Source organism: Apium graveolens, chromosome 1, assembly GCF_009905375.1.
Source record: "Apium graveolens cultivar Ventura chromosome 1, ASM990537v1, whole genome shotgun sequence".
In the NCBI taxonomy this organism is placed as follows: Eukaryota; Viridiplantae; Streptophyta; class Magnoliopsida; order Apiales; family Apiaceae; genus Apium; species Apium graveolens.
Genome location: NC_133647.1, coordinates 71,732,952 through 71,805,040, shown reverse-complemented (window position 1 = coordinate 71,805,040; position 72,089 = coordinate 71,732,952). Strand labels below are relative to the sequence as shown.

Sequence of the window (72,089 nt, the reverse complement as noted above, 5' to 3'; positions counted from 1 at the left end):
CTAGCAGCTCTTGAGGATAATTGTTCATTATTTGAGAGAGTACTTTTGTAATAGTTTTTATCTATTAATAAAAATTGTTGGTTCTGTTGAACTTTATCAAATTGTTTGCATAAACTGTATTCACCCCCTCTACAGTTGTATTAAGGACCTAGTAATTGGTATCAAAGCTTGTTGTTGATATAAAAATAGTTTAATATCTGAAAATTCAATCATTAATGGCAGTCAAAGAAGTACAACAGAATCCACCAGCCCCAGCCACACCAGCAAATCAACCTATCAGTCATAATATGAGCAGGTATGAGGGTATCAAGGTTCCAATCCTGAAGATTCATGAATATCCAATCTGGAAGGTAAAGATGACCATGTTTTTGGAAACAGCGGACCCTGAGTACCTGTTGTGCAAGACATGCATGTACTATAACAAGACTAAGTCAAATTGATAACCCTAAGTAAGTTGTATGATAGTCTAAGTTTGCATTTTGTATTGTAACAATTAAGTCTGTAAAAATGTAAATAGACTAGACTGGAGTATTTTTCTGAAAACAATCTCAAGCCTAAGAATAAGCTCTGGAAGAAGATCATGAAGATCATGCCTCAGAGAAAGTGTGAAGAAGCTTGGAGTTGAATAAATCTGTTTTATGAAAAATATTCTAAGTCAAGAAGTCTACAAGTCACTGATTAAGAGTTATAGAGAAGTCATTCGAGAACTCCACAATGATTTATCGAAAAGTCAAGAAAAGCTACTAGAGAACTCAGAGATATCGATAAGCCAAATTGAAGACATAAAGATTGGAGATATCGATAAATCATTTCTTCACTAGAGAACTCTGAGATATCGACAACTCAAAATATCACTAGAGATCATTGAGATATCGATAAGTCAAAGTATCACTAGAGATCTCTGAGATATCGATAAGTCAATTTGTCACTAGAGACCTCAGAGATATCGATAAGCCAAAGTGAAGACATGAAGATGAGAGATCTTGACAAGCCAAACTCTCTTATAGAGAACTCAGAGACTTCGATAAGTCAAAAAACTATAGATTAATTAGAGATCTTGATAAGTCATTATACTTATCAAGATGTCGAGTTCTCTATATGTCTAACTGGAGATCTCGATATAAAGCTCAAGTACAAAATGCAAACTAGTTAAATATCCAAGATTATTAATCAATAAACAAGATCACTGACTTGAAAAGACTACAAAGCAGTTTGAAGAGTACAAGATCAAAGGCCAAGATTAACTGGCAAAGTAAAGTCACAGGCATGCACGATTTGCAAAGATACACTAAGCCAGAATTAGAAAGATTTGGTTATCCAAAAGTAGGGTTTAGTACATGTTGCATGCTGTGTAAAAACCAGTATTTACTGTTCTATAAAATAAACACTGGATGCTTTGTTTTAGTTGTAACAAAATAGATCTGAAAAATCTTGTAACACTTAAGAGAGAAGCTGAGTTCTTAACATACTAAGAACCCGGAAATTTGTAGCAAAACACTAGCTTGATTTTAATATAAAATTAAGTGAGTTTTGAAAGATAAGTATGTTCATGTGCATGTTTTAATTATTATGTTAAAGCACGTTATCTCTATAATACAGATTACTTTGTTCACCATTCTTAAAAGTTCAAAAAACCATTAAAATTATCTAAAACACATTCACACCCCCCTCTGTGTTATATTCATTACCCAACAATACCTGAGCAGGATATATGATGGTCCTCACGGACCAATGAAGCTAGTTATTGCTGTTGGTGGTGAAGAACAAAAGATAGTTGATAAGGATAAAAAGGAATATTCTCCTTAAGTCTTTCATTCATTATGAAAGATGCAAAAGTGAGACATATTACTCATAGCAGCCTTGACAGTGTTATATCTAACAGAGTTATTGGATGTAAAACTGCCAAAGAAATTTGAGATGCTTTGGTAGTAAAGTGTCAAGGTACTACTGCTATCAAGAAAAATAGGAGGAAAGTACATACACAGGAATATGAGAACTTTGACTCAAGAGACAATGAGTCCTTAACTGAGATCTATGATAGATTTTAAAAGCTGTTGAATGACTTATCTCTGGTCAATAAGGAATATGACTTGGAGGACTCAAACTTGAAGTTTCTACTTACACTCCCTGAAAAGTGGGACTTTAAGGTCACTTCAATAAGGGATAATTATGAACTTGATGAAACATCTCTAGATGAGATCTATGACATGTTGAAGACTTATGAACTAGAGATGGAGCAAAAAAGTAAGAGAAAAAGATCAAAGACTAGACCAATTACACTTAAAGTTGAAGAGAATCCAAATGGGAAAGCTAGGAGAAAAGGATACTCCAAAGGAAAAGCTATGATTGTAAAGTCTGATACTGAGTCATCAAACTCTGATGATGATTCAAATACTGATAGTGAATCAGATACTGATAGTGATCATGACAACAATGAAGATATTAATTAAATGGCTGCTCTATTGGATAAAAGCTTCAAGAAGATGGTCCACAAGAACTTCAAAAAAGGGAAAAGGTTTTCCAGAAGGGGTTCCAGTTCCTTAAACTCTGATAAGAGGAATGAGAGAAGAAATACTGATTGGAAAGAATCAAAGACTGGAAAATCTGACAAGTCAAGGGAAAGGTGTTATAACTATGATGAAATTGGACACTTTGCAGCTGACTGCAGAAAACCAAAGGCTGAGAAGGAGCAATCCTTGATCACAAAAAAGAAAAACTTGGATGATTCATCAGATTCAGATGATGGTGTGAACTATGCCTTCATGAAAAATGCTGAAACTGAGGCTAACTCTACTGAATTAAAGATACCTCAAACCATACTTTCTATTTATACTGATAATATCTGTGAATTAAGACTGTTTCTTAAATCTATGAATGTTAGTTATAAGGATCAAATTTTAGAGAATAATGAAATCAAAAGTGAAAACTCTGAGTTAAAGAAAAGGAATGATCACCTAGAAATTGAGTTACTTTCCATGCTAGAAATTCAAAAAAAAAGATAATGTTGTTTATGTTAAAGAAAAATTGTTAGAAAAGCATGATTATCCAGAAAAGGAGTTAGCTAAAGAAAGAGAGGTTATTAAGTTTTGGACTGACTCGGGAAAAACAACTCAGGAAATTTTAGAAAATGGTTGTTGGAAATCAGGATTAGGATATATAAATAGATCTAATTCTAATAAGAAAAATGGAAAAGAAACTGAGAAGATTAAACTAACAATTATTGATCCTAAGGTTTTACTGAACAAAGTTCAGCTAAAGCCCATTAAGTTTAATTCACGTGTTGATGTTGTTAAGTCAGTTTATGAGGTAGGTTCAACCTCACACCTAAATCAAATTTAAATACCGATAAGAGTGAACAAGTTCATGAAAGATCAGTAAATATTGGTTTAATGACTTAGAAACAGCTTAAGCAAAAGCTGAAGGAATTATACATGAAAGACAAGGAGAAAAAGCCTAGGAAAAACAGGAATGGTAAAGTAGGTGTTTAAGAAAATGGTACTTATAAAACTATTCCCAATTCACCTAGAAAGATATGTTTGAACTGTGGTAGTACTAATCATCTTGTTAATTATTGCAGGAAGAATAAAGAGATAAATACTGTTCCTCCCAAATTAGAGTTTAGGAATAGAACGGTTAGATATAAACCAAAGAATCCTTGTTTTCATTATGGTAGTGTGTGACACTCTATTTATACATTAAAGAATATCACAATTTATATCTTAAATATTATAAACTGAAACCCTCTTTACATAAAGCAAAAACTATTTCTGTATGTGTAAATACTGATAGTAAGAAATGTTAACATAAACTCCAATAAGAAATCTTATGCTGCATATGTTAACAAACTTAAAAAGGCCAAAGGATCCTAGCAAGTATGGGTCCTTAAAAACACTAACTGATTTATATACTGATTGCAGGGTATCAGGAAAAATTCTCTAGTCTTGGACAGTGGATGCTCAGAAAAAATGACTGGTTATGAATCCCTGCTATCAGAGTTTAATGAGAAGGTTGGGCCAAGTATTTCTTATGGAGATGGAAACTTAGGAAAAATTATGAGATATGCAAAAATCAAGCTTGGGAATGTCATCATTGAAAATATAGCTCTGGTTACAGAACTCAGGCATAATTTGATCAGTGTGAATCAGATTTGTGACAGAAGTTACCATGTGAATTTCTGTGAAGAACATTGTGAAATTGTCGGTAAGCCTGATGGTAAGTTTGCAATAACCGGTGTAAGACTTGGTAATTTATACGAAGCTAGGGTCTCCACAAGTACTGATGGATCATAAGTTTGTGTATTTAGTAGAGCATATGTGGAAGACAGCTGGAACTGGAATAAAAAAACTTTCTCATCTCAGCTTGAACAACATCAATGAACTTATGAAGAAAGATCTTGTAAGAGGATAACCAAATGCAGTATTTACTCCTGATGGCTTATGTGACTCGTTTCAGAAAGCCAAGCAAAAGAACACATCTTTCAAGAGTAAAACTGAATCCTCTATTCTTGAACTATATCATCTACTTCATATTGATATCTTTGGTCCAGTCAATGATATGTCAATTTCCAAAAAGAGGTATGCACTTGTAATTGTTGATGAATATACAAGATACATACTTTCTGCACACCAAGGATGAATCTCCATCCATTCTTCCTGATCATATGAGAGAACTGGGAAAAGGATCAACATACAAAGTGAAGGTCATTAAAAGTGATAATGGAACTGAATTCAAGAACAGTATTATGGAAGAGTTATGCAAATAAAATGGGATAAAATAAGAATTCTCTGCCCCTAGAACTCCACAACAAAATGGAGTTATTAAAAGAAAGAATAGAACTCTCATAAAAGCTGCAAGAACCATGCTAGAAGAAGCAATACTGTCTAGCTACTTCTGGGTTGAGGCTATGCAAACTGCTTGCTTAACACAAAATGCAACATTGATCGATAAGCATGGAAAACACCATTTGATATGGTGAAGGGAAAGAAGCCAAATTTGAAATACTTTCATATTTTTCGCTGCAAGTGTTTTGTTCTCAAAACTCATCCAAAATAGCTTACTAAATTTGATCTAAAAGCTGATGAAGGTATATTTTTGGGCTATCCATTGTCAACAAAAGATTTCAGAGTATATAATCTGAGAACAAAGACAGACATGGAGTCTATAAATGTATCTTTTGATGATAAGAAAATCACAGGTCTAGAAGATACAGATGACCATGATGAGTTGAGATTCAAAAATAAAGTACCATATGATGAACAGTTAAATCCTGATATACTGACAAATCCTGATACAGTAAATTTTAATATCATTTTAAACTCTGATGATCCACATGACAGTGGAAATTCTACAAATACTGAAGCATATATTGAGGGGGAGCAACATGATTCATATCAAGAGTCTTCTATAAGTGATTCAACTCGAGGAACATCAGTAAATAATTCATTAGACTATAATTCCTCAAATATTGATAGATCAAATACTAATAGCACTGGAAATACTGATTCAAAGGGATCATCAGGAGATGATAGTGGTACAGGTCAAAGAGATTCTAGAGAGTTCATGGATCAAGGGGAAGGTTCTGCTTCAAGGAGTCAACTCCCATATACAAGAAAATGGGCTAAGTCACACACAACTGACTTAATTATTGGAAATCCCGATAGTGATGTAAGAACCAGAAAAGCCACTCAAAATGAATGTCTCTACCATTCTTTTTTATCTCAAACTGAACCAAGAAAAGTCAAAGAAGCTCTTCAAGATGCTGATTTGATTATAGCAATGCAAGAGGAGCTTACTGATTTAAAAAGGAACAAAGTCTGGACTTTTGTGCCAAGACCAAAGAACAAATCAATTATTGGTATAAAGTGGGTGTTCAGAAACAAAACTGATAGTGAGGGAATTATTACAAGAAATAAAGCAAGATTGGTTGCAAAGGGCTATTCACAGAAAGAAGACATTGATTATGATGAGACTTTTACTCCAGTTACAAGGCTTGAGGCAATCAAAATTTTCCTAGCCTATGCTGCTCACAAGAAGTTTAAAGTGTTCCAAATGGATGTGAAGAGTGCATTTTTAAATGGAGAACTTGAAGAGGAAGTTTATGTTGAACAGTTTCCAGGGTTTATTGATCCAAAGTATCCTGATCATGTCTATAAATTGGATAAAGTACTTTATGGACTAAAACAAGCTCCAAGGGCCTGAGGTTTGTAAAGCTAATGCAGTCAAGATATCAAATGAGTATGATGGGAGAATTGAGTTACTTTCTGGGTTTACAAGTAAAATAGACTGATGAAGGAATCTTCATAAATTAACACAAATACACCAGGAATTTTCTCAAAAGATTTGGAATGCAAGACAGTTCAACTGCAACTCCCATGGCCACTGCAACCAAGTTAGATTTAACTACTAGTTCATCGGTAGATATAACTAACTACAGAGGTATGATTGGCTCACTCCTATATTTGACTGCTAGTAGACCCAATATCATGTATGCTACATGTCTCTGTGCAAGGTTCCAAGTTGATCCAAGGGAACCACATTTATTAGCTGTTTTAACGCTTGGGAAATATTATGTAATTATTTTTATCAATAAATAATTATTCTGTGATTTTTATGTGAATTTTGGTGAATTATTTGATGATGGATAATAACATTTGGATGTTTATTTCTGATAAAATTGAGATATTTTAATTTCCAATTATCCAGAATTAAATATAGATAATTTTGGTATTTTTCTGGTAATTTTTCGATTACCATATGATTTTATAAGAATTTATAGAATTTATAATGATTATTTTACATAATTATAAAATTAATTTTTAGAATCAGAAATCGTACCACATCAATTTTTTTTTGCGTTTTTACAACCCGAAACTCTTCCGAAAACTCCTTCCTAACCTAATATGATAATTCTGAACACTTTCCGTGTTTTGACTTTTTCGATCCGGGGTACGGTTTGACCTGTACGAGTCCCGGTGTGTAATTTTCGATACGCAAACCATTTTATATATCGACAAGAATCCATATTCTCAAAAGGCGAGACATTATTACCTTAATTTCGTATAAAGTATTTTATAGGAAGCTCTGTTTTGATAATTATCCAATTCTGGTATTAAAATCGTATCGTCTTTTTAGTTACTTAGCGGCTAAGTAACCTATTTTCGGATCTGATGTGTAAATGTAATTATCAAATTATTAAATAAATAAGATATGTGATGGTTCTGTCAGCCTTGTGTTGCCGTATCAAAAATTGTTTGTGCTTTGTTCGACGCGAAGATTAATTTTATAATTACTTATCGAGCTGTATAAATTTATTCTGTTTTTAAAATGATCTTTATTGAATATTTATTTTCATAAATGCTAAAATTGTTTCTAAAATTATTTTTGTTGCTTTATAATGTTATTTATTATTTTCAGGAGTTTATAAAATTTAGAAATCAATATTTTATTGATCATTTATCTTTAAATGATTTTCCGATCGTATTTAAGTGTAAATTATGTATTAAATTCAGAACTGCTTTAAAAAAAGTCACGAAATTGATGTTTTACTTGTTTCATAATTTTATAAAATTTTAAAATTATTTTAAACGATATTTTGAGTTACCGTTATTCGCAAATTATATCATGATATCGCTAAATACGTAACAAATCAGATAAGAAAAGAAAAGAAAAGAAAAATAAATAAATAAATAAATAAAAACCTAATTCTACCCCCAAATCCCCCACCCCCTGTTGTCTCTCTCTTTTATCCAATCTTTCGGCTCTCTCCCCACTTTGTCTCTCTGGGATCACACCTGTGAGTGCCGCCCTGAGTATTATTTTCCGGCCACTGCTTCTCTGTCATGGTGCCACTACCTTGGGTTATGTGGTGGTTATATACATATATACGTATGTATATATGTGTGTGACTGCCACCCTTGTGTTGGTGGTTGTGACGTGTACTTTCGGTCGTTTTTCCGTTTGTATTGATCGGTTTCCGGCTGTTTCTGTTTATCTGTTATAAGCATGTATGTGCAGTCGATTGTTGTGGTTGCTTTATTATACTTCTGGCTTATTTCCTGTAACACCCCCAAATCTGGGGTCGGGGATCCGGGTTGTCACGAGTTCCATTTCCCTTAATAACACTTAATCTTAATAAACAATCAATTACTGCGTACTGTGACCCCACAATATACACACACACCACACAAGTTATAGTCTCAGAGATGAATACCAAAAATAACACAAGTCATTTTATTCCACAATTATAAGCCATTACACCTCAAAAGGGTTCTGAATAAATTTACATTTCTTTGCCATTATTATAATTCATATAGATACATAAGTCTGGTACATCAGAAGTTGAAAGCCTAGCCTATTGGTAATTCCTACCTCAGCTACAGCGGCATCAACGCCTACAGGAAACTGCAGAATGTTTCCTATCCGCTCGCAAATTGGGAGCTTGGTCCAGTTCATCTTGTCTATCTGTTGTTGTGTGATGAAAGAAGAAAGCAAGGGTGAGCAACAAGCCCACTAAAATAATATGTATAATAATTAACAATATATGAGCATTCTCATAGTACTCATGAAAGTCTTGGTCAAGAAGAAATGAACTAAGTTGATATCTGAACGCAACCAAGTCGCAAAATATTCAGTATATATTTACATATATACTTTACACTATCTTTGAAATCCTCTGACATGTATACTATACACAGAGTTCCAGTTTATAACTGTATAAAAATATTGTTGCAAGGTGATCTCATATATCTAACCTTGTCTCAATGTTTTTATGAAAATCTTTGTCATGCATAAGATAATCATTTACTAGATATAAGTTGAAAATATGAAGTTACTGAAAGGAATATGTCCTAATTCCAATCATGTATTAGGATTTAGGAATAACTTTTATGTAATCTATTTTGATTTCATCGATATTAATAAAAGACTTGTTTTGTTTTTATTACGGGCTTTATCTATTTAAGTGTTTAAATAAGATATACCATAGTTTAGAGTAAAACTTTTTATGGATTATGATGAGATCATAATAGTGAGACCTAAAAAGATGATAACTCTAAACTTAAATAGTTCCTGGTCATAGGATTACTAACTGGTAATTAATAATCCGCAAAGATCGGTACATACTATGCTTGCTTCATTATGAAGGATGTCTGTTCTCATAGACATTTGTGTGGTGACAGTATAGCTAGTATGTAGGTGCTTATTATAGAATAAGTTCACTGAACATGACTCGCACAGCTGAACAACTGATGAAGTTCACTCACGTGTCAGCAGTTGTTCACATAGTGATAGTTGTACAAGTATCCTTAGACTTGAGGTCATCATAATCATCTTGTGTACACTGAACTATGCTTTGGTTTAGTTCTTAGTCTCCAGGGACAATTATTAGGGCTCTTCTGGGTATAGGAATTTGTACACGAAGATATGTATGATCAATAAAGGATCTACCCCTTCCAGTGAAGGAAGCGAATGTTCAAGGCTGATCCACTTATGCTAGTTCAGGAATCTCTGGTCAGAGTGAATGAAATTAGAAAGGAGTTTCTAATTTGCATAGAACTACGCATAGTAAATGGTAAGCAAGTGATTAAATTAGATAGGCTTGACACGAGATCCATGTCTTGTATTTAATCGGGATATTGTAGGGTAGAAGGAGTTTATTGTACGGTAACTATTCACCGAATAGGTTCTTGGTATTCTGAGCAGTGAATTCATATTATCCGGATAGTCGCGATATGCTGAGAAGTATCCCTCACGATGTAGAATAAATGTGATTAATTAATCATATTTAATAAATTAGAGAATTTATATAAATAATGATAAAATAGTTTTATTAATATTTATTTCTACTACCGGCTTAATATTGAACCTACAGGGTCACACAATAAAAAGAGAATAATTTAATGGTGGAGGAATTAATTAATAATGGCTAATAATTATTTATTTGTGAAATAAATAATTAATTGGCAAATTTAATAATTGATTAAATGAGATTTAATTGATTATAAATTAATTAAGAAAAGTTCTTAATATTATTAATTAAAGGATTTAATTTTTGGAAATTAAATCAAGAGAGAGAATTATTTCAAAAGTGTTTAGAAAAAGGATTAATAATTAAAAGGTGTTTTAATTATTAATGAGAATAATAAATGGGATAATAATAATATTATTTATGGGAAAATTTCAGCTGAAAATTTTGCCCATAAATACACTATTATAGACCCTATTTTATTCGAACTCACATCAAACACAAAACCCAAAAAGTTTGGAAAACCCAATTCTCTCCACCTCCTTCCTCCTCCTTAACATCGTTTTCTTGGTGGATACCGGTGGAGTGCTTCACACTTGAGGAGCAACTGCTAAGGATCTCTGATCGTTATCTCCGAATTATTTTAAAAGGTTAGATTCGATCCCTCGAATTTTTATTCACGATTTATATGCTGTTATTTGGATTTTTGTATGTGTAAAAGTGTTTTGCCATGCCCCCGCTGCGTTAAAAATCCAACATTAGTATCAGAGCATAGGTTGTATGCATATAGATATGTGGTAAAAATTTCAGAATTTTATGTGTTTGTATGAATTAATTATGATTTTTACAAGTTATATTATGGATTAATTTTGTCTGATGAGAAATCGTTTCTCAGAATAATTTTGAATGTTAATCTGGGTTCTACAAGTGTTGTAGATCGTCTGGGTATTTTTGTCATAATTTTATGATGTATAGATTTTTTATTATGAATTTTTGAAGTTCCTGCAATTAAATTCGTAATTAAATAATCATATATATAAAAATATAAATTGTAAGTATGTTTGTATATATCTGTTGCTTTTGTCTGCTGTTTGTGTGATGCACGGAAAGAAAGAGAAGTCAGGTACACAGTTGTCTGTCATGCACGCAGTTCGAGACAGAAAAGCAACGACGGCTGCAAAAAAATAAAATAAAAAAAATATAGGGGTGTAACGCATTCCGGGAATGCGTTACACACCTGTGGCGCATTCACGGAATGCGTTACACCCTTTAATGGCTTAAAAGGGGTGTAACGCATCACCGGAATGCGTTACAGGGCTTGTAACGCGTTCCTGTAATGCGTTACAGCCCTCTATTGATTTTCTGGGAGTTTCGTAACTCCGTTTTGGGCGTGCAATATACCGTTGGATTCGTTTTTCCGAGACGGATCTAATGGAGTGATCAATTTTAGTTTATATAAATTTTTTAACTGTTTATATTTCCATGAAGTGTTTTAAAGCTGTTTTTGACTGTTTTAATTGCTTTTAAATGCTTCATGTGATACATAGAGATGTATAATGCTTAGACTAATGTGCTAGATGATTTAACATGCCTACCTTGATGTTTATTCATGTTGATATATGTGATATATGCTTAGTTTATCATGCGATGATAGATTTAGGTGAACTTAAATGAACATAAGGTGTTTGTTAGACAACCTAGTATAGTGAAATTGTTTCATAACCTTAAGAATAATATTATGAATACAATCATGAGATTCTTGTGTTTGTGAAACACGTAATTGAATATGAATTTTCGATATGAGAGAAAGGATGATTCTGTCAACAACAGATTTCTATCTGTAAGAAAGGGTTATTAAGTGACGCCTCTTGACAATGCTCCACCCGATCTGGGAATCATCTGATTATTGATTATTGATTTGAAATATTTAATTTAAAAGGAAGAATCTCTTTATAATATGATTATGATTGTAACGTAATATAATCCCTCTAAAATTAAATAATATCAAGTAGTAATTGGCCAATGATACAACGGGCTTGTGTCGGTCATAGCCTTCCAACATGATAGAAAAGTAGTTCTTATTTTTGAATCATTGTCGGTTCGTGCTACAGCCGAGGGCTTTGATTTCAAAATAAGAAATACTTGTCTATTACATAGAGATGTGTACTTTGAATAGGAATCTAAAGGTCGGTACGTGCTACAGCCGTGGGCCTTTGGGGACTGATTCAACTGTACGGAATGTTGGGTTAGACTTGACTTAGAATATTGAGTTTGTCGTGCTACAGCCGAGACTAAATTATTCAAGAGGCTAAAGTTTGATTAGGGAATAACATGAGATGTAATTGACAAGAGTTGTCTGCCTATTGAACATTACATGGCGGTTCGTGCTACAGCCGGGGTCGTGTAATGGAATGTAGGATCCCTATTCCCACTAGCATTATGAATGCTTAATTTTTCACGTAGGGGGTTGAATAAATTAGGAAAACTAGTGGGAGCCACTTATGAATAAAGACCCGATTCATATAATGTTTTGAAATGAAATCGAATATTTGCTAAGTGTTGTTATGTGTTTATCATTTACAGATTTACTTTGTACGTTATGTCTTCTGCACTATCACTCAAGAGCATACTAGATGCTCACAAATTGACTGGTCCTAATTATGCTGACTGGCTTCGAAACTTGAGAATTGTTCTCAGGATTGAGAAGCTGGAATACGTGATTGACTCACCTAAGCCTACTGAACCTGCTAGTGATGCACATAATGATGAACATGTTGTGTATCATAAGTGGATAGATGATGCAAATGTTGCTCAATGCATCATGCTAGCTTCCATGAACATTGAGCTACAGAAGCAACATGAGCATATGGATGCTCACACTATCCTCATGTATCTACAAGAGTTGTATGATGTGGCAGGGAGGACAGCTCGATATGAGATATCGAAGGAGCTGTTCGGTTGTAGGATGTCTGAGGGATCATCTGTGAATGACCATGTACTTAAGATGATCAATTTGATTGAACGTCTTGGACAACTTGGTTTTGCCATGGATGGGGAGCTGAGCCAAGACTTGGTCTTGCAATCGCTTTCGAGTTCGTTCTCGCAGTTTGTTGTGAACTTTCACATGAATAAGTTGGATGTCAGCCTGCCTGAACTCCACAACATGTTGAAGACTGCGGAATCGAATTTTCCCCCTAAAAAGAGTTTTGTTCTTCTAATTGGTGAAGGTTTCAATCCTAAGAAAAGGAAGAGGAACTCTTCCAAGAAGAAGAAAGTAGGTGAAGAAAAGCCGATTCCACCAAAAGCTGAAGACCCCAAGAGCAAAGTTGTTTGCTTTCACTGTAACAAGGTGGGGCACTGGAAGAGTAACTGCAAGGTTTACCTTGCAGAATTGAAGAAGAAGAAGGGTAATGAGACTACCGCTTCTGATTCAGGTATGTTCATGATAGAAGTGAATATGTCATTAAATCAAATTTCTACTTGGGTATTAGATACCGCCTGTGGTTCTCAAATCTGCAATATGTTGCAGGGACCAAGGAGAAGTAGGACTCTTTAGGAAGAGGAGGTGATTCTACTGATGGAAATGGAGCAAGAGTTGCTGCTGAAGATGTAGAATCATTTCATTTATATATGCCTACGGGCAAGACTATTGTTTTAAATAATTGTTATTTTGTTCCCTCGATTGTGAGGAATATTATTCCCATGTTAGACTTGGCTGGATTTTCATTTATTATTGAGAATAATGAATGTTATATTCTTAGAGATAATATTCTTTATGGACGTGGTACTTTAAATAATGGTCTGAATATATGTGACATAATTTACTTCAGATTGAACAAACTAATAAAAGAAAAGGGATGATGAAAATCTCACTTCGTTGTGGCGCTGTAGTCTCCATTTAGTAGACATGGAGAGAGGGCTGCAAATTTGCTAGGAATGATACACACAGATGTATGTGGACCGATGTCTATGCAAGCCATGGGTGGATTTTCATACTTCATTACTTTCATAGATGATAGATCTAGATTCGGATATGTGTTTGATGAAACACAAGTCTGAAGCCTTTGAAAAGTTCAAAGAGTATAAGTATGAAGTGGAGAAACAACCAAACATAGTATTATAATTCTTCGATTAGATCGAGGTGGTGAATACTTGAATGGAGAGTTTCTGGATTATCTCAAAGTAAATGGTATAGTCTCCCAGTGGACTCCTCCAGATTAGTATCTGAAAGGAGATATCGAACTTTGTTAGACATAGTTCGGTCCATGATGAGCTATGTAAATCTTCCAGTATTCCTATGGGGTTATGCATTGGAAACCTCAGCATATTTACTGAATAAGGTGCCTTCCAAATCTGTTCCTCAAACTTCATATGAGATATGGAAAGTAAGGAAACCGAGTCTTAAACACGTTAAAATTTGGGGATGTTCAGCTTATGTCAAGTAAGTTGACCCAGATAAGCTGGAATATCGATCCGTAAAATATAGTTTTGTGGGATATCCTAAAGAGACTTTAGGGTATTACTTTTATACCGATCATCAGGTGTTTGTCTCCAGACATGCTACCTTCTTGGAAAAGGAGTTTATCCTAGAAGGAAACAGTGGGAGCAAAATTGAACTTGATGAAGATCAAGAAACACAAACTACTACAGATCGAGTGGAAACACCTGTTCTGACTGAACAAACTTTTGTGGAACAGCCCATTCATAGATCAGGGAGAGTGTCTCGCCAACCTGAGAGGTAATATGGCCTTGTCATTGAGAATGACAATGAGTTGTCGATCATTGATGCTGACGACCCTGTGACCTATAATGAGGCTATGAGTAGTATTGACTCAGAGAAATGGCATAGTGCCATGAAATCCAGAATAAAATCTATGTATACGGTATACAAAAGATAGATTATAGCAGATGGCCAGGTGGAGATCTATAAGGCCAGGCTTATGGCAAAAGGATTCAAACAAAGGCAATGGACTGACTTTGATGAAACCTTTTACCTGTAGCCCTGTTAAAATCAGTTCAGATTTTGCTTGCGATTGCTGCTTACTACGACTATGAAATCTGGCAGATGGCCAGATGGTTTTCTTTCCAAGGGAAATGAAAACCTAGTGTGTAAGCTGCTGCGAACCAAATATGGTTTAAAGCAGGCTTCTCGAATGATGGAACATTCGTTTTGATGAGACAATCAAAGAGTTTGATTTTATCAAAAAAAAACAAAGATGAACCATGGGTCTACAAAAGGGTTAGTGGGAGCGCGATAACATTTCTTGTATTGTATTGAAATAGAGTTGACACACATAATAACATAGCAGACCCACTCACAAAGCTACTTTCTGAAAGTCACTTTGATCGTCATAAAGACAAGATGGGTATTAAATACCAGAGTGATTGGATTTAGTACAAGTGGGAGATTGAAAGGAATATGTCCTAAGTCCAATCATGTATTAGGATTTAGGAATAACTTTTATGTAGTCTATTTTGATTTCATTGATATTAATAAAAGACTTATTTTATTTTTATTACGGGCTTTATCTATTTAAGTGTTTAAATAAGATATACCATAGTTTAGAGTAAAACTTTTTATGGATTATGATGAGATCATAATAGTGAGACCTAAAAAGATGATAACTCTAAACTTAAATAGTTCCTGGTCATAGGATTACTAACTGGTAATTAATAATCCGCAAAGATCGGTACATACTATGATTGCTTCATTATGAAGGATGTCTGTTCTCATAGACATTTGTGTGCTGATATATTAGTCCCGATATATTAGAAAATATCTGAATATTATTGTTTAAATAATATTCCCATAAAGGATGATCTTTATAAAAATAGTTGAAGTAGAAGTTTTAAAACTCATACTTGAAATGAATAATAATAATTAACCAAAGATATACTTATACGAAAGTATGATCTTTACTTGAATAATCGAAAATAAGTTTGATTATCGAAACACTATTCTTTAATAGAATAAAGAAGGTTATTTAATAAATAAGCGGAGTCATAAGTCCTCAAATGAATATTTAAAATAATATTCATTAAATAAAATAAACGGAGTCTTAAATCCTCGAATGAATATTCAGAATAATATTCATTAAATAAAATAAGCGGAGTCTTAAATCCTCGAATGAATATTCAGAATAATATTCATTAAATAAAATAAAGTTATCGAATAAACTTTATTCGATTAATAGTTTTGAAAACTATATATATATATATATATTATACTCGGGAACATCGACTCCCGGTGTAGAAAAATGTTCACCTTTGGGTCCCCTATACCAAGGGTATACGCAACTACTGCTTATCTCTAGCATAGGTATTATGCAACTTACAAGCAATTAAATCAACAATTAGATATCAAGATTACAAAATAGACATGCATATATACCATATCAGCATGCTCCAATATATTGTAAGATTTGCTAATAACATCATGCACTTATCACAAGATAATGCATATACATATATTTACATCACAACAACAGTATAACGGGTAGAAAACTTGCCTGAGTGTTCCCGGATAGACTTAAGCTTAGAGTGGGTCCAATAACCTATGAACAACAACATAAGTCAGAATTAAACCCCGGTCGCTTAAGAAACGAGACTTTAACCAATTGAACACTAACGTTCGCTTATGGTCACTCCTACGCTTAACGAATCACATAAGTCGTTCGAGTACCATCGGCTCCACCATTTTTAATAAATTAACCATTAAGAATTTTAAGGCGATTCTTTCGCGAGTACCCTACCAACTTCCTAATCCACTTTACATAATTGTTTCATACTCCAATTAGTCATTTAAGGACCTTAACCAAGGTTTCAAAGTAAGGCGAGGGGTAATGGTTCGTTCGCGAAACGCCGTTACTTAAAACGGTCGTTTCTCCTAAACTGCACATCGGATTCAAGCGAACCACATATCAAAATGAAGCTCGTAACATGAACTATCTAATCATGGCAATGGTCAAAACCTAACAGTGAGTTCACGGGTCCTGATGTTAAGAACAAAAGAAGTCTAAGGTAAATCGGGCATTACGACGGCTATGTTTACGCGATTACCAAAGTTTAACTACTCCAATCATCCACAAATCAACCACAATTCAACCCATAACCACCAATACAACCAAACTTCATCCAAACCTTAATACATCAGTCCATATCCTCAAGATTTTCCAATTTATTCAACCACAAACATGAACTACTAAATATACTTAAGTTTCATTAACTATAAACAAGATTCAATCATCCAAATCACTACGAACCCAACCAAACTTTAAACATACAAGCATCATGCTTCTCATGAACTATATTAATCAAAAATACTCCTAAATATTCAAATTAAAACTAGGGTTTGAAGTTTTATACCTTCCTCGAAGCTTTTAATCCATGAAAGATCCTTGGAATGCCCATGGAAGCCTTTATCTATGCTTAAGCTACCTTGACCTTACAAATAAAATCAAGAATCAAAAATTTGTTCTTGAAAGTTACTATTCACCCTAAACTAAAATGATTTGTTTGAGATAGAAAACCTTTGATTCAAGCACTCAAACTACTTGCTCTTCTTAGTTATGAAATATAGGATCCAAAGAAACAAACCTCTTGAATTATGATTGAGTGGAGCTTGGGTTTGGACATTTTTTTTCTTGTTTTTCTTCAAAAAACCGTGAGCAAGGAGATGGGGGGAAGAGAAATGAATGTGTTTTCTTGGTTGCTTCCTTTTTGTTTGTTAATTAACCTTTTACCATGGTAAAAATTGTGTGACTCATAATCAACCAACCAACCCTTCCCATTTGGTCATGCTTATGTCATCTACTTATGTCATCTTGTTACACTTGTCCTCCTCTTGTTGGTGTGATGAAATCATCCTCCACTAACCCCTTTGATTAACTCCTAATTACTTGGCTAATGATCGCTGATCTGTTATACGGTTCGCTTAACTTTTGTTCTCGTTTATCGTTTGAGGGATCATACCCGAGATCTTATTCCCTGGGTTCCCCTAAACCTTTCTCAATATTTTATATTCCTTTTTATGATCCTCTCTTATAATCCTTGAATTTAAATCCTTTTAATCATGTTACCTTATACTCAATTCTTTCGGTATCTGGTGGATTTTCGGGAAAAATCAAAGTGTTCGAATTTGGATTCTGACGATCTTTACATACACTTATTTACTTTATGGAATACTAATACGATCTCAGAATAACAATAAAAGAACCTCTACAAGGTGAGGCATGAAAAGTTTTCTTATTCAGCATAATCAGCAAAATCACTATTCATAAGGGTTACAAAAAGTCCAAAATTTTGGGGTTATTACAGTCTCCCCTCCTCAAAAGGATTCTGTCCCGGAATCAGATAGAAAAAGAATAGGGATACTCTCTTAGCATTGCACTTTCTAACTATCCAGTAAATTTTCCCACATTGTGGTTCTATCATCAAACTCTGAATAGTTTGATAACCCTTCTCCTAAGCACTTGTTCCTTTTCGATCTATAACCTTTCATATAGGTTACGTCTGGTTGCATGTCTATGCGCTTATATGCCCCTATTTGTCTGGCATCCGAATTACACTTCCTTAACATTGATACGTGGAACACGTTATGAACTTGCTACATGTCGGGGGTAGGGCTAGCTCATATGCTAATTTCCCAATACGTCTTAATATATCCAAGGGTCCAACAATTCGTGGGCTTAGGTTTCCTTTCTTTCCGAACCTCATCCATCCTTTCCAAGGGAATACCTATAACAGCACTAGGTCCCCTACTTCCTATTCTTTGTCCTTTCGTGTCAAATCAACATACTTCTGATGTCCATCTTGGGCTACTACCAACCGTCCTTAGATTAGATCTATTATATCCTTGGTCCTTTGGACTACTGCAAGTCCGAGCATCTCGCGCTCTACAACTTCATCCTAACATAAGGGAGATCAACATTGTCTTCCCTCGAGGATCTCATAAGGCGATACCTCGATACTGACATACGATCTACTATCGTAAGAAAACTTAATCCGCGTTAAGTGATCATTCCAAATTCTTTCAAGTCTATTGCACAGACTCTCCTCATAGCTTCTAGCATTATATCTTTTGCTTCTCAATACCCATTCTTTTCCAGTTCGTAATCGTTACTATCTTTCGTACATAATATTATTCTAGATATACCTTTACTCCCTAGAGTTTTATAACCTTTTAATAATCGGGTCAACCTTAGTATCACAAATGTGTTTCCATTTCCGAATACCACCATACTTGGTACCACTTCATCTCTAGCTGCCTCCATCTTCGAAAGCTTGGTCCTTCGTGTAGAAGTAAAAGAATTTATTGAGAGATCACTATGATCATGAACACTTGTTCTATTGCATAGTTAGTACAGAAGGTGGCCAGCCTTTAGTACTTGACAAGCAATTAAACAACATGTGGTATCCTACTAGGCTTCTATCACACAGATAGATAGTCATTCGGCAATACCTCCCCTTCTGGAAGGGTTGTTCTTCGCAGCTTACATGAAATGAAAAGAAGAGACAAGAACGAATTGAAGAGAATTGTATATATGAAAAAATATACTACCATAAAATATATGGCTTGGAATCTACCTCTGAACTATAGAGGTTTGTCATAGGAGAACAAAACATATGTGTATATATATCAACATCAAGTATTATCATATCGCATTTCACATGCTTAAATATTTTTGCTATTTCGTCCATCATTCTATGGACCCATGCTCTTCCTCGAGCTTATACTCAATCACCTTTGAAACTCCCTCATCATCGAAAATCGAATCTAGGGTCTCATTCTAGACATCATCATTACTAGAATCATATGCTTGCACCGCAACCTTCCTCGTATATTAATACGACTCTCTATTGATAAGAAGGAATAAGTATTCAATAGGTACATAATCTACTTAATTAGTCTATCAATGATAACTTATACACCACCACGACCCAATTAGTGGTACTCAATCTCAACATCCATTCCAATACAACTCTCACGGTTGTAAGTAATCGGCTCATTACTCGTAGAATCATTCCTGCATTACTATGGTCCACCGTTGACCTACTGTAGTCGTTTGCTTTCCATGAATTCTTAATAGCTAAGCATACAGAGTCCATACCTGCCGTATCGGATTCTTCTGAGGAGGTAACATAATTACCATTCATGATTCATGAAGAACACTCTAGATCCTGATGTACATACATGACATGAAGCAGATAAAATTGTAAAAGAGTTTCAATCAAAGCAACGATAGCTGGTTAATACCATTCTTAATCATATGCCTTCGATAGAAGACTTAACTCAAAGGTTCGTTTAGTCCTTTTGAAACATGGTCCTAGCTTATTCTCAAGATAGTACCTTCTAAGATAGATAGCCCGCTCATGGTGATTACACGAATTAAACCTTTACCAAACTACTATTACTGTTGGGTATTGACAATCATCAGAAGGAATGTCAATCTTCCAAACCATAATACAACCTTCACGGCTTCAACCATCATCACTGTATTCCTCTGGCACGAGCGCCTATAATTATTCTCTTACATTTTAAGTGTCGGCCACCTCATTGGCCTTCCCTGATAGTAATAGTTCCTTATAATCAATGTCTTTTGAACGATCTCCAACTAAATTTTCTACCTCATTTCCAGCCACTGCTTGTGTGGAAATGCTCTTCCTTAAGCTCTGGTGAGAAAAAAAATATCACCATTTTTCCGTAAGTTATTGCCTCGGTCTTTAAATGTGAACATTGCCACGACTGACTCTCGATCATACTTAGGACATCTCTTATCTTGGGTCCTTCTTGTTTTCACCAATCTCAACCCTTATTGGGCCGATCTATACTTTCTTATGGTTCAACACGTGCCCCACCTGGCATTATTATAATTACGTCACATTTCCTTTATCAAAATTTCTATTCTTGAGAACTTTGAATATTACCTTTTTCCTTGTAAAACCTCTAAGGTTATCCTTGAATCGTTCCTCCTGTATTCCCTAGATACAGGGCATATGAAAATACCATTTACTAATACTATAACCATTGTCTATGTACTTCTGAAAAAAATTCTACTGATCTTTAAAGGTTGTTGTTGCCTTAATCCTTCATTCCGTATTACCCAAACTCATAATGTCCCTATTAAGGGTGAAATGCCATCCTTTATGCATTCCTCTATAGTTCATCTCAAGTTATCGAGGTTCCATCCTTAATTCCACCTTTTAAAAAGGTACTTGCATCCTTCCATAGATAAATCAAGTCATGTATCCCTGATAAGGGTGTCTTATTCAATCATTCCCACCTCGATAGTCTATACCTAATTTCATAATAGCATCCTTATTCAAATTGAGGTCAATCCATATGGCCTCCAAAAGATAACAATGGTTATCTGCTTTTCTTTCCTGATTTGGTAATGATCACATGGATGTTCTGGAAGATATTGGTCGTGTTCAACGTGAACTTCTTCTTAATAAATCCTTATTTACTTTTGTTATTTATCTCAACAGTCATCTCAATGTTGGGATATCTTTTGTACTTGGTGTCTCCCTTTTGGGTATCAAGTCACAGGTGTTAAATACACTTTCCATTTTTTAAGGTTACTTCCTTCATCCAATTTCCTAATTTCTTACTTTCTTGTCTCTTCCACCTATCCGCGTCTCATTATTTATCCTTCGAACTATCTCAAGGTTTCCTCGAATCCTCCCAACTTAAAGGGGATAAAATATATGTATCTCTTATTCCTTCAATCATCAACTTTAACTCATGGTGAATCACCCTCATCCTGACGATCACATACTTTTCTATTTCTATTGTTACGAGTATTTAGGGTTTCCTCATACCCAACTCCCTTATCATTCCTCAAACTCTATTGCCTTTACATTCCTTTTCACTCCCATTTCTTTGTATTTACCTCTCTCTTACAATCATTTCACGAACCCATTAATCATTGACTTCAAACATCACGTCATTCTGGGATTCTTGTCATCCAAATGAATCTTGACAACTTTTACAACTTAGCTTCATAATTCATCATACTCGTCCGCCTTTGTTCTGGCTCTAAAGCTTTTACACTACCTCTATAACCTTGGGAAGTACTTTTCCGAAAACAATTGACTGAACTTTAATCAGTTTATTATAACCTCTGGCTCCGTGCCTTCCTTGGCCTTTCACCAACGGGTGGCCTCTCTCTTGGGAAGGTAAGTGGCAAAATAGTCTTTTGCGCTTCATCAATCATTTAGAATCTCAAATTATTCCGCTATTTCCTTTAGCCAGGCTCTTGCCTCGATCGAGTCAACTTGTTCCTTGGAACTCTAAGAGCTTAGCGACTTAAAGGTCCTGAAAGAATTTCTCACTGCATTGTTTCCTCAGTGTGGTGGTTGGGGTAAAAGTATAAGTTTTATTTTGGCAGGTCCATGAAATTGCCCCATAGGAGTACCATCTGGGTTCTCCCTACCCTTACTCGACTTCTATTTCCTTAGTCTGAACGTTCCCTCCTCCTCCCCATAATCGGGGTCATCCTACATGTTTTAAATCCTCATTTTCCACTTCATTATGTTATGGGTTCCTTCTATCTTGATGGCGACCTCCCTGACTATCACGTTCAGGGTTCGCTATAAATCTTATTCCTCAAACTAGGGCTTTCATCTAAGATCTCATCTTTAACCTCTTGAACATTTGGAACCCAAATTCTGTAGGAACACCTCATTATTACCTTATCATCTTTCTCGGTATTAATCTCTTCTCAGTCATTGGCTCTCTGCCTTCATTCATCAATTTTTTTCTTGGCACAATATGATCTTTTCCCATAATTCAGGTTGCATTACAACCTCAAATAGCCTTTCAGTACCGGCTCCGGTTATCTTCACTTCTATTTCCATTTTCTCGAAATCTTTTATCTACTCTCCCGAAAACATTATCATTTTGAGTCTCTCCTTTCTACTAAGGAATTAGCCACCATATTGGCTTTCCCGGGATGATAAAGAATGTCATAATCGTAATCCTTAATTAGCTCTAACCACCTCCTCTGGCGCATGTTGAGCTCTTTCTGCGTGAAAATGTACTAGAGCACTTACGGCATATGTAAATCTCGCAATCTCTCCATACAAGTAGTGCCTCAAATCTTTAGGGCAAAACTATTGCCACGAGCCCAAGCTCATGGGTGGGGATATCAAATTTTATATTCCCTTAATTGTCTTGACGCGTACGCGATTACCTTGTTGTGCTGTATAAGAAGCACCCTAATTCCTTATACGAAGCGTCACTATAAATTACAAAATCTCCTTTTCCATCCGGCAACGCCAACATAGGGGTCGTCACCAACCTTTGCTTCAGTTCTTAAAAGCTTTTCTCGCATTTCTCTGTCCATTCAAACTTCTCAGTCTTACGAGTAAGCCGCGTTAAAGGGGCTACTATCTTTACAAACTTGAACGAACCTCCGGCAGTGACCGGCCAATCTTACCTCTGGTAGTTTCCCTAACCATAGTCTTCAATTCCTCAGTGGTCCTTTATTCATTCTTGTCAGGATCCTCCTCAGCAACAATCCCATCTAGGACAACATCCTCAACCACTACATCCTCAATATGAACATCATTCGGTCCTGCGTTAGGACGCTCTATCGGATCCACAATCCGATCTCCAATTAGTAATAAAACATCATCGCGCTGTTGCTCCTCAACCTCAGGGTTCGGAGTCCCGCTACCACTACGATAACGAACTACGCTTCTATCACGATATTTATAAGGGTTCTCATAAGGGTTTAAACTGTCAGTACTACTTTAGGTAGCCCGACTATGAACTTGGCAAGAGTTCTTATTATCTTAGTGAACTTATTATCTTAACGCCACATCATCTCTGAGGTTTATAACGCTTAGCTCTGATACCATTTCTGTAACACCCCCAAATCTGGGATCGGGGATCCAGGTTGTCATGAGTTCCATTTCCCTTAATAACACTTAATCTTAATAAACAATCAACTACTGCGTACTATGACCCCATAATATACACACACACACCACAAGTTTTAGTCTCAGAGATGAATACCAAAAATAACACAAGTCATTTTATTCCACAATTATAAGCCATTACACCTCAAAAGGGTTCTGAATAAATTTACATTTCTTTGCCATTATTATAATTCATATAGATACATAAGTCTGGTACATCAGAAGTTGAAAGCCTAGCCTATTGGTAATTCCTACCTCAGCTACAGCGGCATCAACGCCTACAGGAAACTGCAGAACGTTTCCTATCCGCTCGCAAATTGGGAGCTTGGTCTTGTTCATCTTGTCTATCTGTTATTGTGTGATGAAAGAAGAAAGCAAGGGTGAGCAACAAGCCCACTGAAATAATATGTATAATAATTAACAATATATGAGCATTCTCATAGTACTCATGAAAGTCTTGGTCAAGAAGAAATGAACCAAGTTGATATCTGAACGCGACCAAGTCGCAAAATATTCAGTATATATATACATATATACTTTTCACAATCTTTGAAATCCTCTGACATGTATACTATACACAGAGTTCCAGTTTATAACTGTATAAAAATATTGTTGCAAGGTGATCTCATATATCTAACCTTGTCTCAACATTTTTATGAAAATCTTTGTCATGCATAAGATAATCATTTACTAGATATAAGTTGAAAATATGAAGTTACAAGATACTCCAATATACTTATATCTTTTACGAATACTACTTGAACTACCACCGTTCAAGGTATAAATAGTTCATCCCACAAATGAAGTTACAAGATAAAACATGTACAGAATCAATCTTTGAAATATCATCAAAATGAAATTAAGTTACGAGATACTTCATTTGATGAAAACATCATTTTGAAAACTCGACCCTGCCAACACTCAACAATCGCCCAACCGTAGCCTTTCTATCGAAGTGCTCTGGGTAGTGTTGCAGAAATATCCAATTGGATGATGAACTCATTACGGGAGTTTGCCGCGCCAGGAAGACCACTCACGATGATCAGTCGCAGTAGTGCAACCCCACCATTTTCTACATGTAGAGGAGAACCTGTCGGATTTACTTGTCAACCGAACACTGGACTCCTAAGGAATGGACCGTCTTAGCGGAACTTCCGGCCATTTGGGCCAATAAACAAGGTTGGGCCGGCGCCACTCGACCACTTACGCCACTCCTAGTTCAGATGAAATCCATGACTCTGAAACGTAAAGCTCATCCCCCCTTTCCCCAAGTAGAAACTTGTTGATACGGCTCCACCAAGAAGTCGTATCTAGTTGGAAAGGAAAACTCACCGATATTTCCCAGGCGATGCCTGTTAATGGATTAACTTATTCCAAGAATTTTACTTCCCGGGTGTTGGGTAAGTAATCAAAAACTCTTTTATCAACACAACAACCTTGTTGCGAATATAAAATACACCACAGAGCCGGATCCCTCAGGTTTTGAGCGAGTATTTAAATCCCCTTCGAAAGGAAGATCTTAAATATAAAAATGAGTTTTGGGATCCGCCCTAACTTTTAAAAATCATTTTGAAGACTCGAAAACATTTTTAAGAATGTTTGGAGTAATGCTGATTTAATGTAATAAATCAGTCCCGATATATTAGAAAATATCTGAATATTATTGTTTAAATAATAATCCCATAAAGGATGATCTTCATAAAAATAGTTGAAGTAGAAGTTTTAAAACTCATACTTGAAATGAATAATAATAATTAACCAAAGATATACTTATACGAAAGTATGATCTTTATTTGAATAATCGAAAATAAGTTTGATTATCGAAACACTATTCTTTAATAGAATAAAGAAGGTTATTTAATAAATAAGCGGAGTCATAAGCCCTCAAATGAATTTTCAAAAAAATATTCATTAAATAAAATAAACGAAATCTTAAATCCTCAAATGAATATTCAGAATAATATTCATTAAATAAAATAAGCGGAGTCTTAAATCCTCGAATGAATATTCAGAATAATATTCATTAAATAAAATAAAGTTATCGAATAAACCTTATTTGATTAATAGTTTTGAAAACTATATATATATTATACTCGGGAACATCGACTCCCGGTTTAGAAAAATGTTCACCTTTGGGTCCCCTATACCAATGGTATACGCAACTACTGCTTATCTCTAGCATAGGTATTATGCAACTTATAAGCAATTGAATCAACAATTAGATATCAAGATTACGAAACAAACATGCATATATACCATATCAGCATGCTCCAATATATCGCAAGATTTGCTAATAACATCATGCACTTATCACAAGATAATGCATATACATATATTTACATCACAACAACAGTATAACGGGTAGAAAACTTGCCTGAGTGTTCCCGGATAGACTTAATCTTAGAGTAGGTCTGATAATTTATGAACAACAACATAAGTCAGAATTAAACCCGGTCGCTTAAGAAACGAGACTTTAACCAATTGAACCCTAACGTTCGATATGGTCACTCCTACGCTTAACGAATCACATAAGTCGTTTGAGTACCCTCGACTCCACCATTTTTAATAAATTAACCATTAAGAGTTTTAAGGAGATTCTTTCACGAGTACCCTACCAACTGCCTAATCCACTTTACATAATTGTTTCATACTCCAATTAGTCATTTAAGGACCTTAACCAAGGTTTCAAAGTAAGGCGAGGGGTAATGGTTCGTTCGCGAAACGCCATTACTTAAAACGGTCGTTTCTCCTAAACCGCACATCGGATTCAAGCGAACCACATATCAAAATGAAGCTCATAACATGAACTATCTAATCATGGCAATGGTCAAAACCTAACAGTGAGTTCACGGGTCCTGATGTTAAGAACAAAAGTAGTCTAAGGTAAATCGGGCATTACGACGGCTATGTTTACGCGATTACCAAAGTTTAACTACTCCAATCATCCACAAATCAACCACAATTCAACCCATAACCACCAATACAACCAAATTCATCCAAACCTTAATACATCACTCCATATCCTCAAGATTTTCCAATTTATTCAACCACAAACATTAACTACTAAATGTACTTAAGTTTCATTAACTATAAACAAGATTCAATCATCCAAATCACTATGAACCCAACCAAACTTTAAACACACAAGCATCATGCTTCTCATAAACTATATTAATCAAAACCACTCCTAAATATTTAAATTAAAACTAGGGTTTGAAGTTTTATACCTTCCTTGAAGCTTTTAATCCATGAAAGATCCTTGGAATGCCAATGGAAGCCTTTATCTATGCTTAAGCTACCTTGACCTTACAAATAAAATCAAGAATCAAAAATTTGTTCTTGAAAGTTACTATTCACCCTAAACTAAAATGATTTGTTTGAGATAGAAAACCTTTGATTCAAGCACTCAAACTACTTGCTCTTCTTAGTTATGAAATATAGGATCCAAAGAAACAAACCTCTTGAATTATGATTGAGTGGAGCTTGGGTTTGGAAATTTTTCTTCTTGTTTTTCTTCAAAAAACCGTGAGCAAGGAGATGGGGGGAAGAGAAATGAATGTGTTTTCTTGGTTGCTTCCTTTTTGTTTGTTAATTAACCTTTTACCATGGTAAAAATTGTGTGGCTCACAATCAACCAACCAACCCTTCCCATTTGGTCATGCTTATGTCATCTACTTATGTCATCTTGTTACACTTGTCCTCCTCTTGTTGGTGTGATGACATCATCCTCCACTAACCCCTTTGATTAACTCCTAATTACTTGGCTAATGATCGCTGATCTGTTATACGGTTCGCTTAACTTTTGTTCTCGTTTATCGTTTGGGGGATCATACCCGAGATCTTATTCCATGGGTTCCCCTAAACCTTTCTCAATATTTTATATTCCTTTTTATGATCCTCTCTTATAATCCTTGAATTTAAATCATTTTAATCATGTTACCTTATACTCAATTCTTTCGGTATCTGGTGGATTTTCGGGAAAAATCAAAGTGTTCGAATTTGGATTCTGACGATCTTTACATACACTTATTTACTTTATGGAATACTAATACGATCTCAGAATAACAATAAAAGAACCTCTACAAGGTGAGGCATGAAAAGTTTTCTTATTCAGCATAATCAGCAAAATCACTATTCATAAGGGTTACAAAAAGTCCAAAATTTTGGGGTTATTACATTTCCCCTCCCCCTGTTGGTGGCTGTCTGTTGCTTCCCTGGCTGTATTTTAGTTTTTCCGGTGAGACGCGCGTGTTGTGCGCGTGTCCTTATCGGGTTGCAATTTTAATATATTTTATTTTATTTCTGCAGGAAATTTGATAAATATTCATGAAATAAAAAAAAAATCGTTTTCGTGCGAGAAAATATTTTAATCGGTGGGGTTCGCGTCGGAAACCCGAATAAATTGGGTACCCGCGAATTTTACCGCCGTCGACGATGAACCTCGGCGAGTCGACGGTGGACGGTGATGAATTATTTCAGAGTCCTACATTTATAAATTAAATAAAATTAGTTGTAAAATAGATTTTTCAAAATAAAAATGAATAATGACAAATGAATACGTGTTGGTGGTTGGGATTCTTGAATATTGAGATTGTAGTTGTGAAATTGAATTGTTGTTGTGAATTTGACGTCAATTTGATTTCGACGGGTAGGCCGATAAACAAAGGAGACGCTGCCCGATTTTCGGGAAATTAATTCCGAAAATACGAGAACGTGACCTATAATTATCGGAGACGTTGAATAACCATATACAATTATATTAAATGGACTTGACTGCGATTGAGACAAGATAATTTATAAATAATCGATTACCTTTTTTTTCAAAATGACGAGTATATGTATTTTCTGAAAATAAATATCAAACCGAGTTTCGAAGATGTGAACCATAATTGCTATGTGTATTTCGATAATACATATAAATATAAATTCGGTCATGAAACCGTACGGGTCGAAGTGATAGGGGTGTTATGTTGAGCGAGACGATTATCTAAATTAGGGTATTTTAACCCTGTAGGTTTAGACGGAAGACCCGAGACGTGATATCGGACTAGGAACGATCTAGTGATTAGACGTCGAGATCAACGAAGTTCCAACCAAAGGATCTGAATGTTGGGATCGTATCGAGAATAGGATATTAGGTGGACGATAAAGCCGAACGATCAAAGTCGAACCAAAGTCAACCAGTAATAACGGTTAAAGCTTATTGAGGCAAGTATTTCTGGATTTTTCTTTTAAAATACTTCAAGTATTCCTGATTTTCTTTTAAAAATACTGCAAGTATTCGTAATTTTCTTTTAAATACTGTAAATATTTATTCGCTCATATTCTAAGTTCAGAATAGTTAAATGTTTTACATTTCGTTGCAATTACTCATATTATGCTTGTTCATTTATTCTTGTTCCTGTAATTCGATTGCTCTCATGAGCAAATATCCATTCTTTCGGGTTATTTGCGAACCCTGAATTGGGAAGTTTTGACTTCAAAATGGTTTGACATCAAAACACTCTACGGGCTGGATAGTGATACTTTGGGGATTAAGTTTTACTTAATCCTAAGGACCGAAACATAATCGGTGCCTTGAGATGGGCCGTAGTGCCTGGGGACCCGACTAGATCTATATATTGAGATATAGATCTGCATATTCTGACTGATCAGCAGAATATAGATGCGAACTAGTGTCCAGTCTAATTTATTGTTGATCACCATTAATGGCATTCCTTCTTGAAATAAAATGTGATTATGGTTTAAAGTTATTCTTTTTTAGCACTCAGTTTCGGGAAAATACAATGTTTCTAAATAAATTCGAGGTTCAGATTGTTGCTGCAACATTAGTTGCTCAGTGATAATTAGAATCTTGAATGAATTGAGATCTTCTTAATTATTCAACCCGTCCTTATCAGGCTGATTTAGCAGGCTAAGTCTATGGAAACTTAGTCGATAATGATGGATACTGAATAGTTAGGAATTTCTTGAACGTCGTTTTATGAATAGTTATTGCATTCGTTGCTCAAGTATGAAGTGTTACCAGAAACTATTTTGAAAACACGTGATCTCTGAAGCTCTTACAACATGTCAGTATTTCCTATGTGATTTATAGCAATGTAAATCAAATTGATTTTAAGATAATGAAGTATATCCTTTAAATGATTTCGTGTTTCGCTCTTCAAAATATTTCAGAGATTTTTTCCGGAAGTTTTATTTGATATTAATGTTTGAAACTCAAAATATATATACTTGCTGGGCATTTTTGGCTCACTCTTGCTTTGTAAATTCTTATTTCTGCCAGAAACAGATAAGGATAAAAAGTGAATAGCTTTGATAGACAACAGAAGTTAGAGAAATTTCCGCTGCGAGAGGTTGAAGGTGTTAGAAGAATGTGACAAAAGCATTAGTTCAAAGGTATCTATACTTGTATTTTAGTTATTGTGAGTTGTAAAGGGTTATATTCTTATTTCATACCATAACCTGTAAACAATCCGGATTCAAGGGGTTATTTATTTATTTCTTTATTTTATGTAATGATTGTTTAAGTGACACCAAATCTTGACCCCGGATTTGGGGTGTCACAACTGTGAAAAGAATTTTTAAATATCTCGACGGAGACGGGGTATGTTACCTTACTTTTCACGTGGTTTTGAAGAATATGCGATTGATTCTTGTGAGAACTTGTGAAAGGCATGCTAGGTGAATTTTGGCACGATTTAACTTAGAATTAGGTAGTAGGAGAGCTTCTCTTCGGAGGCAACCAGTTAATGGAAGCTAATGAAGAACCAACGTTGCACGTCTTGAAAGTACCACCGTTGCGAGAAGATTCTTACCACTTATCAGGAGTTGCGCAAGGAATAATATCTACCTTTCTAGATATAGGTAAGATTAGCAAAGAAATGAGACCCTATCTACCGACAGAACACCGAATCACACACGTGGGTGTGAGAATTACGGCAAGAACGACGACAAGAATGTTAAAGACAGTACTACATGTCAGCGTTGCGATAGAATTGTGAACAAGATGATTTGCGATAGATAACCCCAATTTTTGGAAATTTTTGAAACCCTTATGAATAGTGATTTTGCAGATTATGCTGAATAAGAAAACTTTTCATGCCACACTATGTATGGGTTCTGTTATTGATATTCTGAGATTTTATTAGTACTCTATATGGTATATAAGTGTATGTAAAGATCGTCAGAATCCAATTCCGAACACTTTGATTTTTCCCGAAAATCCACCAGATACCGAAAGAATTGAGTAAAAGGTAACATGATTAAAAGGATTTAAATTCAAGGATTATGAGAGAGGATCGTAAAAGGAATATAATGTATTGAGAAAGGTTAAGGGAACCCAAGTAATAAGATCCCGGGTATGATCCCTCAAACGATAAACGAAAACGAAAGTTAAGCGAACCGTATAACAGATCAGCGGTCATTAGCCAAATAATTAAAAGCTAATCAAAGAGATTAGTGGGGATGATGTCATCAAACCAATGAGAAGAGGACAGAAGAGGGAGGGTGACATCATATGGTGACATAAGCATGACCAAGCAAGTGTGTTGTTGGATGATTGTGAGCCACACAATATTTACCATGGTAACAACCTAATTAACAAGCAAAATAAACACAAAAATCAAAAGCAACCAAAACAAAAACATTTTCTTCTTCCCCCACTCTTTGCTCTCGGCTTTTCCATGAAAAACAAAGGAAAAAATTTCAAAAATCAAGCTACACACCTTCATAATTCAAGAGGTTTGTTTCTTTAGCTTCCATAATTCATAACTAAGATGAGCCATAAGTTTAAGATCAAGATTCCATGTTTAACATAGCTAATCAATTCATCAAAGTTCTTGGTGAATAGTGTTTTCAAGAAACTAACTTTGTGTTTTCTTATGTTTTCTTCAAGATCCAAGCTTAGTAAAGATAGTTAGTGGTTATTTAAGGCTTTCTAAGTGATTCTCCACTCTCCAAGGAAGGTATAACCCCTCCAAAACCTAACTTTACTTTGAGTATTAGGTTTGGTTTTGTTTGTTATAGTTCATGAGAGAATGATTCTTGTATATTTAGAGTTTGGATGGAATTATAATGATTTTGGGTTATAAATCTTGGTTGTTGGTTGATGAACCTTAAGTATAATTAGTAGCTCTTGTTTGAGATTGAATAAGTTGGAAAAATCATGAGGTTATGGACTGAGTTAGTAAGGTTTGGATGAAGTTTGGTGGTATTGGTGGTTATGGGTTGATTTGTGGTTGATTGTGGTTGATTGGAGTAGTTTAAAATTCGGTAATCGCGTAAACATAGCCGTCGTAATGTCCGATTTACTTTAGACTATTTTTGCTCTTAACATTAGGACCCGTGACTCACTGCTAGGTTTTGACCATTGCCATGATTAGATATTTCATGTTACGAGCTTCGTTTTGATATGTGGTTCGTTTGATTCCGATGTACGGTTTAGGAGAAACGACCGTTTTAAGTAACGGCGTTTCGCGAACTAACCATTACCCCTCGCCTTAATTTGAAACATAGGTTAAAGACCTTAAAAGACTAATTGGAGTATGAACAATTTATGTAAAGTGTATTAGGCAGTTGGTAAGGCACTCGCGAAAGAATCGCCTTAAAACCCTTAATGGTTAATTTATTAAAAATGGTGGAGCCGAGGGTACTCGAGCGACTTAAGTGAATCGTTAAGCGCAAAAGCGAACGTTAGGGTCTAATTGGTTAAAGTATAGATTCATAAGTGACTTTGGTTTAATTCCAACTTATATGTTGTTTATAGGTTACCAGACTCGTCCCAAGCCATTTGTAACCCCCAGTCGCTCAGTCAAGTTTTCTACCCGTATAACTGTTGTTGTGATGTATATGTGTATATGCATGATCTTGTGATAAATGCATATTTGTTATTAGCAAATTCTTGCGATATATTGGAGCATGTGATATGGTATATATGCATGCCTATTTCGTATTCTTGATTTATATATCTGTTGGTTCAAATGATTATTAGTTGCATAATACATCTGCTAGAGATAAGCAGTAGTTGCGTATACCCTGAGTATAGGGGACCCAAAGGTGAACCCTTTTCTAAAACCGGGAGTAGATGTTCCCGAGTATATGATATATATATATATATATATTGATATGGTTTTTTTAAAAACTATTAATCGAATAAGGTTTATTCGATAACTTTATATTATTTAATGAATATTACTTGAATATTCATTCGAGGACTTATGACTCACTTTATATTATTTAATGAATATTACTTGAATATTCATTCGAGGACTTATGACTCACTTTATATTATTTAATGAATATTACTTTGAATATTCATTCGAGGACTTATGACTCTGTTTATTCTATTTAATGAATATTATTTTGAATATTCATTCGAATGCTTATGACTCCGTTTATTTTATTAATGAATATTATTTTGAATATTCATTCGAGGAATTATGACTCCGATTATTTACTAATTAATATTCTTTATTTTATTAAAGAATAATGTGTCGATAATCAAACTCACTTTTGATTACTCAAATAAAGATATTACTTTCGTATAAGTATATCTTTGGTTATTTAATATTCATTTCAAGTATAAGTTTTACAACTTCTACTTCAATTATTTTTATAAAGATTATTCTTTATGGGAATATTATTTAAATAATAATATTCAGATATTTTCTAATATATCGGGACTGATTTATTTCATTAAATCAGCATTACTCCAAACATTCTTAAAAATGTTTTCGAGTCTTCAAAATGATTTTAAAAGTTAGAGCGGATCCCAAAACTCATTTGTATAGTTAAGATCTTCCTTTCGAAGGGGATTTAAATACTCGCTCAAAACTTGAGGGATCCGGCTCGGTGGTGTAGTTTACATTCGCAACGAGGTTGCTGTTTTGATAAATGAATTGATTACTTACCCAACGTTCGGGAAGTAAGTCCATCTATTGAGTCGGCATAAGCAACATGGGCTCAGTGGGCGTCCATGAAAGTGTAAGTGGCTCAGTGGGAGTCCATCAAATGCGCAAGTGGCTGAGTGGCAGTCTAGCATAAGGTCCCATTGCGGCCAGGGTGATGACCAGTGGGGAATTCGTCCATCTACTAGTAGAAAAGGTTACTTATTGGTGTCTTTGCCTGATCAGCAAGATATCAGGTTTATGCCAAGGTTTTCTCCTTTTCAAATTCATTGGATATTGCAACTCTGTTTATTATTTTTATAACAGAGGTTTTAAAGGAGTGTATGAATGTATATATATAGGTGTATATATATATATATCAGGACTTAATAAAGTATCTCGTAACTTCATTATTTATAATGATATTTCAAGGATTGAATCTATTCAAGTCTTATCTTGTAGTCTCATCTATGTGATGAACTTTTGAAACTGATTATACCTTGAACGGTGGTAGTTCAAGTAGTATTCGGATATAAGTATATTGGAGTATCTTGTAACTTCATCTTTTAAACTTATATCTAGTAAATGATTATCTTGTGCATGTCAAAGATTTTCGGAAAAAACATTGAGACAAGGTTAGATATATGAGATCACCTTGCAACGATATTTTATACAGTTATAAACGGGAACTCTGTGTATATTATACATGTCAGAGGATTTCAAAGATTGTGAAAAGTATATATGTATATATATACTGAATATTTTGCGACTTGGTTCATTTCTTCTTGACCAAGACTTTCATGTGTACTATGAGAAAGCTCATATATTGTTAGTTATTATACATATTATTTTGGTGGGCTTGTTGCTCACCCTTGCTTTCTTCTTTCATCACACAACATCAGATAGACAAGATGAACAGGACCAAGCTCCCAATTCACGAGCGGATAGGAAATGTTTCGCAGTTTCCTATAGGCGTTGATGTCGCTGTAGCTGAGGCAGGAACTACCAATAGGCTAGGCTTTCAACTTTTGATGTACCAGACTTATGTATCTTTATCAATTGTAATAATGGAAAGGAATATGTAAATTTATTCAGAAACCCTTTTGAGGTGTAATGACTTATAATTGTGGAATAAAATGACTTGTGTTATTTTTGGTATTCATCTCTGAGACTATAACTTATGGTGTGTGTGTGTGTGTATATTGTGGGGTCACAGTACACAGTAGTTAGTTGACTGTTAAGATTAAGTATTGATAAGGGAAATGGAACTCGTGACAACCCGAATCCCCGACCCCGGATTTGGGGGTGTTACAAATGATGACTAAATATTTGATTTCCAAAACTTTAAAAGGAGATGTCATAAAAGATTTTCTTAATCAACTTTCAGAAGATTTTTGGCATGAAATGATTTTTACAAATTGGTTGTCAAATTACTATTTAAGTTCTTGTTATTATAAACAGAAAATGACTTAAAAGGATAAGGAATCCAGACTCAGTGTTGTTAGTTTGGAGAACCAAGAAAACCTATTAGCAGAAAGGAATTTTTAAAGTTTTCCGTAAAAGACAAAGGTAAATTTGGTTTAATAATATCAATAAGTGAATCAAAATGTTAAAATATTATTTACCCAATTTATAAAATTATTAAAATTTAACGAGATTCGTAATTCGAATGGACGGAGGATGATTGAAGGAGATGGCAGAATCTTCTAGATGGTGGAGGAAGAATCATATTTTATCGACGAAATTGAGGCGTTGCATGATCGATGATTATTTTACACGGGATAAGTGGAATCTGAAGCAGTGATTATAAATTTCACAAGGACGCAATTATGGTCAAATCATTATAATATTGGTCCCTGGAGGCATACGTAAATGGAGCGTGGACGGTGACCAATGGTGATCTACAATGTTATTCTTTTTCAAATACGATAGCATATGTTCTTCTCGAGTTTTGAATACGTATGGGCTTCTTCTGATGATAAATTATATGAGGCAAAAATGAAAGAAAATTATTGTATTACTTCTGCATTATTTCTCTTCCCAAATCCTTGACTGAGATAACAGTGTTGTGATATGATGCTTTGTCGAAATGACGAAGAGTCGGGTGGGACGCCACCTAATCATGTGCTGTATGCCATATAGTATGAAAGACTGGCCATCTTGAGTACGAATGTGGTTGTTTCATTCACATCTAAATTTTCACTCATTTTTCTTCCTTCAATTTTCTGATTTACAAATTCTTTCAATCGGTTGTTGCATTGTTATTTCTTATTTCATTTTTCAATCGAAATCATGTTCACAAACTTTCCTCTTGCGTAAACTCTGTTCTTTGACGATTACAAAAGAAATGGAATAGTCCCGGGTGATAGGTAGAATTACACGTCGAAGGAAAATACGGTTGTAAGCTAAGAAATGGTGGACATTTAGGAGCAAGGAAAAATGGATACATCGACAACGCGGTCGTGGCAAAGACATCAAAGCTGGAAATTACTCGTGTTACAAGGATCTCATCAGTACGGTAGATTACGTTAACGCGGTGCATTTTGAATTGGAAGATTTTGATGAGAAATGAATCGTTAGTGAACCGTAATAATTAAATCGGTTACGAAATAAGGAAGTAAAGTTGTGTGCGTCAGACGAAGTAAACGGGTATCGGGACGATGATCAGAGATCAAGGAAATTCTGAACGATGACTCAGACAGGCGGTTAATACACGAGGCATCCCTTTCTCATGAAAAGATATTAGTCCTAAAAATTCAAGATGAAAGAAATCTTAAATGAAATCGAACTTCTAACGTGTTCTTTAAGAAGTTATTAAGATCTCTAACTTGCGTAAACAATTGATTTTGAATTCAATGCTCATACCCGGGTCAGTGACGAAAATTTAATACGAGAACATAAGTGGAGATGAAGGAATATTGATTCGACTGTAGAGTCTTTTAAGGAATAACGAGATAACGATTAAGTTTCCATCAAATTACGACGATAATAATAAAAACAGTGCATGGTTATTAAAAGATGAGCAGATTAGTAATAAAAAAATGGTAATGACAAGAAATAAGTTAAGATACTCGCGAAATAAAATTTTGAGAATCGAGACAAATTTTAAAGTTCACTAATAAAATTTTGTAAGATTCTAAAAGAACTGGAAAGGGGGTGGATATGATTATGGATGATTTGGTTGATTGATGGTGTCGGCTTGAGTCTGACTGGTAGTCAATGGTGTAGGGGAAGTGCTACCCAAATTTTTAGAAATTACCCTATAGTTAAAGAAAAAGAAGTATATTATCGTTCTCGTCAGTACTCCGAATAATTGCGATCTCGGTTCTTGAGAAAGTTGTTATGACCAAACCGACTTTATATAATTGGTCTTTGATTCCAGTTAGCTAGTCAGCACTTGGTTTAAGTGATCAGTTACAGGAGTTAATTGATCAACTTTACCAACTAATGGTTAGTTAAATGGAGATCGATTCCAATTAGATTGAGTCAAGCTCTAACATGACTTCCAGATCCGAAATCAAAGCGATAAGAAATTTGGAAAAAAGTAATGCCATTAACGTAAATTGAAGGCTTAGTTCAATTAGCGTGATGTTACTGTAATCAGGTGCAAGGTTTGATCCAGAAGAATACGCTCTTTTCGATGAATAAAAGGAATAGGAAGTTATTGGTTAATGCTAGTAAGAAGAATATTTCAAGAACTGAAGGTTCAAGATAAAGAAAAGGGATTATATCATCTGTAATAGCATTCCAGGAAGAACTTGGATGTATACCCATATCAAATGACGAATTAATGGAAGATTTGAATGTACACTTCTTTTGGAACGGCGATTGAATGGAAGTTGTTGTAGAATAACGGAAAGCTCGCAAATTCAAGCACCCAATGAAAGACGGAGATTGATGAAGTCCGCATGTGAACCCAGGAAAAAGAGATGATGGTCAATAAAGAGAAGTCAAACACGGGATCTATGATACATCAGGCAAGGTCAAGGAAATAGCTACTAACGAAATTCGATAATTCTGTTAGTAAGAATTTAAATAGTGCAAATAAAAGCCTTCATTCCAGTGTGAACTTCAGAAATGACCTATCCAATAATAAATAGAGTAATCTTGCTAAGTGAAAAAAAAAGAAGAAGAAATTCGTTATGTATGAAAAAGAAATAATAAATTGTGAAAAAGGAAAAATAATAAAGAGAAGAAATGGAATCAAAATGATGATAAAGAAATTTTATAAAATAATCCAGGATATATGCAAGGTATGAACGTCAGTTGTGCCAGAATTGATTGGGGAATGAAGTAAAATGTCGATAATTGAAAATGGGAATTTCATTCAAGGAATGCGTGTAAACAGGAATGATTAAACGAAGGTATTAATGGAAAACTGTAGAAGAAGAACGTTGTAATGGATCTCATGTCGGAATTCTTTCAAATTAAAGTGAAGTCCCGAAGGTTCGAACAATTGATTTACCAAGGTTACCTCAGGGGATGAGGTAAGAATTTCTCGTCAGTTATTACATAGAGTCAAGCTAATGTCAAAAGCCCTGTATCGTCTAACTTAATAGGGATGAAATAATGAGTGAAGGAAAACTTCAGAAATTTGATATGAGGTTATGCGTCGATTATCAGGAATTGTAAGTTTGAAGATTAGGTGAACACAATGTACCAGGAGTATTGAGATGGTGTGATTGTATTTATTTATAACATCCTCGCTAATTCAAGGACTAAAGAAGACCAAGTTGAACACCTGAAGATATGCTTACGAAGAATTGGAAAATAGCAGCTGCATTCTCAGCTTCAAAGACATGAATTCTGGTTATAATTGATTATGAGCGCCAGTGTGTGGGTAAAGATCAAACAGGAAAGGTCCATTTAGGAATAGATGTTTCAAATAGAAATAAAAGAGTGAATACCATTAAGATTGTTGAGAAATGGTTAAAAGAATTGGAAAAAAAATTAGGAATTAAAGAATAGGATTTGATCCATCTTCTGGGTTATGTAGATACTTACTTTGTAGTTGGATATCAAAAGTGGTATTAATGCAGATGATTGATGTTGACTTCTGTATGGGACGTTGTGAGCATCAAAGTTCGTATTGATATCTAATTTGATATGACAATAAAATGAGTATTAGTACCCAAGAGACCGGGTTTTGAATAAAGTTATAATTCATTCCGTTCCAAATTAATGTACTTTCTTTTAGGTAGTAACAGATTCTCGCTCAATGAACATACTTGATGGTGATCGAAAAGAAATTGAAGCATGCCGCAAAGTGGCATCATGAGCCCAGTATATCGGGCGCAGACGGATAGAAAATGCAAGAGACCGATTAAGGATTCTCGCATACGATCGGAAACGCTCATAGGTCAGGCTAACCGAACAGAAGGAGACATGAAAAGTAGAATAGAACAGCTAGTGGAAATAGAAAGTTCATGAACAAGAACTATTAGAATTGGAAAGAAAAGAAGTTTAGTGTAAATTAAGTTAGTCCTTTCAAATAGTAAGATGGATAGAACGATTGTGAATGAGTTGGTCTTGTTGTCACAAGTGTAACGAGTCCATAAGGCATTTATGTGTGTATGACTATGAAGAGTAATTTAGATCCAAATATGTGAAATAAAAGATTGAGTTAGGAGTTGCATGAGCAACTGATAAATCTGATGACGGTAGGAGACCGTTGAAATAAGATTAAAGTAGTGAGTCCTGAGAAGTTTTAAGTAGATACTCGAAATGTAGCAGTGTCTATTCTTTAGCATGATTCTGAGGACGGAATCCTTTTCAAAGGGGAAGAATGTAACTCCTGGGAAATATTATGTAATTATTTTTATCAATAAATAATTATTCTGTGATTTTTATGTGAATTTTGGTAAATTATTTGATGATGGATAATAATATTTGGATGTTTATTTCTGATAAAATTGAGATATTTTAATTTCTAATTATCCAAAATTAAATATAGATAATTTTGGTATTTTTCTGGTAATTTTTGGATTACCATATGATTTTATAAGAATTTATAGAATTTATAATGATTATTTTACATAATTATAAAATTAATTTTTAGAATCAGAAATCGTCCCACTTCAATTGTTTTTGCGTTTTTACAACCCGAAACTCTTCCGAAAACTCCTTCCTAACCTAATCTGATAATTCTGAACGCTTTTCGTGTTTTGACTTTTTCGATCCGGGGTACGATTTGACCTGTACGAATCCCGGTGTGAAATTTTCGATACGCAAACCATTTTATATATCGACAAGAATCCATATTCTCAAAAGGCGAGACATTATTACCTTAATTTTGTACAAAGTATTTTATAGGAAGCTCTGTTTTGATAATTATCCAATTCTGGTATTAAAATCGTATCGTCTTTTTAATTACTTAGCGGCTAAGTAACCTATTTTCGGATCTGATGTGTAAATGTAATTATCAAATTATTAAATAAATAAGATATGTGATGGTTCTGTCAGCCTTGTGTTGCCGTATCAAAAATTGTTTGTACTTTGTTCGACGCGAAGATTAATTTTATAATTACTTATCGAGCTGTATAAATTTATTTTGTTTTTAAAATGATTTTTATTGAATATTTATTTTCATAAATGCTAAAATTGTTTCTAAAATAATTTTTGTTGCTTTATAATGTTATTTATTATTTTCAGGAGTTTATAAAATTTAGAAATTAATATTTTATTGATCATTTATCTTTAAATGATTTTCCGATCGCATTTAAGTGTAAATTCTGTATTAAATTCAGAAATGCTTTAAAAAAAAGTTACGAAATTGATGTTTTACTTGTTTCATAATATTTATAAAATTTAAAAATTATTTTAAACGATATTTTGAGTTACCGTTATTCGCAAATTATATCATGATATCGTTAAATACGTAACAAATCAGATAAGAAAAGATAAGAAAAGAAAAATAATAAATAAATAAAAACCTAATTCTACCCCTAAATCCCCCACCCCCCTGTTGTCTCTCTCTTTTATCCAATCTTTCGGCTCTCTCCTCACTTTGTCTCTCTGGGATCACACCTGTGAGTGCCGCCCTGAGTATTATTTTCCGGCCACTGCTTCTCCGTCACGGTGCCACTACCTTGGGTTATGTGGTGGTTATATACATATATACATATGTATATATGTGTGTGACTGCCGCCCTTGTGTTGGTGGTTGTGCCGTGTACTTTCGGCCGTTTTTCCGTTTGTATTGATCGGTTTCCGGCTGTTTCTGTTTATCTGTTATAAGCATGTATGTGCAGTCGATTGTTATGGTTGCTTTATTATACTTCTGGCTTATTTCGCCTCCCCCTGTTGGTGGCTGTCTATTGCTTCCCTGACTGTATTTTAGTTTTTTCGGTGAGACGCGCGTGTTGTGTGCGTGTCCTTATCGGGTTGCAATTTTAATATATTTTATTTTATTTCTCCAGGAAATTTTGATAAATATTCATGAAATAAAAAAAATTCATTTTCATGCGAGAAAATATTTTAATCGGTGGGGTTCGCGTCGGAAACCCGAATAAATCGGGTACCCGCGAATTTTACCGCCGTCGATGATGAACCTCGGCGAGTCGACGGTGGACGGTGATGAATTATTTCTAAGTCCTACATTTATAAATTAAATAAAATTAGTTGTAAAATAGATTTTTCAAAATAAAAACGAATAATGACAAATGAATATGTGTTGGTGGTTGGGATTCTTGAATATTGAGATTGTAGTTGTGAAATTGAATTGTTGTTGTGAATTTGACGTCGATTTGATTTCGACGGGTAGGCCGGTAAACAAAGGAGACGCTGCCCTATTTTCGGGAAATTAATTCCGAAAATACGAGAACGTGACCTATAATTATCGGAGATGTTGAATAACCATATACAATTATATTAAATGGACTTGACTGCGATTGAGACAAGATAATTTATAAATAATCGATTACCCTGTTTTTCAAAACGACAAGTATACGTATTTTCTGAAAATAAATATCGAACCGAGTTTCGAAGATGTGAACCATAATTGCTATGTGTATTTCGATAATACATATAAATATGAATTCGGTCATGAAACCGTATGGGTAGAAGTGATAGGGGTGTTATGTTGAGCGAGACGATTATCTAAATTATGGTATTTTAACCCTGTAGGTTTAGACAGAAGACCCGAGACGTGACATCGGACTAAGAACGATCTAGTGATTAGACGTCGAGATCAACGAAGTTCCAACCAAAGGATCTGAATGTTGGGATCGTATCGAGAATAGGATATTAGGTGGACGATAAAGCCGAACGATCAAAGTCGAACCAAAGTCAACCAGTAATAACGGTTAAAGCTTATTGAGGCAAGTATTTCTGGATTTTTCTTTTAAAATACTGCAAGTATTCCTGATTTTCTTTTAAAAATACTGCAAGTATTCGTAATTTTCTTTTAAATACTGCAAATATTTATTCGCTCATATTCTAAGTTCAGAATAGTTAAATGTTTTACATTTCGTTGCAATTACTCATATTATGCTTGTTTATTTATTCTTGTTCCTGTAATTCGATTGCTCTCATGAGCAAATACCCATTCTTTTTGGTTATTTGCGAACCCTGAATTGGGAAGTTTTGACTTCAAAATGGTTTGACATCAAAACACTCTACGGGCTGGATAGTGATACTTTGGGGATTAAGTTTTACTTAATCCTAAGGACCGAAACATAATCGGTGCCTTGAAATGGGCCGTAGTGCCTGGGGACCCGACTAGATCTATATATTGAGATATAGATCTGCATTATATTCTGACTGATCAGCAGAATATAGATGGGAACTAGTGTCCAGTCTAATTTATTGTTGATCGCCATTAATGGCATTCCTTCTTGAAATAAAATGTGATTATGGTTTAAAGTTATTCTTTTTTAGCACTCAGTTTCGGGAAAATACAATATTTCTAAATAAATTCGAGGTTCAGATTGTTGTTGCAGCATTAGTTGCTCAGTGATAATTAGAATCTTGAATGAATTGAGATTTTCTTAATTATTCAACCCGTCCTTATCAGGCTGGTTTAGCAGGCTAAGTCTATGGGAACTTAGTCGATAATGATGGATACTGAATAGTTAGGAATTTCTTGAACATCATTTTATGAATAGTTATTGCATTCGTTGCTAAAGTATGAAGTGTTACCAGAAACTATTTTGAAAACACGTGATCTCTGAAGCTCTTACAACATGTCAGTATTTCCTATGTGATTTATAGCAATGCAAATCAAATTGATTTTAAGATAATGAAGTATATCCTTTAAATGATTTTGTGTTTCGCTCTTCAAAATATTTCAGAGATTTTGTCCGGAAGTTTTCTTTGATATTAATGTTTGAAACTTAAAATATATATACTTGCTGGGCATTTTTGGCTCACTCTTGCTTTGTAAATTCTTATTTCTGCCAGAAACAGATAAGGATAAAAAGTGAATAGCTTTGATAGACAACAGAAGTTAGAGAAATTTCCGCTGCGAGAGGTTGAAGGTGTTAGAAGAATGTGACAAAAGCATTAGTTCAAAGGTATCTATACTTGTATTTTAGTTATTGTGAGTTGTAAAGGGTTAGATTCTTATTTCATACCATAACTTGTAAACGATCTGGATTCAAGGGGTTATTTATTTATTTCTTTATTTTATGTAATGATTGTTTAAGTGACACCAAATCTTGACCCCGGATTTGGGGTGTCACAGCTGTGAAAAGAATTTTTAAATACCTCAAAGGCACCATGAATCTTGGATTATGGTATCCTGGAGATTCGGACGTTATGTTAACTGAATACTCAGATGCTAATTTTGCAGGATGTAAATTTGACAGGAAAAGCACTTCTGGAAGATGCCAATTTCTTGGTGGCAGGTTGGTTTCTTGGTTTAACAAGAAACAAAAGTCTATGTCCCCATCAACTGTAGAAGCTGAATATATTATTACAGGAAGCTGTTGTGTTCAAATTCTATGGATGAAGAATCAGTTACTGGATTATGGGTTAGAGTATTCTAAAATTCCTATATATTGTGATAATCAAAATGCTATTACAATGACAGAAAATCCAGTACAACATTCAATGACTAAACACAACAGTATTAGGTACCATTTCATAAGAGAGCATGTGATGGAAGGTACATTGGAATTGATCTTCGTTCCAACAGATCAACAATTAGCAGATATATTCACCAAGCCTCTCTGTGAAGCTACCTTTACAAGATTGGTGAATGAATTGGGAATCATATCATGACATTTCTTCAACTCTGATAATTTGGAATAACTGCTGATAATTAGAGTGTGATGTCTACTTATTATTTATCAGTACTTGTTAAATACAGATTATAGTGTTAAACTATGATGCCATGAAAGCATGTAATTAGCTTCTATTAATCCCAGCCAGTAGCTACATGTTAAACTCTGATTATCTGTATAAGTTCTGATATTGGTAAAACTTGTGTTGGCTGATAAACCCTGATGGTAGTTGATTATAAGTTCTGATTTTAGTCAAACTTGTGTTGACTGATAAATCCTGATAGTTGTTGATTAAATACTGATATTGGTCAAACTCTGATTGACCATTATATCATGACGATAATTTTTGAATTTATTCAAATATTGTTTTAATCAGTATTTTAATTAAAGTTGTGAAGTATTATGCAAGTGGGTAATTAAACTTGAAGATATTCCAGTAGTGAATGAATTTCCAGACGTGTTTCCCGATGAGTTACCAGGACTTCCTCCAGACAGATAAATTGAGTTTGCAATCGACTTAGCACCTGGAACAGAGCCAGTATCCAAGGCCACGTACAGAATGGCGCCCGTTGAAATGAAAGAGCTAGCGAAGCAATTGCAAGAGTTGTTAGAAAAAGGAGTAATCAGACCTAGTGTATCCCCGTGGGGTGCACCGGTTTTATTTGTCAAAAAGAAGGACGGAAGCATGAGACTGTGCATCGACTATAGGGAGCTCAACAAGATTACAATCAAGAACAAGTATCCGGTACCCAGAATTGACGATATGTTTGACCAATTGAAAGGAGCCAAGTACTTCTCCAAGATTGCTTTAAGATCGGAATATCATCAACTAAAGATCAAGCCAGAAGATATACCAAAGAAAGCTTTCAGAACAAGGTATGGACATTATGAATTTTTAGTGATGTCTTTTGGATTAACAAATGCCCCGACAGCGTTTATGGACCTGATGAATAGAATTTTCAAGGAAAATTTGGACAAGTTCATTATTGTGTTTATAGACGACATTTTGATTTATTCACAAATGGAAGAGGATCATGCGGAACATTTAAGAACAACTCTGGAGATTTTAAGGAAAAAGAAGTTATATGCTAAATTCTCGAAGTGTGAGTTTTGGCTACAGGAGGTTCAGTTCTTAGGACATATAGTCAGTAATGAAGGGATCAAAATGGACCCATCAAAGATCGAGGCAATCACAAATTGGGAAAGACCGAGAACACCCACCGAGGTAAGAAGTTTCTTGGGATTAGCGGGATATTATTGTCGATTCGTTCAAAAAATTTCAAGGATTGCAACACCGTTGACAAAGCTTACACGGAAGAATGAAAAGTTTATATGGAACGATAAATGCGAAGAAAGTTTTCAGGAATTGAATCGAAGATTAATCATGGCACCTGTTTTGTCACTTCCAGACGATCAAGGGAATTTCATAATTTATAGCGATGCTTCTCATAAAGGACTGGAATGTGTTCTGATGCAGCACGATAAGGTGATTGCGTATGCGTCAAGGCAATTGAAACCACACGAATAGAAATATCCTACTCATGATTTGGAGCTAGCAGCCATAGTTTTCGCTTTGAAAATTTGGAGACATTATCTGTATGGAGAAAAGTGCGAGATTTACACGGATCACAAAAGCTTGAAGTACATATTCACACAGAAGGGGCTTAATATGAGGCAAAGGAGATGGTTAGAATTGATCAAGGATTACGACTGCACGATTAATTATCATCCCGATAAAGCGAACGTTGTAGCAGACACTTTGAGTCAGAAGGAAAAGTTAAATGTGTTATCAGTACCCGAAGAGATATATAAAAAATTTCAGAAACTGGAATTGGAGATTAGAGTTTGCAAGCCTGATGAAGCAAAAGTGTATAGTATGACCTTCCAGCCGGAGTTGTTAGAAAAGATAAAGAAGTGTCAGGAAGATGTAATGGATCAAGATATAAATCATTTGGTAGGTGAAGAATTGTGCACGCAAAAGGATGATCAAGGTATTCTTAGGTTTTCTTCTAGAATTTGGATTCCACCGGTGACAGAGCTGAAGAATGAAATTTTACAGGAAGCTCATAATTCAAGGTATTCAATCCATCCAGGGAGTACCAAGATGTACAAAGATTTAAAGAAGAATTATTGGTGGCCAGACATGAAGAGGGAAATTACGGAATGGGTTAGCAGATGTTATACATGTCAGAGAGTTAAAGCAGAGCATCAGAGACCAAGTGGATTGCTATAACCATTGGAGATTCCAGAATGGAAGTGGGAACATATTGCCATGGATTTCATAGTTGGATTACCAAGGACAAGGGCTAATCATGATGTCATTTGAGTTATAGTGGATAGACTTACCAAGTCAGCTCATTTTCTGCCTATAAATGAAAGATTTTCGCTCGACAAGTTAGTCCATATGTACCTGAAAGAAATTATAGTTTGTCATGGAGTTCTTGTGTCTATTGTATCTGATCGAGATCCAAGATTTAATTCAAGATTTTGGAAGAGTTTTCAAGAATGTTTGGGAACGAGACTGAATATGAGTACGACTTATCACCCACGGACGGACGGTCAGAGTGAAAGAACGATCCAAATAATTGAAGATATGTTACGTGTTTGTGCTATTGATTTCAAAGGGAGTTAGGACGAGCATTTACCTCTAGTGGAATTTGATTACAATAACAGTTATCACGCCAGTATTGGGATGCCACCCTATGAAGCCCTTTATGGACGCAAATGCAGATCTCCAGTATACTGGGACGAAGTAGGAGAACGCAAAATACTTGGACCTGAATTAGTGCAGCAGACAAAGAAAGTTGTGGAAGTTATCCAGAAGAGATTGATAGCAGCACAAGATCGCCAAAGAAAATATGCATATCAATTAGGGAAAGACATGGAATTTGAAGAAGGAAGCTTAGTATTACTGAAAGTATCACCGTGGAAGGGATTAACGAGGTTTGGAAAGAAAGGAAAGCTGAGCCCAAGATATGTCGGACCTTTTGAGATTCTAAAGCATTGGCAAAGTAGCTTACGAATTGGCGTTACCCCCGCACATGGAGCACATTCACAATGTTTTTCACGTATCGATGCTTAAGAAGTATAATCCAGACTCCAGGTATTGTTATAGAATATAAGCCAATAAGAGCTTCAGGAAGATTTGTCATATGTAGAGAATCCAATAGAGATTCTAGAGGAAAGAGAGAAAGTATTAAGAAATAAAGTGGTAAAGTTAGTAAGAGTATTGTGGAGAAACCCAAAGGTTGAAAAGTCAACCTAGGAGTTAGAAAGCGATATGAAAGAAAAGTACCCTTATTTATTTTCTTAGGAGATTCTGAGGTCAGAATCCTTTTAAGGAGGGAAGGATGTAATATCCGGGATATATCATGTAATTATTTTTGTTAATAAATAATTATTATATGTGTTCAGTATCTATTCTGTGAATTATTTGTCAAGTGTTAAATGTGTTTGGATGTTTAAAAATAATATTAATTGAGTATATTAAATTTTTATATGTCCAAAATAAAATATAGACAATTGTCATATCTTCCTATTTATTTTTATGATGATTTATGATTTTATAGGAAATATATGAATTTCATAAAATCTTTTTCCGAGTATTTAAAAACTATTTTATACAAACGGGAACCAACCGACGTCATCCGTTTTTACGTTTTTAAAACCCGAAACTCTTTCGAGAACTCCTTCCTAACCTAATTGTAATATTCCGAGCATTTTCCATGTTTTGACTTTTTCGATCCGGCGTACGGTTTGTCCTACGCGGGTCTCGGCGCAACATTTTCGATACATTATTTGTTTCGGTAAATCGATAAAACCCGTATTTTCGATAAACGAGATCTTTTTATTAAACTATCACAATTATCACCTCGTAGTACGTGTAACCAGGCGCTGAGACCAAGACCGCAGTACAAATTGTACTGATTTGGATAATTATCCCGAAAACCGGTACCGTTTGGATCAGTTTTTATAAATAAACGTACCATTTTATACCTAGAATGATCCAACGGGATACTAATTTTTCGTTATTATAAATAGCCTTTTACCGTATTTTATTCCGTATCAAAATCATTTGTAGTCAGTTAAATATATAATTTTCCAGAGAAAAACTCTAAATTCATAAAACCTTCTGAGAATCAAAATACAATTTCAAGGTGTTATTGAAATCAGTTGGGAAAGTTGGAGTAACCAAATCGAAGGTCTCGAGGAGTACTATCAGATTCTGTGTTCCATATCACTGTAGAAATCAAGGTTTATTTTCTGAAAATTTATTTATTTTCGAATTATTTTTATTAAAAATATGAATTTTTGTTCGGATGATTATTTGAATGATTTGATGATTGCATGTTGTAGAGCTTGTTTTCCTGATGATTTTCATATGTCATACGTCTGATTTGGAGTTCAATAACATGTTCAAAATTGAGTTTAATTTTCGAATTTTGAAATTAGGGTTTATAACTCGTATGAATGTTTTCAATTGAAATTTGGGGCTTTTTAATTTAGGGGTTATTAGCTGTTGATTTATAGTGAGTTGTGTTCCTTATGAAATTTGCAATCGATTGGTATATAGCTCGTTAACAGAGGATGTCTGAATCGAAGGGAGTTGTGTTTTGAAATTCCCGATGTTTCGCCGGAAACCGGCAAAGTTCTTGGCCATTTTCCGGCCAGGACAGGGGTTATTGTTGTGTTTTGATTGCATAAACAGATTTCTGATGTTGTGTAGAGTATATCTGGAGGTGATGATGGTGGGAGGATGCCGGAGGCGAGTTCTCCGGCGAACCCCAACTGTTTTCCGGCGAGGGCTGGAAAAATTACAGTTTAGTTCCTCAATTATTGGGGATGATGAAGTTTAGTCCCTGAAGTTTCCAGAGTTTGCAAATTTTGGATTCCTGTTTTAAAAATATTCAAAAATCATATTTCCTATTTATTTTTAGTATAAAAATTCATTTTTAATTTCTGAAAATTCCAAAAATTATTATTTTAATTCCAAAAATTATTTTTAATTTAAAAATAAATCCGAATTAATTAGTTAATTAAATTCAGTTAATTTTTAATTGATTAATTGGTCAATTAATTTGAAAATTAATTGATTAATTGATTTAATTAATTATTAATTGATTTTAATTAATTATTTAATTAGATTGAATTATTTAAAAATAGATTTAAAAATTCTGAAAAATAGTTTCGAGCTTTAAAATATTATTTTAAATTGTTTTCAAGGCTCGATAATTATTATAAACTTGTTTTGAAGCCAGATTGGGCCAACCGAACCATGTTTATTACTCTGAAATTGATCCAACGACCCGTTTTAATTCCGAAAAATATTTTAAAAATCATTTTAACCCGAGACTCCATTATAAATGATATATCATTGATTATTTGACGTGTTATGTGCTATATGTGACTTGTTGGTTAACCGTCGGTCGATATATTCGATGTTTACTTATTTATAATATAACTTTCGATCCGTTAATCGGATTTGGGTAAAATGAAGGGTAGATAGAAGTATATGTCGAATAGAATCGTATGAGTTGAATATTGATAGATGCTTATGATATGTGAGCAGAAGAGGCAAGGCGTATGAAAGGGAAACAGATAGTCGAGGAGTAGACAGTTGTGATTGAAAGCAAGTGCAGAATAATAAGCTAGTACCAGGCAAGTGTTCTGAACTTTCTCGAGATATATTGTAGTTGATTGATAGACCTATTTTATATTGCAAGTGCTTTGATGCACTGAACCCAAAACCCTGATTCCAGTTATTGATCTTGAGCCGTAAACCTGATTCTTTCTAGACCATTGATTGATGTACACCCAAATACGAACCTCAAATATACGATACTCCTCCACAAATACATATAAACTAAATATCAAACACTGAACCAGATTGCTTACACACTCAAACCATTTTATCTTATGCTTTGAAAGACCAAATCCTTGAAACTTTGAAATATTGATTCCTTTATTATCCAATTCTTTTATTACCCAACAGCCAAGCTTTGAAAATGCCATATTGATCCTTATAAAGATTGAAACCATTTCATTATCGAACACCCAGTGTTGTTTATGATTCTGCTTACTGCTTTACATTATTTATTCTGTTATTATGTTAGAATTGGATTGTTTTTTTTTAAATTATGGACCAGATTCGTGGTCAAACCATATAATGGTCAAGTTAGGCCAATGTGTGCCTTGGATCCAGTAGTTAGAGTAGTGTTGTATGCTTTGCTCGGGGTTAGTGCGTGACTGATCAGCAGCCTAACCTTGGTTTTTAAAATGAAAATATAATATCCAATTCTAAATCATATTCCATTGTTCACTTGATATCATAACCATTTTCACCTTATGATCATTATTCTCAGTTTTGTCATTGTGACTTGCTGAGATAGTTAGCTCATTTATGCGATATTGTTTATGTTCTTTTCCAGTTAAGAAGGAACCAGTTGGTACCGAGGATCCCCAGTCCAGTGCGAGAGCTAGGGATTCAGGTTGATCGAGTTAAGCTAGTAGGCTTCTTTTGGGATAGTTTGAGTTTGTAAAAGTTTGTAATAATGTTTAATACTCAGTTCTGAGTTTGAATAATTGGGATTTGAACGATTTGTAATATACGTGTGTTTGGCTTGTGTGCATACTTTAACCTGTTGTGGTATGTGGTAGTTGGTAAGTAGGGTCACTGCATATTATTATTTTATTATTGTTATAAGCAGGTTATAAATAAGGTGTGTGTGTGTGGACCCCAAACTTCTAACCCAGGTTTGGAGGGTGCCACATCCACAATCTCTGGTGACCAGGTACTTGCTATCTGGAAAAATGGTGTTTATGATAATGTAGGTGACACTGGAACTATAAGTTTGGTGTTTGGGTTTGACAACAAAAAAGGATAGTTACTCCTCAAACTGTGAGGGATGCATTACGGTTGGCTGCTCATGACCCCTACACTACTTTTTTGGGAGATACTGAAATGAGTAGGATCTTTACTGAGATAGGCTATGACAAGGATTTGAAGAACCTTGGTTAGTTGAAAATGAATGGGCTCAAGAAGGAATGGAATTGCTTCTTTGACTGCATCGCAAAGGCCTTCAAAAACAAATTTTCTAATTTTGATGATCTGCCTATTATAACACAATAGATAGGATACTCTCTAATCCACAAATAGAAGCCACCTCGGGTGTCTCTCAAAAGACACATGTTGTAAAAAGAAAGAAATAATTGTCTAAAAGGGCTACAAATCCTAATGTTGCAAAGTCAAAATCCGATGTATCACAAGTTCCTCAATCTTCTAAACCTTCAGAATCTGTCAGGAGGAAGCTTGTGCTTGCAGGATTTGAGTCAGATGATGATGAGGATAATGTTACCTTATCTTCTAAATTTCCAAACCTAACATATGATTCTTCACCAAGACCGGTTGTTCTACCAACCGAGAAGGGTACAACTACTGATGTTGTTGAAAGTGCCAGAAATACTGATTCCGGTACAAGTCCAAGGTCAAAGAAAAGGAAGCTGACCAAAGTATACTATGCTCAGAATCTGTTTAAAATCAAGAAGGAAATTGATGAGGATACACAGAGTGCATCTACTCCAGATCCTGATTTCTAAAAAAATCCCGATGCACATGTGAATTTTTCTGATTCTCTTGTGAAGGAGCATAGTGAGAGAGCAAGAGAAATCTCTCATGAGAAAGTTCAAGAGACTGTCAAGAGGATACAAAGGAAAGGTCTTTTCCCTGGATCAAGCACAGAAGAACCTGTATCTCAAAGGGATATAGTAGCTTCTACTGATCATATCCCACAAGAACCTGCACTTCAAAGTAGTGTAGTAAATTTTGAAGAAATAGAGTCTCTTACTAAGAAGTCCACTCAAGAATGGCGTGAAGTTGAAACTGCCAAGATTCATACAAAAGTATCTCAGATCAAGGATTTTTGTAAGCAAGTAGATCCCAAAAGATTCAGTCACACAGCTGTTTTTCATAAAGAGCCCGCATATGAGTCAAACATTGTAATTGTGTAGAAGAGTACACAAGAACCTAGGTGTCCAAGTCATCTAGAAACTCCTGATTCTCCAGCCATACAAGAACCATTGCATCAAAGTTGCAATGAATGCTTAACTCCTGCTGCAGTGACTCTAGTAATAAATGTTGAAGCAAGAAATTATCCATCACCACCATCTACTGATATCTTATCAATACCTCCATTGAATGTCTGTAAAGAAGCCAAATCTTCATATTCACAAGGTATAAAATACTGATTTCACCTTATCAGCATTTATTTTAAATACTGATTTTGTATTATCAGCATTTGTTTATCATGTTATAAATCATGTTGGTATGATTATATATAGACCTTTATTTAAGGACTACCTCTAGTTGTATGACCATAGACAACCTTTCTTTAGCCACCTCTTATTTCTGTAGGATTGCATATTAATCTGAGCATTTTATGTGAGTTGTGTGAAAAGATTTAGAGAGAAACATAATTTAAGAGAGGCAGGATCCTTCCTTGCAAAAGGAGAGGTAGATGAGAGTCAGGATTTAGTAATCCTTTTGAGAAAATTCTAACTATTGAAAGTTATGAGTTGTAGGGTGTGAGGAGTAGTTAGACTACTTTAAAAGAATATAGAGATTAAGTGTTACTTGTTATATTTTGCAGGTACACAGAGTACAAAAAAAAGTTGTTGAACAATAGTTTGTTGACCCTTGGTTAAACTCTGATGTACCAAGTGCTGATAATCTCCCTGCAGGTCTAAGTACTGATACTTTCATGCAGTCCACTCACTCAATCAATCCATCACCTGAAATTTTCCCTGTTGTTGCTGGAGATGTAGAAGCACAATAGTCCATTCAAGAAGATATATTCATTGCAGGGTCCCCACAGCACTCCACATGAACTGAGGTTCTAGAGATAAATACTGAAGGTCCACCTCACCTGACTACTATTTTTGAAGATGTGGAGTTAAATGCTGATGACATGGAAATTTTTGAGGCAGTTGGATCACATACAACCCCAATTTATGATTCTATCTTAAATGTTAAAGCTGAAGATGAAGTTCAGCAGATAGTTCAAAATCCAGTTGTTGATGAAGGATATGTCCATGAGACAGAATCTAATAATGGTAAAGAAGCTGATGCTTTAAATCAAAATGCTAATATAGATCCTGAGGATGATCTATTCTTCCCCGAAGATATGCCCAAACATGTGAGGCAACCGAAGTTGAAAGAGCTAGATGCCAAGAACAAGCAAGAGTTCTTTGATAAGCTCTGGAATACAAAATCGAAGGATATTGAATATCCAATATCCAAGGACTATGTTGTTAATCATTTGGATACAGCTGAAAAGACCATTCAGAATCTAGATGTGCTCAATCATATGAAAGCATCTACTCTTCTGGTCAGATCTCTACATACAGCTCAAGAAGCTACAACTTCTCAAATTAATCAATCAGAAATTACTTTGCTGCTAAAAAGATGACTATCAATAAGGAGATTCAGAAGCAAATTGCCCCAATAGTTGACAGAAAAACACAAATAGAAGCCAATCAGGCTAGATTGGAGGCTAATATGGAGAAAATGTTTGGGCAACTTGCTGAGGTAAGTAATTCAATGGAGCTGATTCTTTCTATACTACTTGGTGATGATGCCAAAAAGGGGGGATAAGGTTAAATAAAAATGCAAGCAACTGACTTTGAATGATGGGTGCTGATGATATAAATCCTGATTGGGGTGATAATAGAGGAAGGAATGAGATTGTGAAGAAGAGGAGAGGTGAAGATCTAGTTAGGACTAGTGGATCATCAAAAACCACTAGAACTCAATCTAGACACGGTGGAGAAAGAAGGAGAAGTGAGAGGATAGTTCAACAATCAAAGAATTGACTGTGACTATAACAACTCAACAACCTCTGAAAGTCACAAATGCTGATGACCAAGGCTTTCTGGAGATAGAAGCTGGTGCAGAAGCTAGTTAGTATCTTCAAACTTCTAAAGTCAAAGGAAAAAAGACAACTCTTTTCTACAAGGGCCCAAAGATTCAAGCATTTGAACCTGAGGTGAGTAGAAGGATGAATGGAGGATGAATTCAAAGAAGCTGAAGGTTGTGTTAGAGTTCAAGACTGAAGTTAAAGTCTGGTAACCACTGATTATAAGATTGTATATATTTGACTTCTGCATTTAGATAGTTTTTGACATCATTAATTGGAACTTGTACATAATTACATAATGCACAATTTGGGGGATATTATTAGATATAATTGATGATATTAGGATATAAACTATCATGAGTTATTATCAGTATTTAATATCAGTATTTACTGAAGGTGACATCATCAGTACTTGTTTATCAATACTTGATGATCAGCATTTGATGATCAGTACTTGTCATATCAGTAGATATCAAAGGAGGAAAGGGATTGCAGAATTCAAGGCGGTGAAGGACTTTACTTAACAGAAGCAATCATACATGGATATGTATTAGGAAAATGGAGGATGAATTCAAATCTATGAGGACAGTAAATACTGATGTTGATATCCCTCAAGTACCTTATGAAGCTAATCCTTTCAACGGACCAACCAAAGGGGTAGTTATAAGGGAGGTGAGTCAAAAAGATGTTGAAAGTCCTCTAAGGTCCCAAGCTATCTTAAATGCTGACAGGAGACATAAAGGAAAAGAGAAAATAGGAGAGAAGTCCAAACCAAACCTAAAGCTAAAGTTGTTGCTAAAAGGAAATTAGTATCTAAAGCATATGAACCTCAAATACCAATAGATCCAGTCTATACAGTAGCTCAAGCTTTTGGGCTGATAAACTGAAATTAACCTCTGACACTGCTCAAGCTAATAAAGAAGCAAATGTTGATGTTCAACCAGGCACAACCTCTGATACTACTTAAGTTGTCGATACTTCAAATCTAATTCAAGCTGATACAACAAATCATGATTCTGAGAATCTAAATCTTGATATGTCAAAGCTTACTTTTGAAGAGAAGAGGAATTTGTTATGGGGAAGCAAAAAGCCTGCACCTAGAAGAGATTCCTCTGAAATATTAAAGAAGATTTACAGTGGGTGTTCTCATGCTAGAAGACCTGGAATCACAACTGGTCTAGGTAGGTTAAGTGCTGATCCATTTATAGCTGATCCTATGATTCTAAGGAAGCATGGAAATCTGACAGAAATTGGAGACAATGTGATGCTTGAAGACTTGTAGAAGATCATATCAGTACACATTTTTATTGATCATGTTGGTAAAAAGATGATATATTTTCTAGAGTCTGGGAAGATGTTGAGGTTGACACAAGAGCAGATGAAAGATAAACCATGGCAGGAGTTAGAATTTGTTGCTACAATTCTCAAGGTAAACAACTCTGTAACTGTCAGATGGTCTGCATTTTTGAAGAACCTAATCAATTTTTTGGTAATTCTTACTTCCAAGTTGAAGCAGAGAGGATTAACTTACAAGTCAGACTGCATTCCAAAGTACATTGATGAAACATAATATGTTGTTGATATGCCTACTGGAGGAGGAAAAGTGATTATGTCTCTGGGAAGAGAAGTTTTTACTTTTAATCCTGATGGAAAGACAGTTGGATTTCTTGAACTGGATGATCTATCACTTGGAAATTCAAAGCTACATGACCTCAGGGAAGCCATCTATTAGAATGATGAATCTATAGATGAGTTAAAGGATATCAAATAGAGGATGCATTGGTATTTGGATTTTATAGAAGAAAATCTACTTAATAAGTTTCTTGAAGAAGCTGAAGACTGTGTTAGAGTTCAAGACTGAAGTTAAAGTCTGGTAACCACTGATTATAAGATTGTATATATTTGACTTCTGCATTTAGATAATTTTTGACATCATTAATTGGAACTTGTACATAATTACATAATGCACAAGTTGGGGGAGATTGTTAGATATAATTGATGATATTAGGATATAAACTATCATGAGTTATTATCAGTATTTGATATCAGTATTTACTGAAGGTGACGTCATCAGTACGTGTTTATCAATACTTGATGATCAGCATTTGATGATCAGTACTTTTCATATCAGTAGATATCAAAGAAGGAAAGGGATTGCAGAATTCAAGGCGGTGAAGGACTTTACATAACAGAAGCAATCATACATGGATATGTATTAGGTTTCCTTATTGTATTAGAATAGGATTTCATATTTGATTGTGTAATTGTGCACTATATATGTACATATTAAGTTTACACTTTATGTGTTATGAATTGATATATCTCTCAGATAACCTAGCAACTCTCAAGGATAATTGTTCATCCTTTAATAGAGTACATTTGTAATAGTTTTTATCTGATTAATAAAAACTATTGATTCCGTTGAGCTTTATTGAATTGTTTGCATATACTGTATTCACCCCCTCCTCTACAGTTGTATTACAAACCTAACAATTATCATACAACTCATCCTTAGGGCTATTAGTATGACTTAGTCTTGTTATATACATGCATGTCTTGCATAACAGTGTATTATATAAACACAGAATAGGTTATCATTGTTGATAAGTTTTTCACGAGTATCATTATAACCTAGCAGCTCTCAAGAACATCATAATTTCTTGAGAGAGTTTTGTAAGAGTTTATATCATAATTAATAAATTGTTATTGATTTCATTGATCTTACATCCTGATTTCGATTTGTTTATGTAATTGTATCCAACCCCCCTAAACAATTATATCTTTACCGAGTAACAAGTGGTATCAAAGTAGTCTGATTTATTTTTAATTAGAAAAGATCAAAGATGTCAGGAAGTAAGTGTGAAAGCATGATAATACCAATCTTGAAGAAATCTAACTATTCAACATGTAAGATGAAGATGATTATGTTTCTTGAATTTATTAATTGTGACTATCTAGACATAACCAATGGTGGATCACCCTATCCAGAGAAACTTGTTCCATTAACTCCCACTATTCCTGAACACTAAATCAGGAAAGAAAGATTGGAATGGTCTGCTGAAGATAAACCTGTTATGCTTAAGGATTCTAAAGTAAGGAACATTCTACATAATAGTTTAGACATTATTATGTCAAACAGGATGATTGCTTGCAAGATTGCAAAGGAGATATGGGATGCACTTGAGACACAATGTCAACGAACTCTAGCTATTAAGAAGAATAGAAGAGTTGTTCTTATTCAAGAGTATGAACAGTTTGAAGCAAAATCTGATGAATCTTTTACTGACACTTATGAGAGATTTCTTACACTATTGAATAATTTGTCATTGGCTAGAAAAGAATATGATATCTTAGAGCTCTTAATGTACTTCTTTAGCTGCTCAAAGGCCTCTTGGCTCTCAGCTGTCCACTCAAAATTCTTCACCTTCTTAAGGGTTTTGAAAAAGGCAGGCATTTGTCTCTAGACATGGAGATGAACCTCCCTAGAGCTGTGATTCTTCCAGTCAGCTTCTGAAAATCCTTTATGGAATGTGGTGGCTCCATGTCTAGCATGGCTTTGATCTTGTCGGGGTTGGCCTCGATTCCCCTCTTCGAGACCATGTGACTCCAAAAAATTCCAGACCCAACGCCAAAAGTGCACTTGGCGGGGTTTAACATCATCTTGTGGTGCCTCAACACTTCAAATACCTCTCTGAGGTGATTAATATGATCGGCCTTGGATAGGTCTTTGACTAACATGTCATCAACATAGACCTCCATGGTCTTTCCAATTAGATGGGCAAATATCTTATTTACCAATCTCTATTAGGTAGCTCTATTGAGTGGCATTTATGACACTTTATAATGCTCCATTAAGCTTTGAATTGGTGTTTTTATACTCAAGTTATTGGTGTTTTAATGTATTTTCTAGTATTTTTGCATTTCAGGCATTTATCCGGAATTCAGGTGAATTAGCATTGATTTAATGCTAATATGGTGTTAGGATGGTGTCCAAGGAATAAAGGCTCGTGAAGACCAACTCATTGCAGCAAGAAAGGAAGAAAAAGAAGTTTTTTCCAGAAGACCGGCGCGCCCGCGCGGGTCAAGCGCGCGCCCACGCCAGGTCTGGAATTCGGAATTCTGATTCTTGTGGGCTTTTGATTGGATGGACTTCTACTATGCATGGGCTGCTATATATACATAAATAAAGGTCATTTTTTAGAAGGAGACGTACCAGAGCTAAGGAGAAGGCGTAAGAAGACCGTATAACACAATCCGACGAAGGCGAAGAAGATCTAGTTTTATACTTGTGATTCTTTATTCTAAGTTATAACTTTGGATGCTAGTTTTCTTATTCGTGAACCTATACTCTTGTTTCGTACTTGGTTTATTATTTATTCAGTATAAAGACTACGTTTATAATACCATGTTTTCATCGGAACCCACATTGATGATGAGTCTGATTATGGGCTAATCATTATCATGGGGTTCTAGCGGATTTATTTATGGATTTCTTTAGTTAATTTGTTTCAATGCCTTAGTATGTGGTGATTGTATGATAACCTAGTTTTAGTTGCGCTTATTCATCTTGTAAGCGTCGCGAACTTATAAGATAATGTGTTAATCTTTAATGAAGCGATCGTGAATTTAAGGATTTAGAACTTGCCATGGTAGCATAGGTTCATGTATTTAATATGCATAATGTGTAGGTAATTTTAACCATCTTACTTGCCCTATGTAATCACGATAGATAACTTGTGCATTAAGCCATTATGTTGTCAAATTCTATAGACATATAGGGTCTTAATATAATTGGTGTCTATTCAGCTCATATCTCTTTTGTGGATGTCTGGTAGTATGTTATTCGTGCAATGAAAGTTGGTATTTAGCAGTTTCGTGTTATCTGATTAGTGTCATCACCATTACATGCTAAGGTTAAGAAAGAAAAGGCTATTGAATGAAGTATTTAATGAAGTTAAAATCCCATATTTGTGTCATATATTATTCAACTCTCTTTAATCTCTTAGTTAATGTTCTCTAGTATAATTCTCAATATTTAATCGTAGTATAATTAAAACCCAATTTGTTATTCGTCTTATCATTGGATAATAGCCATATCATTGTTGCATAAGTGCATAAATCACAAAGTTAACCTAAATCAGTCTCTGTGGGAATGAATTAGAAATAATTCTATATTACTTGCGATCGCGTATACTTGCGTGAATTATTAGCGCATGTTTAGCGACTAACAAGTTTATGGCGCCGCTGCTGGGGACTCGGTGTTAACTTTTAGTTTATATGTTTGTCATCAGTGATCGTTAAAGTTCATTGACTCGGGCATTATTACTTACCTACTCTTTTCCTTGTTGTGTTTCAGGTACTCTAGCGAGCTTGTATGCATACGCGTTCGCGGGCTCGTAAAAGAACTCTGGATCAAGACGAGAAAGAAGCTGTAGTGGTTCGAAGGGAAGTTTTGAGGATGAATAGAAAGTAGAAGAAGAAGAGAAAGTTGAGGAACCGGCTTTAGTAGTGATGGGAGATCAAGCAGAAATTCTTAAGGCTTTGATGGACTATTCTCAGCCTAAGATCAATGATATTTAGTCAAACATCATCAGACCAGCCATCTCGGCTAACACTTTTGAGATCAAGTTGAGCACGATTCAGATGATACAGAACTCAGTTCAGTTTAAGGGTTCTCCTACAGAAGACCCCAACATGCACATCAGGGATTTCATCGAGATCTGTGACACTTTCAAGTTCAATGGGCCGACTGAAGATGCTATCAAGTTGCGACTCTTCCCATTTTCTCTGAGGGATAAAGCAAAGTGCTGGTTACATTCTCTACCACCATGGTCTATCATCAAATGGGAGGATCTTGCTCAAAAGTTTCTCACTAAATTTTTTCCTATGGAAAAGACTGCTGCAATCAGGAATGCTCTTACTCAGTTTGCACAACAAACTGGAGAATCTCTGTGTGAGGCTTGGGATCAATATAAGGAGATTCTAAGGAAGTGCCCACACCATGGCATGCCTGATTGGATAATTATAAACTATTTCTACAATGGTTTGGGCGCACAGTCTAGACCTATGCTCGATGCAGCGTCTGGTGGAGCCTTGTGGGCCAAAAGCTATAAAGAAGCTAATTAGTTGATTGAGCTAATTGCAGCTAATGAATACCGGAATCCTACGCAAAGAATATTGCAAGGCAAGGTAGCAGGAATTCTGGAAGTGGATACAACTACTGCTATAGCTACTCAACTTCAAGCTTTGACGATAAAAATGGACTCTTTGGCTAATTATGGAGTTAATCAAATCACTAGTGTTTGTGAACTTTGTGCGGGGGCACATGAAACTGAGCAGTGTACTATTTCTAGCGAATCAGCTCAATTTGTGAGCAACTTTCAGAGATCACAACAGCAAGCTCCAGCCACTTATCATCCCAATAACCGCAATCATCCTAACTTCAGCTGGAGCAATAATCAGAATGCGGTGCAACAACCGTATCAACCATACACAACAAAGCAGTATATCCCTCCTGGTTTTCAACAATCACAATATGCCCCTAGGCAACAACTTCAACTTCAGCAGTTACCGCAAACTAATGAAAAATCTGAATTGCAGGAGTTGAGACTCATGTGCAAGAACCAAGCTGTTTTCATCAAGACCTTGGAGAATCAGATTGGGCAGATTGCTAATGCATTACTGAATCGTCAACCTGGCACGCTTCCAAGCGATATTGAAGTGTCAGGCAAGAAGGAAGCTAAGGAGCATGTTAAGGCAATTATGTTGAGGTCTGGTAAGGTTGCAATTCCTGAAAAAGCTAAGACTCTGGAATCTGAAGTTGAGGCTAAAGAAGAAGAAGTGCAAAAGGAAGCAGAAGTGGAATCAAGGAAGACTACTATTGAGCATACTCCTCTTGAGGGTAATACAGGGAAGAAACAGATCTATCCTCCACCTCTTTTTCCTAAAAGTCTGCAAAAGAAAAAGCCGGATAAGCAGTTTGTGAAGTTTTTGGAGGTGTTCAAGAAACTTCACATCAATATACATATCGTTGAAGCTCTTGAACAAATGCCTAGCTACGCGAAGTTCATGAAATGTATTCTCTCTAAGAAGATGAAGCTTGATGACTTAGAGACCGTTTCTCTCACGGAGGAATGCAGTGCTGTGCTGCAACAGAAATTACCTCTGAAGCTTAAAGATCCTGGGAGCTTCACTATTCCTTGCACCATTGGAAAAGTGTCATTTGACAAATGTTTATGTGACTTGGGAGCTAGCATCAATCTGATGCCTCTGTCAATCTTCAAGAAGTTGGACTTACCCGATCCTAAACCTACTTATATGACTTTGCAGTTGGCCAATCTGTTATTCCCTAACAATACAACAAGAATTATAGAAGGGGGTTGAATTTAATTATGGCTACTTTTGAGATTATAAAAATGTTCTAACTTAATATATATAACAGTGTTTGATTTGCTGTAATGCGGAATGAAGAAGTAATAGAAATCCAAACACTAAGTAATAAACACAAGCTTTAAAACTTTCTAGTGGATTTGAAAGTATCCACCAGAGATATAAATATCAAATTGAGAACTCTGTGATACTTTGAATAGCACACGGCTGCTTTACAAGTGAACAAACAAACTACAGAGAAATTCTTAACAAGTGCAGCTTTATCCATCTTTCTAAAAAATGTGATTGCTTAGTTAGTTGTTCTCACTTGCTACACTTGGTTTATATATCACCAAGTTACATGACAGTAAGACAAATAATAAAACAAAATAATATCTAGTTTAATATCATGCTGCAGCATTACTCTATCCAGCATCTATGAATATCTTCACATTTGCATGGAAATGGTAATGCTTCTTTGTTTTCAAAATCCTGCTTAACAGACTGCCACATTCCTTTTGCAAACACCCGACGCATGTGACTGTGTTGTCACTATCAACAGCTATTTTGAATATGATCATCCATTGGGATTATGTTGAACATCCGTCGGGAATATGTTGATCATCCGCCGGGAGCCTTGTAGATCATCCGTCGGGAGTCTATCTGTCACTTGACTCTATTTTACTTATTCAGAATTACAAGACATCTCATATTTACAATTAGCCAACCTATTCTACATATCAATCTAGTAGTCAACATGGCTTAGAGAATCCTACGCAATCTACTAGACTAAAACATGTTATTTGCAGAAATGTGCTACAGAACTTATCTGTTACATAAGTTACACTCTCGATGGATGTCAAATTGTCATCCGTCAGGACTATAAAGTTCATCCATCAGGACTATACTAGAACATCCGGCGAGAGCTACAAAATTCACTAGGATAAATCTACTAGGGTGTTTTGTTTAACTTATCATCAAGTTCACAACATATTCCTAAAAATCTCCCCCAATTTATGTCTACTGGAATTGTAGCCATAAATTAAGAGAGACTTGATGATAACAAAACACCCTGAATGTACAAATAAAAATATAGTAAATAAAACTGATATGTGCTACAATTTTATTGAAAATTAAACAAAGTAAAAGTGCACAAAGAGTTCTCACAATCATTATCAAGGGGCTCCTCTAGTCTGAGCAGATAATATCTATTTTCTTGATTGTCTAGATTTCTTCCCTCGCTTCCTGTTATTTTCCTCTTTTTGTTTTTGGAGTTTCCTGTGGAATTCAAGTTATTTAGCATCTGACAGATCCAGCTTTTCTTACATTTCCAATAGAATCTCATTGCTAGGGATACTCAATTGGTCGTCCAGTATGAAGAATCTTCTAACACCCTTGTTATCCATGAATTCCATCACAATCAATAAGGCCTCAAATGCACTTTGTTTCCTGTGAAGGTAATTGATTGAGTTTTTGGGAGTGCATCTTTGGCTTTATTGCTCCTTAGATCTTCTATCTTCTTTAGGACCAATTTCCTTGCAGTTGCATTAAAATCAAAGTTTTTCTTGAAGAATGAGAAGACCTTTATCAGTACAGATTGGCTTTCTTGAAGAATCCTGTGAAAAGGCCATGTGATCTCTTTCCCTCCCTTGTACTTAAACACTAGTCTTTCAGGAAGATGTCTGTGAGCATCAATTCCTCTTACCTCTTCCAATTCATCGAAATAGAGATTTATATCTGAAAATTCCTTGATGTCACAGATGTAGAGTAGATCTCCCTTGTTGACAGTTGGTTGAGTTTTGGCTAAGGATTTGGTTCTGAGAGTCACAGGCTTGACCTTCTTGGTTGCTCTTATCTTTGTTTTCTTTGGCTTGTTAAAGATAGGTAAATTGAGTTCAGGAATTGGCAAACTTTCCCAATCTATTGGCTCGTCCTTGGGAATTATAGGCTCACCATAAAAATTCTTTGTTGGATCCACCTTTAATTCCTCATGTACCACTGAGGGCTTGGATGTTTGAGTTAAAGTTGTAGACTGTTTGGGAATGTAGTCTTCCATTTCCTCATCACTGAAGTCCAATTTTCTTTTGGAATAAAGCTTGTATATGAATTTTCTTTTCTATTGAGGTTTATTTTGCATTTTCTGATCTTGAGCTTCAGTTGTAGTTTTCACAACTTGAAGTTTGTCCAAGATAGCAGCTTGCTTCTTCTTTTGTTTGAGCTTTTTAGCATCTAAGGCAGCCTGCTTCTTTTCTTGCTTAATTCTTTCCTTTTCTTCCTTCTTGGATTCTACAAACTAAGGGTGTCCAGCCACCACACAAATTTCCTTACCATTCCTGTAGATCTTGGCAATTCTTCTTTTCAGCACTGAATCAGTTGGATCTTTGAAAAATGCAATTGACCTTGCCAATAGCTTCTTTTCATCTGGCCTTGGTGTCTCAAACACAATATCCACAGGATTTTTGTATGAGAACTTTGGATAGTTCTTTTTAGGCTTTAAAACTAGATTGGCCTTTGGAGACTTAATGCATGAAGATTGGCCTTTTTCCAAGATACCTAGACTCATTTCATTCATAGAGATTTGCTTGACTTGTGAGTGGTGATGAAAAATCTTGTCTGGTTTTTGTATCTGGCCAAATTACTTCTGAATTTTCTCATCTATTTTCTTCCACTTGTTATCCAATTCCTTCTCAACAGCTGCAACATCAAGAATCTTGAAATTTATCTTTGAATCAAGCTTAGCAGCTGCTATTTGGATAAGATCAATGTTGTCCAATACTGGTGGCTTTGGCAAAGTAATTTCTGGAACTATTACTTGACTGATTTGAACATTTATCACATGCTCCCCCTCACTGGTTGGCCCTCCTTGACTAACTGGGATGATTGAATCTTTCTCCCCCTTTTTGTTATCATCAAGTAGAGTGGAGGTGGAAGTTTGTACAGCCACCAGCTTTTGTAGCAACTGAGTTTGTTGTGCTTGATGTAGATGAATAGTTGTGAGAGAAGCTTTAACTGTTTTCAGTCTAGTGTCTAGGGAATCCACTTTAGTTGCAAGAGTATAATTCTTCCCCAACTGTCTGCTAATGTCAAGTACTGTTGTATCTGGGAATTTTGCATCCAATCTTTCAGAGACATCCTTCTTGATTTGGTCAATCTCAGTTTTGATTGAAGTGACATCTTGATTGTGTTGAAGACCTTATATTTAATGTAGTTAGAGAGATTTGAGCTGTGCTTGTAGAAGCTTCTTAGTGCTAGCATTAGTAGTGGCTTGAAGAGCAGTGTGTGTCTGTTGAATGATGTGAAAAAGAGTTGTCTTGAAATATTGCTCATCATGCTCTTTAGAAAATACCTAAGGTGGAATGTTTGATCTAGAGCTAGGGCCTGCTTCTCCTCCTATGTCAATGAACTCTTCTTCATCACCATCTTCATCTCTAAAGAACTCTTCAGACTCACCAGTTCCATAGTCAACATCATCACCAGCTTTAGGTGGCATGGCTTTGATGGCATCCTTTGCTCTTTGCATTGAAGCAGTTATATGCCCCAAGTTAAGCATCTTTTCTGCAGCCACATTGTCCTGTTCATCTAGAACTTGATAAGGTGTCATATAGTGAGTAAATGCCTCAGCTTCAAAAGAAACAGAGTCTAAAATTGCTTGATATTCTTGCTGAATTAGTTGTCTCTTGTCAGCCGCATTGACATCCATTAACTCACTTATAATGGGCTCTTCCCATTCAGCTGTAACAGCTTTTCTCTCATTTTCTCTCTTTTCTTGCATCAAGGGCTCCCCTTGATCACCACCCTCACACCCTCACCTTCACCTACTAAGCTGGAATGTGGCACCCCAAAATCCGGGGTCAGGAATCTCGGAGGCCACGCCATCTAAACTACTACAAACCACATACCTCACACTACAATATATAAATACTCATACTTTACAACCCCACACTTATCACACACATATACTTACAGGTTATTATCTTTGAAATAAACCATTCATAGCTAGAGTAATTCAACCATAAAGTGATAATTATTACAACCCAAAAGTAATTAAATCTTACCGGGGAGTAACCTTTAAATAAGGCTAGTCCGTCGGTCAAATATACGTTTCTTGTTTATTACCTTACATAAGTCATACTTATAAATAAGCTGAACTAAAAATAACTGAAAACCAATCCAGCTTATTCGGACTACCTGTGGTACAGCACCAAACAATCTACGGAACAGCTGGCCATTTCCTACTCGTTTCTTGGTTGTGGTTCTCATGGTAGGTATCTTGATTCACTGTTGTGTCGTGTCAATTTAAGAAAACAAGTGTGAGCTATAATGCCCAGCATAATAATGTACAGTATGAAAATGACTGTATGATGACTTACGTAAAACATCATATATAATAATTATGTTTTTTTCGAAATTAGTTTTCCTTGGTGATACACACCTTCTTATGAAAATAATTCTTTAGGGGATTTTATTATCCCGAGAATACCTTAATAATAAACACATCACCTAGGCTTGGATTACGGTATTGTATCACAATTCCAATTAAAAGAATTAGGACACCCGTTGGAGCCACCGCATACGATGATCAGTCGTAATACGATAATAGTATCCTTTTCTACTAGTAGAAAGACGACACCTTCGTATCCCGATTATCACCCTTGCCGCATTCGGGCTACGTGTCCCATTTTTGGGTATACACATACTTCACAAGTTCCTGAGTACATAGAGTACCTTCGCCTGCGGTACCTTTGATAGTCCATCTAGCACACATAGTACCAGAGTCTACCCCTCCCTTGTCCTTGTAAAAAAGAATTCTATCATATCTCGAGGACTCGAACCACATCGAAGTTCCCCAAGCGTTTTGCTTGTTGATAGAAACAGTTTATCTTACTGAGATATAAATGTATATATATATACGTACTTCTGAAATTTTCTGAGGAAGTACTAAGGATGTGAGTTGATCGTTGTCAACAGATAATTAAATAAGGGGAAAAGTCTCTCCTCAAAACTATATTCAAAATATTAAATAAGTCGGGATAATATTCTCCGACGATCTGAAATTATTCGAATGATTTTCGAAAATCAAAAAGTAATTTAAATCCGGTTCTATAATTTTTAAATCATAAATAAACCCTTTAATAAATATTAAATAGTTAAATGATAATCGATAAATAATTAAACCTCAAAGGGGTTTACTTTTAAAAGAATAAAATAATATTCCTCAACTAATTTATGTTTAATACATTAATAACTTTAATATTTAATCGAGATTGAAGTAAATATTTACTGGAGAATACTTCTCCTTAATAAATGAATAGTAAGTAAATATTTCTTGTCCAAATGATAAAGTATAGTTGAGGGAATACGATCTTTGGAAATCATTTTAATAAAAGCTCGAGGTGTTTAATATTGGTATGTGGACGTCGAGTCCCTTTAAAACGTACTACTATGGACTTGTAATCGTCCTATAATATCACCGGAATGATTCCCGCGTTTTTATCTTAAAATCCCGACCGACTCACGGTCTTATTATGATACGTTACGCTTATAGCGGAATTAAAAATTTCACTATATATACTTATTGTACAACATCGCTATATCATGCAAAAATTCAATAACTACGTATCATGGCAAACATAGTACTTATGTGATGATAATAAAACAATCCTTTCACAACACAACAGTAAGTGGATTTAAGTTCGTAAACTTTCCTGGGTATCTCGAGGTGGTGAAAGCTCTAGGTTCCGCTCGGAAATCTATAATCATAAACATAATTCATTTTGTTAGGTCTTGTTCTAATTTACGGCGACTCGCACTCATGCGCTACTTATTCTGCACCCTCTCAACTTATATTACCCTTATTATTCCTTTAAGTCCTTATTCACATCATGGTCGCTTCATTTTTCTAAGTATCTTAGGTTCATTTTAATTTTCGCCGTCGGCTCCGCTTATGGATTCTTCGGTTTCTAATCACGCGGTCTCAGCTCTGATATTTTTATAAAACTGAAAATTCATTATTTTCACTTAAAATTTTTATGGAAGTTAGGAAACTCAAAATACTACTCTCTGTAAAAGTTTCATGATTTATGAACATTCTTAAGTCGATCCTTTATATTTTCAAAGTTCGTACTTCTTAGCAGTTTTTGTCGCGTAAATCACTTTTAGTAAAACGGCCATAACTCTTGATACGTAAATCGGAATCAAGCGATTCAAGCGCTTAAAAGATCCTTATAACATTCTCTATCATAATAAAGGGTTATTTCTCAAGAAACTATAGTTTATATCTTCAGGACTTTCTGCAGAAACTTAAAGTTACGTTTTGTTCGTTTTAGCGAGATTACGTTTACGATCGGAGTTTCGTTTACGCCTTAAATCTTTATACTACCACCAACAATCATCATATCATCATAAACACACTAACTCCTCTCAAGAACATCATGATCTTGAGGCAACAACAATCAACCTTAAATCTACTTAGCTAAACATCAAGATTTCAACAATATCACCTCTAAAACTAGGTTTATTACTACATACTAAAAGGATCTTGAAATTGAAACTTAAATAAAGTTGGGTCAAAGATTTTTACCTTTCTTGAAAGCTTGAGATTTGTTCTTGAGGATGGTGGAGTCTTGGGAGTGCTTGGTATGGTTTTTGGAACCTAAAACCACCATTGAAATCAAGAAACCAAAGAAGAGTTACTATTCATACTATTCATTCTCAACTTTCTTGATTTTATTACACCCATCAAACCTTGATAAAAAGAGATCAAAGAATTATATTACCTTAGTTTGGTTGTTAGGAAGCTTGAGAATTAATGGGATGATTTAACCATGGCTAGAACTTGAAGAATTGAATTTGATTTCCTTGCCTTGATGAAAATAGCCGAATGGAAGAAATGAAGAAGGGGGAGAGAGTTTTTATGCTTGCTCCTAGGTTGCTTCTTGGAAAATATGTTGGTGATATATTTATATTGATTTGATATTCTCCTAGTATAGAATCCTAGGTTTATTCTTGTTGCCAAATCCATGGACAAATCTAAGTAGCTTCCTAGTTTACAAGCTAAGCTACTTGTTTTAGCTTCCTTAGCACACTATTTGATTATCCTTGGTTGATCATCCTATATCTAGCTCACTATTTGATAAAGTAACCATGGTTACTTTCTTTCCATGGTTAGTTAGTGCGTTACGTTTATTTAATCGTTTACGCGTTTGCTCGGTCGCTTAAACATTTTCGTAATACTTCATCGTAAATGGTTCGCGATGTAATTCCTTTCGCATATATTCCTTATATTTTGAATTATCATACTTGGATATAAATCCGTAGGGTTTTAATCTTGTAATTATATTGGGATTCCCGTAATCCTCGATAAGAGGTAAATATGGTCGTTTTTCAAAGTTCGTTTTCTTCGAAAACTAATAGTGTTTACATACACTCATTTGGTACGTATAACCGTAATATCAACTTCGAAACTCATTTTCTCATGTACTACATAGTGTGGGCTCAAAATTTTTTCCCGCCCGTCAGGGTTACTATTCATTAAACGTTTTACAAGGTCTCAAAAATTTGAGTTATTACAGTCTTCCCCTCTAACAAGGATTCCGTCCCGGAATCAATTGGAAAATAAGTGGGGGTATCTATTCCTTATTGCGTCTTCAAGTTCCCAAGTTGACTCCTCGACATTTTGATTCCTCCACAAGATTCTAACCAGCTTCACAGTCTTGTTCCTCAGCACTTGTTCTTTTTGGTCCATTATCCTTACTGGCTGCTCGATGTAGGTCAGGTCTGGTTGTAAATCTACCTGCTCGTATTCTATTACATGTCGTGCATCTGCATGGTACTTCCTTAACATAGACACATGGAACACGTTGTGTACTTGTTGCAAATTAGGAGGCAAGGCGAGCTCGTAAGCTAGAGGTCCTATTCTCCTCAAAATTTCAAAGGGTCCTATAAATCTGGGACTCAGGTTCCCTTTCTTCCCAAATCTCATCACTCCTTTTCACAGCGATACCTTCAATAGAACATAATCTCCTACTTCATATTCCCTATCCTTCCTAGTCTGGTCGGCGTACTTCTTTTGTCTATCCTAAGCTACTACCAGTCTTTTCCTGATGAGTCTCACCATTTCCCTGGTCTGTTGGACTAACTCTGGTCCTAATATCTTGTGTTCTCCAACTTCATCCCAATATAGGGAAGAGCGACATCTCCGTCCATAAAGAACTTCATACGGAGGCATTCCTATGCTAGAGTGATAGCTATTGTTGTAAGCAAATTCGATCAAGGGTAAGTGGTCATTCCAATTTCCTTTGAAATCAATGGCACATACTCGTAGCATATCTTCTAGGGTCTGAATAGTCCTTTCACTTTGTCCATCAGTCTGGGGGTGGTAGGCGGTACTCATGTTTAGTCTGGTGCCTACGTATTCCTGGAAGCTTCTCCAAAATCGGGAATTAAACCTTGGGTCTCTATCTAACACTATGGCTACAGGAACGCCGTGTCTCACTACAATTTCCTTCAAGTAAATATCCACCAACTTGTCTATGGTGTACCTTTCGTTGATTGGTAGGAAGTGTGCGGACTTGGTCAATCTATCTATGATAACCCATATGGCGTCGTGATTGGTCTTTGTCCTTGGTAGGCCTGTCACAAAATCCATGGCTATATGCTCCCATTTCCATTCCGGAATTTCCAGGGGCCGTAATAGTCCACTTGGTCGTTGTTGTTCCGCCTTCACTCTCTGGCATGTCAAGCACTTGCTGACACACTCTACTACTTCTCTCTTCATGTTAGGCCACCAATAATATTCCTTAAGGTCACGGTACATTTTCGTACTTCCTGGGTGGATTGAATATCTGGAGTTGTGCCCTTTGTGCAGCAGCTCATCCTTTAACTCTTGCACATTTAGAATCCAAATTCGGGACGCATACCTCATGATCCCTTTCTCGTCCTTCTCGCATCTCACTTATTCACCGGTCAATGTTTCTCTTTCTTCACCCGCCTTCTTTTCCTAACACACTCGTATCTTTTCAGTCAGTTCCGGCACTAGCTTCATTTCAAATAATCCTTCCGTTCTACCGGTCATTCTCACGTCAATTTCCATTTTCTCAAATTCTTTATTTAACCCCTCTGATGTCATTATCATTTTGATTCTTTCCTTCCTACTAAGGGCGTCAGCCACCACATTTGCTTTACCCGGGTGATACAAAATTTCACATTCGTTTTCCTTTATCAACTCTAACCATCTCCGCTGTCTCATGTTCAGTTCCTTCTGAGTGAAAATATAATTGAGGCATTTATGGTCTGTGTAGATCTCGCATTTCTCACCGTATAGGTAGTGTCTCCAAATTTTCAGGGCAAACACTATGACTGCTAGTTCTAGATCATGAGTCGGGTATCTGCTCTCATACTCCTTCAATTGCTGAGAGGCATATGCTATAACTTTACCGTGCTGCATCAGTACACATCCTAATCCTTTAAGCGATCCTTCGCTGTATATCACAAACTCTCCCTTTCCATCGGGAAGAGCGAGCACTGGTGCTGACACCGGCCTCCTTTTCAGTTCCTGAAAGCTTTTCTCACATTTCTCTGTCCATACGAACTTTTCTGTCTTCCGGGTAAGACTAGTCAGTGGACCGGCTATCTTAGCAAAATCTTGCACGGATCTTCGGTAATATCCTGCTAAACCCACAAAACTCCTAACCTCTGTTGGGGTAGTTGGTCTTTCCCAGTTGGATACCGCCTCTATTTTGGCAGGGTCAACTAAAACTCCTTTGCTACTCACCACATGTCCTAAAAACTGAACTTCTCTTAACCAAAACTCGCACTTCGAGAACTTGGCATACAATTTCTCATTCCTCAAGATTTCTAAGACTATCCTCAAATGTTCTACATGTTCTTGCTCTATCTTTGAGTAGATCAGAATATCATCTATAAAAACTATCACGCATATATCTAGGTACTTTTTGAACACTCTGTTCATCAAATCCATAAAGGCTGTAGGTGCATTAGTTAGCCCAAACGACATGACTAAGAACTCATAGTGCCCATACCTAGTGCGAAAAGCAGTCTTCGGTATATCCTCAGGTTTGATTTTTAATTGGTGATATCCTGTTCTCAAATCTATTTTGGAAAAATGTACAGCTCCCTTGAGTTGGTCGAATAGGTCATCAATCATGGGGAGAGGGTACATATTCTTAATAGTCAGCTTATTCAATTCTCGATAGTCTATGCATAATCTCATACTGCCGTCCTTTTTCTTTACGAATAGTACTGGCGCTCCCCATGGTGACACACTAGGTCTTATCATTCCATTATCTAATAAATCTTGCAGTTAAGAAGCTAGTTCCTTCATCTAAACTAGGGCTAGCCTATATGGGGGCTTGGATACTGGCGTCATTCCTGGTGCTAATTCTATAGCGAATTCTATTTCCCTGTCAGGTGGCAACCCTGGTAAGTTCTCTGGAAACACATCCTCGAATTCGTTCACTATGGGTATGTCATGTATATTAGGGACTCCCTTCTTGGTATCTACCACATAAGCCAAATAGGCCTCGTTACCTTTCCTTAATAACCTTTTTGCCTGTAGCATGGTCAGAAATTTCTGGTTCTGTCGTTGACCTCTAAACACTACTTCTTTCCCATTTTGCACTCTTATCTTTACCCTCTTCTGTTCACAATCTATTTGCGCTCCATTACTGGATAACCAATCCATTCCTAAGATTACATCAAATTCTCCTAATGCAAATGGGATTAGGTCAGCCTCGAAGACCTTCCCTTCTAATTTTAACTTGCACTTAGGGTGTACTTGATTCACAGGAATTATTTCTTTGTTTGCTATTTCCACTTGTAATACCTCGCGTAAGGGTACGGTGTTAAGTTTTAACTTTTTAGCAAAATCTTGAGATATAAATGACTTGGTTTCTCCAGAATCAAATAGGACATTTGCATGTTCGGAATTTAACAAAAGGGTACCTGCTATCACATTAGTGTTTCGGACAACATCTTGAACGGTCATGTTGAAGGTCCTAGCAGCTAGGGGTTGGTTG

General features: G+C 35.4%; 1 non-coding gene across 1 annotated transcript; it reads right to left on the bottom strand.

Moving 5' to 3' along the window:
- Window positions 1–59,586: 59,586 nt before the first annotated feature.
- LOC141680820 (small nucleolar RNA R71) lies at window positions 59,587–59,693 on the bottom strand. The gene has a single exon (XR_012558424.1). It is a non-coding gene; the product is annotated as a small nucleolar RNA R71 (small nucleolar RNA).
- Between the last annotated feature and the right edge of the window lie 12,396 nt (window positions 59,694–72,089).